This window comes from Puccinia triticina, chromosome 1A, assembly GCF_026914185.1.
Source record: "Puccinia triticina chromosome 1A, complete sequence".
Classification (NCBI taxonomy): Eukaryota; Fungi; Basidiomycota; class Pucciniomycetes; order Pucciniales; family Pucciniaceae; genus Puccinia; species Puccinia triticina.
The window spans coordinates 6331012-6401612 of NC_070558.1; the positions used below are offsets into that span (position 1 = coordinate 6331012).

The 70601-nt window shown below is 46.8% G+C and overlaps 10 protein-coding genes across 10 annotated transcripts; 6 read left to right on the forward strand and 4 right to left on the reverse strand.

The window, feature by feature from the left end:
* Nucleotides 1–22325: 22325 nt before the first annotated feature.
* PtA15_1A693 (uncharacterized protein) lies at nt 22326–22677 on the forward strand (the record flags this gene model as incomplete). Its single annotated transcript, XM_053165747.1, has 2 exons — nt 22326–22460; nt 22522–22677. The coding sequence occupies 2 exons, from the start codon at nt 22326–22328 to the stop codon at nt 22675–22677; spliced, it is 291 nt and encodes a 96-aa protein (XP_053016908.1).
* A 4601-nt stretch (nt 22678–27278) lies between these two features.
* On the forward strand, nt 27279–28887 carry PtA15_1A694 (uncharacterized protein; the record flags this gene model as incomplete). The annotated part of the gene is made up of 9 exons (XM_053165748.1): nt 27279–27587; nt 27674–27796; nt 27903–28016; nt 28083–28108; nt 28211–28226; nt 28293–28370; nt 28438–28501; nt 28582–28656; nt 28745–28887. The coding sequence occupies 9 exons, from the start codon at nt 27279–27281 to the stop codon at nt 28885–28887; spliced, it is 948 nt and encodes a 315-aa protein (XP_053016909.1).
* A 1536-nt stretch (nt 28888–30423) lies between these two features.
* PtA15_1A695 (uncharacterized protein) lies at nt 30424–32308 on the reverse strand (the record flags this gene model as incomplete). The annotated part of the gene is made up of 8 exons (XM_053165749.1): nt 30424–30505; nt 30576–30637; nt 30723–30831; nt 30901–31120; nt 31197–31293; nt 31361–31506; nt 31587–31977; nt 32243–32308. 8 exons carry the CDS (start codon nt 32306–32308, stop codon nt 30424–30426), a joined length of 1173 nt encoding a protein of 390 aa, XP_053016910.1.
* A 247-nt stretch (nt 32309–32555) lies between these two features.
* On the forward strand, nt 32556–32956 carry PtA15_1A696 (uncharacterized protein; the record flags this gene model as incomplete). Its single annotated transcript, XM_053165750.1, has 3 exons — nt 32556–32582; nt 32642–32754; nt 32845–32956. 3 exons carry the CDS (start codon nt 32556–32558, stop codon nt 32954–32956), a joined length of 252 nt encoding a protein of 83 aa, XP_053016911.1.
* A 746-nt stretch (nt 32957–33702) lies between these two features.
* Nucleotides 33703–35628, reverse strand: PtA15_1A697 (uncharacterized protein; the record flags this gene model as incomplete). Its single annotated transcript, XM_053165751.1, has 9 exons — nt 33703–33754; nt 33899–34107; nt 34187–34206; nt 34257–34417; nt 34484–34550; nt 34613–34888; nt 34964–35073; nt 35141–35424; nt 35563–35628. 9 exons carry the CDS (start codon nt 35626–35628, stop codon nt 33703–33705), a joined length of 1245 nt encoding a protein of 414 aa, XP_053016912.1.
* Nucleotides 35629–36120: 492 nt separating this feature from the next.
* PtA15_1A698 (uncharacterized protein) lies at nt 36121–37012 on the reverse strand (the record flags this gene model as incomplete). Its single annotated transcript, XM_053165752.1, has 5 exons — nt 36121–36252; nt 36334–36351; nt 36481–36520; nt 36591–36613; nt 36782–37012. 5 exons carry the CDS (start codon nt 37010–37012, stop codon nt 36121–36123), a joined length of 444 nt encoding a protein of 147 aa, XP_053016913.1.
* A 3038-nt stretch (nt 37013–40050) lies between these two features.
* On the reverse strand, nt 40051–42643 carry PtA15_1A699 (uncharacterized protein; the record flags this gene model as incomplete). The annotated part of the gene is made up of 8 exons (XM_053165753.1): nt 40051–40418; nt 40540–40729; nt 40817–41158; nt 41241–41686; nt 41763–41783; nt 41883–41986; nt 42060–42112; nt 42185–42643. 8 exons carry the CDS (start codon nt 42641–42643, stop codon nt 40051–40053), a joined length of 1983 nt encoding a protein of 660 aa, XP_053016914.1.
* Nucleotides 42644–56244: 13601 nt separating this feature from the next.
* PtA15_1A700 (uncharacterized protein) lies at nt 56245–57338 on the forward strand (the record flags this gene model as incomplete). Its single annotated transcript, XM_053165756.1, has 4 exons — nt 56245–56468; nt 56561–56754; nt 56897–57212; nt 57278–57338. The coding sequence occupies 4 exons, from the start codon at nt 56245–56247 to the stop codon at nt 57336–57338; spliced, it is 795 nt and encodes a 264-aa protein (XP_053016915.1).
* A 4069-nt stretch (nt 57339–61407) lies between these two features.
* PtA15_1A701 (uncharacterized protein) lies at nt 61408–61804 on the forward strand (the record flags this gene model as incomplete). The annotated part of the gene is made up of 2 exons (XM_053165757.1): nt 61408–61601; nt 61663–61804. 2 exons carry the CDS (start codon nt 61408–61410, stop codon nt 61802–61804), a joined length of 336 nt encoding a protein of 111 aa, XP_053016916.1.
* A 5170-nt stretch (nt 61805–66974) lies between these two features.
* PtA15_1A702 (uncharacterized protein) lies at nt 66975–70166 on the forward strand (the record flags this gene model as incomplete). Its single annotated transcript, XM_053165758.1, has 15 exons — nt 66975–67043; nt 67192–67404; nt 67485–67593; nt 67660–67768; nt 67846–67939; nt 68030–68110; nt 68203–68505; nt 68595–68733; nt 68818–68906; nt 68970–69098; nt 69165–69288; nt 69359–69411; nt 69473–69613; nt 69715–69888; nt 69990–70166. 15 exons carry the CDS (start codon nt 66975–66977, stop codon nt 70164–70166), a joined length of 2004 nt encoding a protein of 667 aa, XP_053016917.1.
* Between the last annotated feature and the right edge of the window lie 435 nt (nt 70167–70601).

Genomic DNA, 70601 nt, shown 5'->3' on the forward strand with positions numbered 1-70601 from the left:
AGCAAAATTTCAAGGGCCTTGCTCAAACCGTCAAGCCCACCGGCAACTCAACCTGCCCAGAACATGTCCGCGAGGCAAAAAAAGTCAATGATCTTATCAATGAGAAGGCAAATGAATGTGTCTTGGGCAGTCTCTCCAGTGGAGATGAGAGGTCTGTTTTATGTCTTGCCATTTTGTGCAAGGCATCAACAGCTCACTAATCTTTTCTTGCTTTACTTTGTCAGGAATGGTGTAGGTGCTGAAGTTGCTTTGAGCAAGGACAACGATGTCGACGTGAATGATAACCCAAGCGGCGGCAAGGTTGATCCAACCCCCCAGGAAAGCATCCTGCTGTCCGGATGGAGCCAAACTCAAACCCCAAACCCCAAGGTGGGTGACTTTCCAAACCCCAGCCAAACTCAATCAGCCCACCTCCAAAGTTCGTTGCACCCAAGCCTTCTCGTTCATTGGACCCATTCACAGTCAACCCCGGCCCGACCATCTCCAATGTCAAGTGTGAATCAACAATCTAGCACCAGGAAAAAAAAATAGTCACTTGATGGCAAGTGACATGATGCAGCTTTGTTTTCTGCTTCAGAGCTACTCCAGCGCTGCTCCAAGTCTGCTCCACCAGCACTTGTAGAGCTTGCAGGACTGCACCAGAGCACTCAATGTGGCACAGTCAGCTGATCCTAATTTTTTCCCAGGAACAGCTGATGCTCATCATAAGCTGAGCAGTAGGCATTGACTGAGCCTGGGCCAAAGCTGAGCATTGGCTGAGCCTGGGCCACAGCTGAGCATTGGATATTCCAAGCCTGATACAAATCCAAGTGTCAGCTGGACCAAGAATATTTCAAATCTGAGCATCAGCTTAGCCAACAATGGTCCAAAGCTGTGCATCATCTTGGAAAAGGCTTGTGCAGAGCTTAGGATCAGCTGGGACAATACTGTTCTAAAGATTAACACCAGCTGGGCCAAAACTTTTCAAAAGCTGAGCATCAGCTGAGCCAATGCTGGTACAAAGCTGAGCGTTGGCTGAGCCAAGGCTGTTGGAAAGCTGAGTATCAGATGTTTTGAGACTATTCAAAAGATTAATATCACCTGAGCAACAATGGGCCTTTACTTTACAGTTATTGGTAAAGTAAAGATATAGTAGATGTTTTTGGCTCAATACTATAACAGATAGCACTCCAATCAATAAATGATTTTTCTTTACTATAACACATATTTGATTTTTTAATTTTTTTATACAAGTACAGTATCAGTTAAAGTAATTTGTTTTGTTTTGTTGATGGGAGCTTGCAAAAGGCTCCTTATAACCACAAAAATGCATTTGTACCTAGTTTTGCCCCTTTTTATTTCAATAAGCAGGGGTAAAAATACATTTAAACCCGCTCTTACCCCTGGTTATTGAAATACCTAGGTTTGAAACATGTTTAATAGGGCTCTCTACTATATCAGCCCATTGGAAAAAAATCCTTTACTATAACCAGTAAAGTACCGGAGATGATAAAAACATCTATACTCTACTGGAAGGGCCTGGTTATAGTAAAGTATAGTAAAGGCCCACCGTTGACCTGAGCCAAGGCTGTTCCACAGCTGAGCATCAGCTGAGCCAAGGCTGGTCCACAGCTGAGCATCAGCTGAGCCAAGGCTGGTCCACAGCTGAGCATCAGCTAAGCCAAGGCTGGTCCACAGCTGAGAATCAGCTGAGCCAAGGCTGGTCCACAGCTGAGCATCAGCTGAGCCAAGGCTGGTCCACAGCTGAGAATTGTCTTAGCCAAGGTTGGTCAACAGCTGAGCATCAGCTGAGCCAAGGCTGGTCCACAGCTGAGCATCAGCTGAGCCAAGGCTGGTCCACAGCTGAGCATCAGCTGAGCCAAGGCTGGTCCACAGATGAGCATAAGCTTTTACAGGAGTGGTCAGACTCAGAATCTGAGCATTGGCTGGGCCAAGATTTATCCAAAGTGGCAAATCAGCTGAGCCAATACTGGTCCAAAGCTGAGCATTGGCTGGGCCAATGATAGTCCTAGTATGAGTCTAAGATGAGCCATGAGTGGAATAAAGCTGAAACGCAGCTGGGCCAGGACTGGTTCTGATCTGGGCAACAAAGCTGAGCATGAGCTGGGCAACAAAGCTGAGCATAAGCTTGGAGCTAAAGCTGAGTATCAGCTGACCAGAAATGGGGATCAGTGGTGCCCAGTGAAAACTGAGGATCTCCTGTGGAAATTCTGAAAGTGGTTAGATGGTGGTTAGATGGTGGGTAGATGATGGGTAGATGGTGGGTAGATGGTGGGTAGCCCGCTGGAGCTGGCATGATGTCACTTGTCATCAAGTGACTATTTTTTTTTCCTGGTGTAGAGGACGACCCGGTGATCAGCTGGAGAGTATCCTGAATGGCTTCCTTGATATGAATGCCCGGAAAGAGCAGGATTGCAAGCAATCCCTGTTGACTTTTTATTTGGCCCAACTGATGGAGGCAAATGCAACAATCCAAGAGTTGCAATTGGATTTAGCTTGTGTGCGTGATAGGCTACAGGAGGAGAAGCACTGACTTGAGCTCAAGAATACCTCATTGAAATCAAAGATCAAAATCTTACAGCTCTGGGCCAACGTGCAACCAAATATGTACTGGGGTCAAATGCCTCCGCAGACTTACAATCCTGGGTTCGGGATGCAGCCTCATCCGGTCTTTGGTGGTCTTTCTCAGCCCCCACAAACCAGTTTGACCCAGCAATCAGCAACCAGTTTGACCCAGCAACCAGCAACTGGTTTTACTCAGCAACATCCGTCGGCTACCCAGCAACAACTGTTGGCTTTTACCCAGCCACAACCAACCCCGATTACCCAGCAACAAAACTCTGCCATCTCCAGCACCAGCTCCGTGGTCAATATTGCTCAAGTGCAAGCCTCGGGTTTCACCCAGCAACAACAATCTTCCATTGTTGCCACCAACCCTGCAGTCAACACCACTCAAGCAGTGAACGTTACTCAAAACAATGACATGCTTGACTTCTGAATCTACTTGTGCTTTCTCCCTTGTCCTCTTGGCCCAAAGTAATCTAAACCACTTTTCCTGCTTGTTTTTTTTCTATCTCAATCACCTATAATATATTGCTTATTTGAAGCAAGACGGCCCAACATCATCAACACAAAGATTGCTTGTTTTTTTTTCAATCTCAATCACTGATCATGTACTGCTCATTTGAAGCAAGACCAAGACTCAAAAGATAACATTCAACATCAGAAATAAAAAAAATATGATTTTTTCATTGAGCAACCAAATAGAGACAGAGCAACCCAGACAAGCTAGAATCCACTAGAGCCACCCTTGGTAGTAACGGCTGATGTGGCATTGTTTTTTGATGTATCTAAACAGAAGATTATGGAATCTTTGGGAGAGAACTTGGTGTTTGTCCCACACTGCGTTGTAGACAGTTGCTGTTTGGTTGATGTGAACCATGCAGAATTGGATCTGGGTGTAAGTAGCATACTGCTTGCAGAATGTGCATTCTTTGAGCATGATCTGCAGCAGGCATTGGAAGCTTTAACTGTGAAAATGAGCCTTGCAAGGACCGCATACCCCACTCCGCTGCCTGTCATGCCAAGACTACCTCCTTGTTGAGTGACTTCATGCGCAAGAACAATCTAGGGGTTCCAGGTAGCCAATCTCCACGTTTGACTGGTGCCAAGATTTGCCTCTGAAGCCGTTCACTATTCCGTGGGAAGGCTGTATCACTAATGATTCTGTATCCTTTGGGGGTGTGATTGAGGAGTTGGTTGTAGAGAGGAACTGCTATTGCAGAATCATGCCATGAACCTGGTGCGTTCAATACAGCATAAATGATGGTACCATTGGGAGCGAATGCAATAACACAGCTGCAGTAATGAGAACAAGTCCACCCGTTGTAGTAGGCATTTTTCAGACTTTTGAGAACAGCATGTTAGTATTGATGGGAATGTTTAAAAACAAAGACACTTACCCCTCATCTTCAGCCACACAAATGGGCAATTTCAGACCATCCAAGAACCCAAAGCAATTTTCCAGAAGCGGGAATTTCTTTTTGATTGTCCTTGCGTATGGTTGAATTTGCTCTTCCGTGGAGGGCCAGATGATGCAAGCTTGAGGATGGTTCTTGAGGACTTGAAGAAGACAATCAAGTCCCCAATCCAGATAGCAAGAACACACATCAGGAGTCATTCCAAATATTTGCTGAAGGGTGTATGCTACCATTGTTGAGCATAACCAGTGTAATACCAAACCAAGACAACCAGCCGCATCAAGTGACCAACACCCAACCTGCGGCTCTCCATTGGGGTTGACATTGCTGCGTGGTAGGGTGGCCGTGTTCCATAACAACTTGAACCTAGATAAAATATGTTCAAAAGTAGCTACATCCACCCCCATTGTTGTCACGTAAGCCCAGTTGTTCCGTGCTTTCATCATTGCCGTCCAAGTAGAGTTGGTAGAGCTGGGTAGATCAGATTGAGTGAGGTAAGTCCGGAGTTGTCCGAATTTCCCTGGAGCGCTGTAACCCCCCCTCCTTGGGGGTGTCACAAGAAGGTTCACAGGTTCCCAAATAATCCTGTACTTAGTCCAGCCACTCCCCCGCCCCTCCTAGCTCAGCAGAGATTGGTATGCCATCTCTCCTGAGCTAGGTGAGTCTTTTCCCATTTTCCCTTTTCCCCATCCTCCTCTCTCACTATTGTAAATACTGATAGAGATTGGTATGCCATCTCTCCTGAGCTAGCACCCCTGACCCTTTGCAATATCAGAATCAGAGGTTCTAGAAAGCTGTCCCCCTGTCCCGCATCTCCCAGTTCCCGCCTCCAACCCTGACCTAGTGAAGCGCTCCTTAGTGACCGCTTACAAGCGCCTTGGAGACCCATGCTGTACATGACCATGACCAAGTCGTCCTCTTGTGCACATTGTATTTTGGCTGCATGCAGTTCTAGGTTGGTTTGATATGTTCTCCTCCTGCGCTGGTCCCGTCGGCAGCGGTGTTGTGCAGCGTCTGCATTGGCGTCGGTGGTATCCATGTGGTTGCTGGTGGGGATGTGTGGTGATGTATGCTAGAGGGGAGGAAGTTTCCTAAAATTTTGCAGTCTACCTTGGCGGAAGGACCATTTTAGAAAAAATGGGGAAATTTCTATTTTCATTTTCTATTTGCTGAAAAAATGGAAAATAGAAATACAAAATACAAAATAGCCGGCTTTCTAAACCAACGGGAAGTCCTCCAATTTATGAATGTTATCAGGAAAAAAAAAATCCTGTGGCTTGAAGCTAACACAAGGGGAAGGAGAGAGATTATAGAAGAGTATTAAGGAGACATGGAACACAGACAAAGGTATCAAGAGGAATGAAAAAAAAAATGATCAATATACACTATATTGATCAATATACAACATCGCAAATTCATCCATCTTGGTAGTGAATCCATACACGTTCTGAGCTCCGCACACGAATAGCTTCCTCCTTGAGAGAGAGAAACTGTGAATCCAAAACAACGTGAGCGAAAGGTTCGCCATCCACTGTAATCCAAACTAAAAAAAAAATCTTTTTGTAAGTGCCTAGACCGCCCCAGAAAGAGGACAGCTTTAGTACCTGCACTTCCTTTTCTATTCTATCCTTTTTTTTTTATATTATTCCACCGCCCTTTTACTGTAACACAATCCAGAAAAGAAACCAGTCCGCAATCCAAGCAAAAGAATCCAGAGAGAAACCGCAATCCACAAGAGAGAACCAGAGAGAAACCGCAAAAATTCCGCAAGGTACCTGGTCTGCCCCAGAAGGATTTTCCGCACAAAAATCCCTGTACCCAGCACCTAAAAATACAGATAGACAACAAGCCAGTGAAACATATAACAAACCAAAACCAAATCTCTATAGGATAACAAACATTCTGGGGTGGCTATGTGACCTGGCTGTAGACCAGATAGCGCAGCCCCTCACCAATAATCACTTGTGGCCTTTGCCTGCCACAGCTTCCCCCGCCCCAGCCTTTTTACCGCTGTCCCCAGCGGTCTGCAATCGCCGACTCCGCCGCAACGGCGGAGGTGCCTGATCCGCACTGTCCCCTTCCGACGCAACTTTCACTGTGAAAAAAACTCGAGAAAGCACCGTCAGTTGACATGCGCAATCCAGGGAAAGACTTCCAGGACATCCACTTTCATTCCGTGATTAATGACAGGGCAGCTCAGCTAGCTCAGTATTTGCATGCGCCAAGCTCCTGAGCCGTACTGGTGCTCATTGGTCATCAACAAGGGGATGTATTTCCATACACATAATACAATCCCTTGTTGACTAGCCCTTGGGGGGAATTCCACCAGGTCAAACAGAATATGCGCCCATGTCGACTAGTAGTAATCCCTCCCTTCCTAGGCAGGGTCGACCATGCTAGATGAAAGGGTACTCATGTTGACCAGCCCATGTCAACCTATCAGTCAACTGGGAGGGATGCCTCCCGGAGGACTGATATATGTATCAGTCCTCCAGGAGGCATCCCTCCCGGTTGACTATTGTATGAACCTGTTGTCTGGGAAGGATCCCTCCCAGACGACTGATACATAGAACAGTCATCCGGGAGGGATCCCTCCCGTTTGACTGATATAGGGAACATTTGTCCGGGAGGCATCCCTCCCGGTCAAGAGGTTCATACAATAGTTGACCGGGAGAGATCCCTGCCGGTCAACTGATACATTTATCAGTCCTCCGGGAGGGATACCTCCCGGACAACTGCTCCATACAACAATCTTCCGGAAGGGATCCCTCCCGGACAACTGTTCTATGTATCAGTCGTCCGGGAGGGATCCCTCCCGGACAACAGGTTCATACAATAGTCAACCAGGAGGGATGCCTCCTGGACGACTGATACATATATCAGTCCTCCGGGAGGCATCCCTCCCAGTTGGCTGATACATAGAACAGTTGTCCGGGAGGGATCCCTTCCGGACAACTGTTTTATGGAGCAGTTGACTGGGAGGGATCCCTCCCGGAAAACTGATACATAGAACGGTCATTTTGGAGGGATCCCTCCCGTTTGACTGATATAGGGAATATTTGTCCGTGAGGGATCCCTCCCAGAAGACAGGTTCATACAATAGTCAACCAGGAGGGATACCTCCTGAACAACTTATACATTCCTCCGGGAGGCATCCCTCCCGGTCAACTGTTCTATGTATTAGCCGGCTGGGATGGATGCCTCCCAGTCACCCATTGTATGAAGCAGTCGACCGGGAGGGATATCTACCGGTCGACTATTCTATTTATCAGTCAACCGGGAGGGATGCCTTTTGGACAACTTTTCCATGTATTAGTTGACTGGGAGGGATCCCTCCCAGTCAACTATCCTATGTCTTTGTTGGACAGGAGGGATCCCTCCAAGTCAAGTACTGTATGAAGCAGTCAGGAGGGATCCCTCTTGGTCAACGTGGGTGTATTTTGCCTAGTCGGTTGGCTGGGGGGATTCCTCCTGCTTTACAAAGGTGCTGACATGTACCTATGTGCTACTGCCTTGCCAGCTGAGCAACTCAAAAGTGAGTGCACTAAGTTAAGGTGCAGCTGGTGTGGCTAAGTAGAGTCTTAAAATACTGCTTAGCCTGGGCTGTTGAGTAACTTCCAAATATTCCAGGTTGTACCACCCTGGGATTTGTTTTGTATCAGGCTTGTTTCAAGGGGGACTGAACTCCAGTATACTGCATGTCAACTGACACCAGTTTCTTGATTTTTTTTCATAGTGTTCTGAGCCAAAATCTTCATCTCTAGGTGCTGCACCCGCTTCCTCCGCACCATCTGAGTTAGCCAAAGACAATGCGTCCCCTGGAACTTGAACCTCCTCCTCAGAGTCATCGGATTCTGCAGTGTGGTTGAAATCCGTAGAGCCCCGCGCATAAAACCACTTGACATGCATTGCCGCCGCCTGCCACTTCAAAAGGGTCCCGTCCAGCTCCTCCAGCTCATAACTACTGCCCAGAAATTGCGACACATTGCAATAAGGACCATTCCAGCGGCTAGCAAACAGCTTACCCCATTGTGACTTGAGGCTAAAATTGTAAAGAAGAACCAATTCCCCCTTGCAGAGGGAATCCCGCAGCCTATGGGAGCAGCAGCAATCCCAGTAACAAACCGCCTTAGCACGACTCTCCTTGAGGCGCGCCGCCGCCTTTGCAATAACCCAATCTTGCCGCAACAGTTGCTCTGTCCGCGCCAGAAGCAGGTCGTCCGCCAATTTGACTTTCCACCAATCTACCCCCAAATACGTGAACATCTCTATGTCCACCGGCAAGACTGGCCGGCACCCAAACAGCATCTTGTAGGGCAAATACCCCGTTGTCTGTTTGGTGGAAATCCGGTCCGCAAACAAGACGGCAGGCAAATACTGCTGCCACTTCTTACCATCTTTGCCGCACAGCTTCACAAGAGTGCTCTTGATTGGCTGGTGGCCACGCTCAATCATTCCTGCACAGCTTCACAAGAGTGCTCTTGATTGGCTGGTGGCCACGCTCAATCATTCCTGCATCCTCTGAATTGTACTCTGTCACCTTGCCAAACTTAGTGCCACACAACTCCACTAATTTCTGCAAGCAGCCACAAAACACCGCACCGCCAGCCCCAGTAACCCAGCTGTCACCTGCCCCAACCCAAGTTTACAGTAGTACATGTACATCCCAGGATACAAACATACATCTCCCTGTCAGGCTACACTCATTACATATTAACTACATACACTCCTTTATATACATAGTATGACATCATTTACACTGTTTCTGCAGCCTCAGACTTTGTGTATACACTAATTACCCCTATATGACAGCTCATGCAGTCTACTGACACCTCATGCATGTTTATAATGTTCTTTTGTATATTCTGACATCATGTATGCACCCCTGGCATGTTTAGAATGTTCTGCTGTATATTCTGACACCATTCATGCGCCCTTGGGGGGGTCATGACATCATTTGTATCTACTCCCACCAGCTAAAATCCCTGATCACCCTGTTGTCTAGATTAGCTGAAACCCTAACCCACAAGCCCCTTTGGGGCTCCACTTTTGTCTATAAAAGGAGCTCTCTCCACCCCCAGTGGTCTGCTCCCCAGTTCCTCACCCAGAACTCACAAGTCACCCAACACTCATCCACACTCAAATCCTAAAACCCTTATAACAATAAATCAACCCTTATAACAACAATTCAACCCTTATAACAAAGTAATTAAAACACTTACACGTTGCCAGTCAAACAGATTTCATCTGGAACAGACCAGACCTATCACTTAATAAAACTTGCCAAGCTGAGCTTGGCGGGTCTTGTTGACTGATAATAGAAGGGCATAGCTTGCAACTCCATCATACCCTTCACCATTCAGCAAAAGGGTTTCATTACCAATTTTGAGTCTTACACGGGCGCGGCCTAATGGGCCCTAAATGAGCCCACCTTGCTTGATTTTGTTGATTGACTGGAGGGGAGAGCTTTGAGTGGATGCTTGTAGAATGTATTGAACATATCTCGTGTCAGCCAAAGGGCTTCTTCAATCCAATTCTTTTCCCGACCAGCGATCTCAAAGTACTGGTCTTTGAAGGATGGGTGGAGTACTATTCAAAAGGTAAGCAGATAGGTTTTGGTTAGCATATTCAGATGGGATTGAGAAAAAGGGAAAACAAACCCATGGCGATGTGATACAAAGGCAAGCAGTCAGTAAGTGTATAATATTTATTGGTAAGCTGAAGGCCAAGTTGGCACACGTTTTGGAGTACGGGTGGGTATTTTTTGCCGTCTCCCTTGATCACATTTGAAAGATGTTTGGTTATCCTGTCTATGAAGACAATGATATTTGTCAGTCAAGCAGATCCAGACACAGAAATTTGGAGTGTTTGTTTGTAGAATATCTGCAAGATAGCCACAAGGTTGTGTGCCAGTGTATATCAACCTCGCCAATGTTATAGCCTCAAGGCATCCCAAATTTGTGGTCCTTTGGCCAGATGTGGCTGCCCGGCAGATTATAATCAGCTTTTGTAATGAATTCATCAGAGATGTGATCCGTTACCCACATTGCTTTCTCACATTGGATTATTCCTTCAAGCTGAGCAAAGGTGGAGTTCCATCTTGTTGGATGTCTCTTGGAATGCTGTGAAGTTTCAAGCAATCCATTTCTGCACATATTTTGATGAAATTGGCCTTCAAATTTGGTGATTTGCGCAGCTTCCAAGCTGTGGTACAGAACTAGAAAGAAGTGAGGTGAGTTTGCAGAACTTGCTCTTGCTTGGACATGAATCATTTACCCTTTTTTAAGCTCCTTTTGCCTGATACCGAAGTGTAGAGATTGTTATCTTCATCCTCATCACTCAAATCCTCAATGTTGGCCATAGATAACTCAGAATCCAACTCATTGTTGCGGTTCAATTCTTCCAAATCTTCACTGTCAGCAGGGTCTCCTTTGGCAGCATCATCTTCCCCACATATGGAATCAATGGTGTTGTATCTATGTTTCCATTGAGACCATGAGAATGATTTTCATTATTATTTAATGATAAAGCAACTTGCCTTTGGATCTGAATCTTGGCATCCTCATATTGTGATTCCTTGTCTGTTTCAATATTTGTCGCCCATTTACCAGGTGCTTTATTTTGGAGATGCTTGAACCGCCGCAGGATTGATTGGACAATCATATTAAGTATATGTCCAAAGAACCTGATCTAATGCGGTTCACCTTTGAAACAAGGCCATTTAAAATTTTTCATAGCGGCCACCATAGATGCATTGTTTGAGGCATTGTTGTCAAAATGCCACAAATCTGATTAAAAGCAATGAATTAGGTAATAAAAATGTATCACAAGAGGAAGGAGAGGTGAGGGGAAGAGGCATCAAGTTGGATGTACTTAATTATCTTGAACTTCAAATTTTTTAACCACCAACAACATTGTTTTGGCAAGATAGTCTCCCAAGCTGAACAAAATCAAGTGGCATGGATTCAAGATTAAATTTCAGCCATCCTTCTCCCCTAAGCGTTAAATGATTAGCCCATGGATATCCTGACCATTGGGTGACTGCCATGCATCAGCCCTGGCCCCCAAGGTACATGGCACCCACATGTTTCTGACCAACAAAAAAAATTAAAGATTATTGGATAGTCAGTTTTGGAGCATCACTGAAAGGCAATAATGATTAAATGAGCTGTCTACCTTTAAAACATCCCAGTAACTGTCTTGAACGGCAGTATAGAGCATATGAATTGATCTCAAAACTACCTTTGATTACCAGATGTAAACCACAAGTTTGCAAGATGTAAACCACAAGTTTACAAGATTTAAACCACAAGTTGACAAGATGTAAACCACAAGTTGACAGCATGTAAGCCACAAGTTTACAAGTTGTAAACCACAAGTTTGCAAGTTGTACACCACAGGCTCACAAGTTGTAAACCACAAGTTTACAAGTTGTAAACCACAGGTTTACAAGATCTAAACCAGTTTAAAAGATGTAAACCACAATTTTACATGATGCAAAAAACAATTTTACCAGATGTAGCCCACAAGTTTACAAGAGTAAACCACAAGTTTACAAGAGTAAACCACAATTTTACAATATGTAAACCACAGGTTTACAAGATCTAAAACACAAGTTGACAAGACGCAAACCACAAGTTTCCAGCATATGAACTACAGGTTACAAGACCGCAAGATTACCAGATGTAAACCACAAGTTTGCAAGATGTAAACTACAAGTTTACAGCATGTAAACCACAAGTTTAGAAGTTGTAATCCACAGTGTACAAGTTGTAAAACACAAGTTTACAATCAGTAAACCACAAGGTTACAGCATGAGATAAGTTCAGGCTAAAAGAAATTGGTTTCAGTAAAAACAAAAATAAGATAGAAAACAATGATGATTGATTTTTACCTAAAAGAAAAAGGAACAAAGTTGAGATGAGAACACATGGGCTAAGATAATAAATGAAGAGTTAGCTAATCATGGTCAACAGGATAGATGAGAAAGAAAGATAAAAAGATAAACCTGAGAATTGAGCTGCCTAGACTAGTGACCTTGACAAGGAACCACACTATGATTTGGTGTTTGACTTAGCCCCTGGCTGGAAGGAAGGTGTCAAGATGCAGGAAAAGAAATTGGTGACTGTCAAATGGATCAAGGAGTAGCACTCAACTGCTTTCACTTTGAAACCTTCACACCCGTTGATCATTGAAAACAAGTTTGAAGTCACAACCCGTACCACTGTGCGCCCACATATTCTAACAGAATGTAAACTACAGTTTACAACATGTATATAAACCACAAGGTTTCAAGGTGTAAACCACAGGTTAACAAGATCTAAACCAAAAGTTTAAAAGATGTAAACCACAATTTTACATGATGCAAATAACAATTTTACCAAATGTACACTACAAGTTTAAAAGATGTAAAACACAATTTTACATGATGCAAACAACAATTTTACCAAATGTGAACTACAAGTTTACAAGACAAAAACCACAAGTTTACAGCATGTGAACTACAGGTTACAAGATGTAAAGCACAAGTTTACAAGATGTAAACTGGTTGTTTACATCTTGTTAACCTTTGGTTTACATCTTGGAAATCTATAGTTTACATCTTGTAAACTGTAGTTTACATGCTGTAAAATTGTGGTTTACGTCTTGTAAACTTGTGGTTTACATCTTGTGACCTGGGGTTCACATGCTGTAAACTTGTGGTTTACCTCTTGTAAAATTTAAACCACAAGTTTACAGCATGTGAACTACAGGTTACAAGATGTAAACAACAAGTTTACACATGTGAACTACATGTTACAAGATGTAAACCACCAGTTTACAAGATGAAATTTTTTTTTTACATCTTGTTAACCTGTGGTTTACATCTTGTAGACTTGTGGTTTACATCTTGTAAAGCTGTGGTTTCCATCTTGTAAACTTGTGGTTTACATCTTTTACAATTGTGGTTCACATCTTGTAAGCCTGTTTTTACAGCTTTTAAACTTGTGGTGTGCAACTTTTAAACTTGTGGTTTACATCTTGTTAACCCTTGTGGTTTACAACTTGGAAGCTTGTGGTTTACAACTTGTAAACTTGTGGTTTACAACTTGTAAACTTGTGGTTTGCAACTTGTAAACTTGTGGTTTACATCTTGTAAACTTGTGGTTTACATCTTGTAAACTTGTGGTTTACATCTTGTAAACTTGTGGTTTACATCTTGTAAACTTGTGGTTTACATCTTGTAAACTTGTGGTTTACATCTTGTAAACTTGTGGTTTACATCTTGTAAACTTGTGGTTTACATCTTGTAAACTTCTGGTTTAATCTTGTAAACTTGTGGTTTACATCTTTTAAACTTGTGGTTCACATCTTGTAAACCTGTGGTTTAGAGCTTTTAAACTTGTGGTTTACATCTTGTTAACCCTGGTGGTTTACAACTTGGGAGCTTGTGGTTTACAACTTGTAAACTTGTGGTTTACAACTTGTAAACTTGTGGTTTACAACTTGAAGACTTGTGGTTTACATGTTGTAAACATGTGGTTTACATGCTGTAAAAATGTGATATACATGCTGTAAACATGTGATTTACATGCTGTAAACTTGTGATATACATGCTGTAAACATGTGATTTACATGCTGTAAACTTGTGGTTTACATGCTGTAAACTTGTGGTTTACATCTTGTAAACTGTAGTTTACATGCTGTAAACTTGTGGTTTAAATCTTGTAAAGTGTAGTTTACATGCTGTAAACTTGTGGTTTACAACTTGTAAGCTTGGGGTTTACATCTTGTAAAGTGTAGTTTACATGCTGTAAACTTGTGGTTTACAACTTGTAAACTTGGGGTTTACAACTTGTAAACTTGTAGTTTACATGTTGTAAACATGTGGTTTACATGCTGTGAACATGTGATTTACATGCTGTAAAATTGTGGTTTACATGCTGTAAACTTGTGGTTTACATGCTGTAAACTTGCGGTTTACATGCTGTAAACTTGTGGTTTGCATGCTGTAAACTTGTGGTTTACATGCTGTAAACTTGTGGTTTACATGCTGTAAACTTGTGGTTTACATGCTGTAAACTTGTGGTTTACATGCTGTAAACTTGTGGTTTACATGCTGTAAACTTGCGGTTTACATGCTGTAAATGTAAGGACCTCTGTTAGGTCCTTCACTACAGTTCAATGGAGTATGATCCCAGAGGATCCAGTGGTGGTTTTGGGACTAGACAAGACCTTGTGTCTTGGAGAGAATTTCTAGAACCCAGCAGTATGAATTGCACAATCTAGCTCAGTAGAAGGAATCAGCTTTTTCTCTACTATGTACAATAAATGATGAAGGGAAGAAGAGGAACAAGATTGAGAAAGGGAAATGTGAGACATACCTAGCTCAGTAGAAGGAATCAGCTTTTTCTCTACTGAGCTAGGCAGGTGCGGAGGCGTCAAGTTTAAAAGGTCGCGGTGGTGGGTGCTGAGCAAGCGTCTGGGACTGTTCCGTGAACTCCGAGTCAGTGTGGTGGCGAGGGGCTTCACAGTCTCCCCCCCTATAAAAGAGGAGGAGTCAATTTGTCGGGAGGGCGAGGTTCAGGTGGATCTTCGTTGTCCAGGAAGATGTATTGTTTGAGTTTGGATATATGAAATACCGGGTGCCGTTTGTCTGAGTCCGGCAGTTTGAGCTCCGCGTTGAGGCCGTGATTGAATACTTTCTTGACCTGGTATGGACCTTCAAACCGTTCCTTCAATTTATCCATGCCGCTTTGATGTTTACCTCTCCAGTCGGCGGAGTTGAGTAGCGCCCAATCATCCGGGAGTAATAGTGGTTGTTTACTTCGATGTTTGTTGTGTTGTCGGGCCTGTTTCACCCGACTGGACCACAAGGCATCTCTGGCATTGGCCCAAGCGCCCTCTTGCAGTTTTAACCAAGTAGATAACGCGGCTGGGGAATCAGTCGTGCCTTCAATTGATGGGAAGAGGCCCGGAGGTCTGCCAAACAGTAGCTTGAAGGGGCTATACCCGGTTGACACGTTAACAGCTGAGTTGATCGCCAGTTCTACGGAGGGAAGGGCGTCCAGCCACTTTGATTGTTTTTTTGCCGTGAACAAACGCAGTATTTGGCCCACTGTTTTGTTGGTTCTTTCGCTGCACCCGTCCGCTTGTGGGTGGAACAAGGTTGTCATGTGGAACCCAACGTTGAGTCGCAACATGAGTGCTTTCCAGAATTGGGATGTCCAGGCTTTGTCCCTGTCGCTGATGATAGATTTGGGTGCTGCAAATGTAGCCATCCAACCAGTGAACAATCTTGATGCTGTTTTCTCCGCTGTGTCTTTCTGCAGGACCGGTATGATCCGCGTGTAGCCCAATAGGCGACACGTACACGTAAGGATCATGTCATAGTGAGCCGCGGATTTCAGCGGTCCTTCAGCGGTCCAACGAAGTCAATGGCTAGATCTGTAAGAGGCACTTGTGGGAAGCTGGGGGTCGCCATGTTTCCGGCAGGAGCAGTGGTCTGGGCTTTGGTGTGTTGGCAGGTAGGGCATGCTTGGACAAATTTTAGTACATCGTAGGTCATGCGTGGCCAAAAAAAGTCTTGGCGCAGTTCTGTCAAGGTTTTCAGATGGCCCATGTGGCCCATTCGCTGGTGTGCTTCCTTCAGGAGCAAAAGTCGAAGCGCTCTGTCCGCAGGGATGACCAGACGCCCCCGTACAAAAAGAAATCCGTCTAATTCTGCGTAGTCGTTGTGTAAGGGTAGCGCTGATTGCATAGATTTGCAGAATTCATTGTTCTTGTATCCCATTAAAACCGCCTCCTTGATGCTGTCTGACAGTTCACTCAAGAATTTGGTGAGTGATGCTACACAGGCAACATCTGCGGAAGTGACTTCTTTGTCATCGGCTGGTGTGTCTTTCCGGGAAAGTGCATCCGCTACCGTGTTATCTTCACCCTTGATGTAATTGAAGTGTAGGTTGAAGTCTGCTAACAACTCTGTCCAACGCGCCTGCCATTTACTGAGATTTCGCTGTTTTGGGAGATGGATCAATGAGTGGTGATCCGTCATGACGTTTATCTTCATTCCCAACAGCAGCATCTTCCATTTTTGCAGGGCGTGGATCACGGCGAGCAATTCTTGTTCGTGGACAGGGTAGTTTTGCTCCGCGGCGGTCATGAGATGTGATTCATAAGCTATGGGAGAGGCTTCTTTCCAGTTGGCCCCTTGAAAAAGCGCTGCCCCTAGTCCCGATCCACTCGCGTCCGTGAATAGCCAAAGGGGGTTGTTGGACTCGTAGTCGACATTCTTCAGGCATGGTAGCGAGGTCATCAGTTTCTTGATGTTGGCAAATGCTTGTTCTTCTTTCTCGCCCCACCAAAAGTCTCTTGGCTTCAGTTTTGTGCTTGTCAGTGGGGTGAGTGTCCCAACGTACTTTTGGAGCCCCCAGATGAACTTTTTCATCCATTGGACCGTGCCCAAAAACTTTTTGACCCCTTTTGGTGATTTGGGTGAGGTCCAGCTTTGTACCGCCTTGACCTTTTCGCCATTGGGTTGTATACCGTTGGGGGAGATGTAGTGTCCAAGAAATTTCACCTCATTACGGAAGAGGAAAGTTTTCTTTGGAGAACAGTAGAGATTGGCCGCTCTAATTCAACCAAGGACCGCTCGTACATCTGATTTGTGTTGCTCCGAGTTCTGGGAGTATACCACTATGTTGTCCAGGTAAACCACACAAATTTTGTTGATCAGGTCGCCGAGAGCCTCTTCCAGTCGGGCTTGATGAGTGGCTGGAGCATTTGTCAGCCCCATTGTCATCACGCACCACTCCATAAGCCCCCAAGGTGTCTTAACTGCTGTCAGGGGAATGTCGGCCTCTCTCATTCTCGTCTGGAAAAAAGCATTGGTCTGGTCAATGATCGAGAAAATTTTTCCTGACGCGACAATCCGAATAAGTTTGTCCACGTTCGGCAACAGTGCCCTATCTTTCACCGTCAGGCTGTTGAGTCGGCGGTAATCACACACCCAGCGCGGCAGGGCGTCTGGGTCCTTTTTCGGTATGATCAGACTGGGCGACGCATATTGGCTGTTTTATCTTCTGATCCGGCCCGCTTTGAGGTGCTGATCAATGAGTCTTTGCCACGCCTTTAAGTATTTATGCGGGTATGGGTACTGGCGCTCGTTGATAACGGCTGTTGGATCCGTCAGAATTATGCGGTGTTGAACCTGCAAGCTAGCGTTCTGAATTTTCTTTGGGAAGGTCCCATTGGTAAATAGGCCGGCTTCCTCAGCTTTGCCGGAGATTGCAGGGATGTCAGCCGGGAAGAGGTCTGCAAATTCTTCCAGGATCTTCTTCTCAGGCAATAAGGTCATAGGGGGGGCCAATGTGGCTATGGAATTTGAGTTGTCCAGCCAAAAGTCGTGTAGAAGGATCCCCGTACAAAGGCATTCCACGGCATTTTTCCGGCTGAGGACGGCAAGGTCAAACCGATGGAGGAATGGCATCCCCAGGATCATGTCATACTTGCCGTCAATCTGGCCTATGCGCAAGGGGACGTCTTCAAAGGAGAGACCCAAGTGTGCGTCGCAGAGGGTGGCATTCAGAAATCGTCGGATGACTACGCGATCCGCTGAGTTGCCGCGTAGTGTCATTCGGACCGCTATTGGTCTTGTCAAATTTTGTTCCTCAAGGTTGGCCGCCAGTGCTGTTTGGCCCTTCATGAGGTCCAGTTTGGAACTGGTGTCTATCATTGCTCGGACCGGGATTTTGCCCAGTAGGAGTTCAAGAATAATACGGGCCGGTTGGCCCTGAGAGGAGGTTTCTGCCATTGCGCGAGTCAAAGGCAGCGGGAAGGGTTTGAGAAAAAAAAAGTGTAAGGACCTCTGTTAGGTCCTTCACTACAGTTCAATGGAGTATGATCCCAGAGGATCCAGTGGTGGTTTTGGGACTAGACAAGACCTTGTGTCTTGGAGAGAATTTCTAGAACCCAGCAGTATGAATTGCACAATCTAGCTCAGTAGAAGGAATCAGCTTTTTCTTTACTATGTACAATAAATGATGAAGGGAAGAAGAGGAACAAGATTGAGAAAGGGAAATGTGAGACATACCTAGCTCAGTAGAAGGAATCAGCTTTTTCTCTACTGAGCTAGGCAGGTGCGGAGGCGTCGAGTTTAAAAGGTCGCGGTGGTGGTTGCTGAGTAAGCGTCCGGGACTGTTCCGTGAACTCTGAGTCAGTGTGGTGGCGAGGGGCTTCACAGTAAACTTGTGGTTTACATGTTGCAAACCTGTGGTTTATATCTGGTAAACTTGTGGTTTACATCTTGTGAGCTTGTGGTTGACATTGTGTGGTGCTCCATAGCACATCACCTGTGGTATCTTCCCTTTCTTATTTCCTCATAGTCATAGATATAATCATCAATAGCTACAAGATTATATATTATCCTTTCACATATTCCCAAATGGTATTCCATATTCAGATTCCCCATCTCATTTTACCCCTACCTCCTCACTCACACTATACCCTAATTCCTCATTTTATCATAGTTATAGCCATTCATAGTTTGTACTGCCACTTCATCCCTCCAGAATTATTCCAAGTCATCACCTGCATAGTACAGAGTTACTTCTATTACTCTTCTTTCCTCATATATTACATACAGTACATACATATATTTCTACCACTTATTACACATAGTACATACACAAAATTCTTGCACTCTTCATTCAGTACAGTTCACATATCAAATATAAGAACATTTCCCATTGCCATCCTTCATCTTGTCTTTTTCACACCTGTTCATTCTTATTGGAGTACATCCTCACTTGGCACTCATTTTTCTTTCTCGTCAGTTATTGTGCTCCTCCTCCCTTCTCCCTATTGCAGAATCTCCCTTATATAAACCCCTCCTCAGATTTTGTATTCCCCCCATGCTGGTTTTATTATAGTTACCCCCCATAGTATTGCCTTCATCAGATGATTGGAGCCTTTTATCCCTCCATCATCACCATAGACTATTGATTATTTCTCCCCCCATATGTTTGGATATTGTATACTCCACTCAACAACATTGATTATTGCTTATTGATTGAACCTCATCACCCACCTCATTGAATATCATATTGAACCTCATTGCTCCTCATATTGAACCTCATTGCTCCTCATACTGAACACCCAATTTCTCCTCAGATTGCACACCCTATTGCTCAACAATTTCCACATCATTCCATCCCTCTCACCTTAGTAGAAAGTAGTCATCTCATAGGTATTAGTCAGTCTGATATAAAGTAGAAATCCAGCCACACCTATTTCTTATTTTTTCTTAGTGTTACTCTCATACCCACCAGCATTAGTCAGGAAGGCAGCTCTTGTATCAGCATTCTTAGCATAACCCACATTAGTACTAGTGTAGTTAACCATTTGCCTTCCAAGCTCTATTCTCCCCTTTGAGTAATTCAACAGCGGCCTCCATTAATTCATGGCACTTATCTGTTTCTGAGAAACGTTGGGTCCACCAGAGTGTTGATTTAACTTTGGGACAGTGGTTTGCCAATTGGTCAATGGGGGCAACCGGGGGACCAACAGGGAAACAGCCCATCTGCCCAGGGGGAGGGGCACTTACACCAGGAAAAAAAAGTAGTCAGTTGATGACAACTGACATAACACAGCTCTGGTTTCAGCTCCAAAGCTACTCCATCTGCTAGTTCAGGGCTGGCTGGCAAACAGCTCAGTGCCCATTTTGGCACAGCTGAGGCCTCTAGCTTGCAATTTTCACAAGCTGCTCCTCAGCTGCTGCTCAGCCTTGGCCCATGCCCAGCTGCCCCTCAGTCTTGGCACAGGACAAGCCACTGCTCAGCCTTTGCCTGAGCAAGAAAGGGTGTTGATAAACACACACCCATCCCCCGGAGGCACACCCTTGCCCATGCCCTTTGAAAAGGGCATGTGGGACCGCACGCCCTTTATCAAGGGTGTGCAAGTCAAAGGGCATGCACACCCCTGTATGGGCGTGCAAGGGCATGCACACCCCCACATGGGCGTTCACGGGCGTGCACCATGGCTTGTTGGGAGCCCCTCGGCGGGCAGGTGCAAGTATACCTGCTCGCCAAGAGCCCCTTGGCGGGCAGGTGCAAGTATACCTGCTCGCCGAGAGCCCCTTGGCAGGCAGGTGCAAGTATACCTGCTCTCCAAGAGCCTCTTGGCGGGCAGGTGCAAGTATACCTGCTTGCCAAGAGCCCCTCAGCGGGCAGTTAAAGATACCACCTCACCCTCGGAGAGCAGGTATACATGCACCTGCTCGCCAAGAGCCTTGCCTGCTCACCGAGAAGGATAAATCTTGGCAAGCAGGTATACATACACCTGCCCGCCAAGCCTGCTCACCGAGAGCCCCTTGGCGGGCATGTCAGCCTTAGAGTCAACACAGCTGACCTAAAGTCTGCCTCTTTTCTACTTATTACATATGAAATTACTTCATATCTTTTTCATCTTAGGGGATATCCTTGTTTTGACTTCATATTCTGTTTCCTCATGCAATTTTAACCCTAGTTACAACTGACCAATTCTTTGTAACTATACTCCTTCCCTGAGTTCTTGAGTTGTGGCGCACATGCGCAGTTGTGACGTGTCAGCGCTACCAAGCGCGCCAAACCACATGTACATATGTAATTACATAAGCAAACTGTGAAAATTTTTGAAGTCAGGATCCCCCTTGCCTGAGGAGGATCTACAGACTACAGCACACCAGAACCACACCCCAGATAACCCAGGATCACCACCAAAGAGACCACCACGCTCCCAGTATACCTACCGTCACAGGCGCCTAGGATACTGACAGTAAGTAGACTCTTTTCACTGAACCTTGCTTATCCAGAGTGAAACTCTATTGCTCTTGATTGTTTCTTCTTTTCTTCAACTCTTTCAATCTTAAAAGATCAAAAGGTTATCTCTGGTTAAGACCTACAAAACCAGAGCAGAGTAGTGACCCTACTTCTGAATCCCACCAACATTTCCCTGTTGTGAGTGGAGGCTGTTGCACTCTTTCTTGGCCTTGCACAGCTGGCATCCAACTTTTCCAGGTTGAGAATAGCCCAGATCAATTAATAAAGACTTAAAGTCTAGGCCTGATCTTCTCTTTCTCTCTCTTTCTCTTCCTCTCTTTCAGTTTGTATTTCTTTATCCCAAATGATCCAAACTATTCCCCCTCCTTTTCCTTGTGTCCTGCTGTCACATAAGAGACACAGGCTCACAGGGCAGGTGCATTTATACCTGCTCGCTGAGAGAAATCCTTGGCGAGCAGGCATACATATCCCACCTTGCGAAGAGCCTCTCGGCGAGCAGGTATACTTGCACCTGCCCGCCGAGGGGCTCTTGGCGAGCAGGCTCAACGGGCAGGTGCATGTATACCTGCTCACCAAGAGAAATCCTCGGCGAGCAGGCATAGACCTCTTGGCCAGCAGGCATACATATCTCCGCTTGCCAAGAGCCTTGCCTGCTTGCCAAGAAGGATAACTCTTGGCGAGCAGGTATACAAACACCTGCCTGCCAAGCCTGCTCGCCAAGAGCCCTTCGGCGGGCAGGTTCAAGTATACCTGCTTGCCAAGAGGCTCTTGGGGAGGTGGGATATGTATGCCTGCTCGCCAAGGATTTCTCTTGGCAAGCAGGTATAAATGCACCTTCCCACCGAGGGGCTCTCGGTGAGCAGGTGTATGTATACCTGCTCGCCGAGAGGCTCTTGGCAAGGTGGGATCTGTATGCCTGCTTGCCAAGGATTTCCCTTGGCAAGCAGGTATAGATGCACCTGCCCGCCAAGGGGCTCTTGGTGAGCAGGCTTGGCAGGCAGGTACATGTATACCTGCTTGCCAAGAGGCTCTCGGCGAGGTGAGAGCTGTATGCCTGCTTGCCAAGGATTTCTCTTGGTAAGCAGGTATGCATGCACCTGCCCGCCGAGGGGCTCTTGGTGAGCAGGCTTGGCGGGCAGGTGTACACCACCGCTTGAATTCAAATGGTGGTTGACGTGCGCCCCACGGCGCAGTTGGGGTCTGGTTGGCCCAGGGGGGCGCCAACCTGTGCGCCTCAAGTTTGACCGCGGGCGCGCAACCTGGTCAAGGATCAGTTGGGCCCCCTTTGGCCCTACCCATCCAGCTCCGCTGGCGCGCCAACTCAGCCAACATTGGCATGTTGGCTGAAGTGGGATTACCAGCCCGTCGGATGGGTTGGCCTTGGGTCATGCGGCCAACCCATCCCCGTCGGGGCCAGTGTGCCCGGAGAAGGCTGGTCAGCACACCGTGAGGCCAACCAGCATAACAGCTGGCAGTGCTCTGAGCCCGCCCGCTGCATTGAAGCAGCCACCAACGCACCCGACGCCTCACCGACACAAGCACAAAAAAAATGTCACAGCCTAAGCGATCAAGCACCCCCAACGCTGGGGCCAGCTTCACGCGGCCAACAGCCAAGGACCAGGTTCACGCCGCTGTGGCTGACACCAAGGGGCCACCCCGCCGTCCTGCGCACAGAATCTCACCGGTATGTATCTTTTTTTACATCCACACTTCCATTCTAACCTCGCATCTCCTCCTTGTTTCAGACCAATACCTCCCCGCATCAAAACTTGCAACAAAGTCGTTGTATCTTCAATCAAAAGAACGGCTCCGGGAGCTTCAGAGTCTTGGCCAACTACCTCAGCCTGGCGGAGCTGAAGAAAAACGCAACGGCCAAAAGATCCAAACGAACTTGCCATTAAGGCGTTCAGCCCCCACCGCAATTGTTTGAGTTGTTGGCCAACCAAGAACAAGCCAAAAAAAAACTGGTGTATTGATGTACAATGCAAAAATAATGTATCCTTAACTATGTAGCTGTACAACTTGTTTGCTTTACATGAGATTTGGATCAACAGTTGAAGACAACGCCAACGCTGTTGTCCTCTTCTTAGCTTTAGTCTTTTCCTTTTTCTCTGTAACTGAACACCATTTTTGAAGGCCATTGTGCATAGTTTCCACCCACTGGAGTGGCTCTAACGTCTGGATGGCAATATCCAAGATTTTCCTGTGAGCAGCCAACAACAAAAGCAAGGCAGCATTGATTATAAAGTTTTCGGTGTCTTTGTGCGTTAGTTCAAGAGTTTTTTATTACTCTTTCTTCTCTCGACTATCGCCGTCCTTGTTGCTGTGAGCTTGCAATCAGCACGGCGGCAATTACGTTGAACATTCAGGCCGCTCGTAACGGCCTACAGGGTCCAAAGAGACATACATCAGTCTAAAAGCGTGTATAATTCAGCAAACCAAACTCAAGGGCACCAAAGATTTCACAAACAATCTTTTCGGGGTTCTTTGGATCTCCCTCATCTTGTAATCCAAGTTTTCGTCCCTTTTTTGAAATACTGTTGTGTGAATAAAGAAAGCGCGCAAATGGGAAGGCTTTTCGACAATCCAGATGGATTTAATGCGCCCAACGTGAGTTTGAGAGTTATCCAGCTGAGCTCCATTGAACTGTCAACAAATAAAAAGATTCAAACAAATCAATTTGAGTCTGGCAGGAATAAGAAATTCAATTGATAAATACCAAAATAAAATAATCCTTCTTGAGAATTTGCTTCTTGGTGAGGTTCAATTCAGAGATTTGACTGATTTTGTGGCCAGGAAGTGAATTCTTCAAGTCTTGAGGAGTTTCTAACTTATCACTATCTAGTACTAACTGTTTCTTTATGGAGGGATAATTGGTATTTGGAAAGGATATAGAGTGATTATAGCCCAAAGTTTGCTGGATTAAGGGGTTATTTTTAAATATATCTGTGACATGTTTGGAAGCTTGAATGAATTTTTGTTGTTTTTTGTCAAAAAAGAAACCAGTAGAGAAAATTTGGCAGAAAATGTGATAACTTCTGAATGTAATAGCTATATCTTGACCAGGAATTTGGCGGTTGGAGTGAATTGAAGAATTTCTGAGAATACCATTATAGCTTTCAAATAATTCCGTCAAAACAAGACAAGGTGGACCAAAGAGGAGGATAGATTCCAGAAGATGAATTAACATATGGAATTTGGCTTTATTTACCCATGAGGCGGAATCTTCAATGATTTGATTTAAGAATATATCAATCAAATTGCGCATATCAGAAATATACGCATCCATATCTTCAATATGAGTCTGGAAGATTAAAGAGCCCAGGAGACAGAGAGAAGACCAGAGATTGATGTCGGATGGAGTCATGAACTGGAAAAAGATGAAAGGTGCGGCTTGGAGAATTATTTTGAAATCTTTACCAACAAGGCTTGAAGAATATAGCACCATACTGGTGGGTCAAATGGAGGGGATATTTAAAGAGAATGTGTTGAAAGAATACCATAAGGCCAAGAGTTCTTCTTTTTGATTTGCGTTCAATCCATTCATAAAATCTCTGAATAAATATTTTACTGCACCAAGTAAAAAGACGTGCAATACCTCAACCGGTGTATCTTTAACCATGTCAAAACCTGAAGAAGAAATAAACAAGAATAACACAGTCAAATATAAATACCAATTAAACAAAGCAACAGAATAAAAACCTTTGAGCTCCAAAAATTGATTAAACATTTTATTATAACTGTGTTCTTCCAAATCCAACAACTCTTGCGGAAATTCTTGATTCATATGATATGGTAAGTCTTTGCCGTTGTCAGGTAAAGCAAGCAAAGCAATCTTCTCCGCCTCAAATTTGAATATTTTTTTGCAGAATTTTCAATTAACTTGATCACGCACACCCAGCTCTGCAGATTTTGCATCTAGTTTGTCGAGATTTTTAGTTTCTTTTGCAAATATCCAGAGTTTTTTCAAGTCTTCTGCGGTTTTTCCCATGCTTCTGAGTTGATTTGGACACTGTTTTGTTCAAAAAAACCCGCAAAAATCAGATTTAACTTCTAAAGTAGAATAAAAAAGACAAAAGGACAAAAAAATAGATACATTTGATCCATGGAGGTTTTTCTGTAAGAATTGGGTGATGTACGGCAGTTTTTTTTTGGTCTTTCAAGGTAGCAGAAGTTAAAGTACAGTATCAACAAGAATTAAGTGAATTTCCCGGCACAGGCGTGTTAGTGAGTTCGGCGTGGATTGGAGAATCTCCTGTAACACATAAGACGCTGGCCATCACGTCAACTTTGCCGCCAATTATACGTCAAATCCGTCTGAAAATGAGAAGAGAATTTAAAAAAAGCACCGTCAATTAGAAGATGTAAACTAAAAAGAATTGAATCTGATGGATTTAAAAAAATAAAATTTGTACTTTAACTGTTCAATTACCAGTGCGCCCAGGTCCAAAGCGCCAACAATATTTGAAGTACAAAGAAAATGGCAGTTGAATTGCTGATTTGAAAATTGAGGCGGTAAGCCGGAGAGCGTAAAATAATAAGAAATATGTTTATTCCACTTTTTAGATTTGTTTCCAGACGTATTGTCGCAGTATAGCGTAATTGGTACATTTTGTAAGATTTTTCCACCCGCTTTTTTTCTCCATGTGTTTGGGAAAGATACAGGTGGATTCCAGCCGTGCTGCGCATCAATTTCTATTTAAAAAATATAGAAATGAGATATTAATTCATGTACATCTTTATTGCTTGCTTTATAAATTAGTGGAATTCTCACGATGAATTTTTCCTCCGCAAGCTGTTGATAAACTTGAACCACTACTTGTATTAATCTTGTCATAAGTCTTATCCAAGTTCTCTATGGGAATTACTTGAAGTTTCACATCATCAAAATCTATTTTGTCGGGAATTCCAATCCGGATCTGTGAATTATTTTTGCTGGATTTGAATTCAGGTTGATAACACTTTGCAAACGACAAGCTTTTTTCAGTGTAGAAGAAAATAGGAATAATAATTTGAGCAGAAAATGGGGAATTGCTTTTTGTTTGATTCAACCATCTGCGCTCGAAGGTTGGGTGCCGTATGATTCAGCCATTTTGCAGACTGTGAAAGCTTGTAGACATTCTGGCCCCATGCTTCTTCCGGATAGAAATCCATGTTTGGCGCAACCAACGGATTCATCAGATCCTGTGGAGAACACCCAAATCAGCTCAAGCTCAACAACTCCTCCGGCACAAAGAAAATAAGATATGTTTCTCACATCCTTAATTAATTCACTGGCATTCTACCCAAAGACCGGCTGTCCAAAGATGGTTTCCATCTCAATGATAGTCTGGTTGATGAGGGTTCAGATCTTGGCCCGCATTTTTTGCAACGCTTCCCAGCGGGGAAGTTGGATGTGGTAGAGCGTGAAGACGCTCCGAATCTGATGGTAGAGGTCTCGGGAAATTAGCTTATGTAGGTATCCAACAATCAGCAAACCAACAAGGTACTGCAAACCAGTTAGTATGTCAGTTTTTTTCTCTTTGTTATTCTTTTCTTTGCTCAATTTTAGTCCAAACAAGCTTACTTCCTGATTTAAAAATGGATAGTAGGCCGTCTTATTTGGTTTAACTTTTTTAATTTCCTCTTCCTTGCAACAAAACAGTGGACTAGACGGTAAACCAGAATCCTCGGGCTCAGATTTGATCTGACCGACCGCTATGCCAACATACTCCATCCAGTTAAACTCTCCCTCCTCGTTGTCATCCAACTCCTCCTCAACAAAAGTACCAGGCAGAACCTCCTCAGCTTTGCCATCAGCTCCGCTTTTGTTATCAGACTCAACCACTGGATCCAGTCCTTTGTCCCCGCCCATCTCTCAGTCAAGTTGACCGGCCTCATTGTCACAAACAATTGTCTCAGCATTTGAAAGTTTGACTGTGGTCCTTCAAGCAGCCTGTCAAGCCCGCTGATCTTTGTTTGCGCAAACTAGATTTTGGTGGCGTGAATTCATGGTATGCCTGTTTTGGTTAGTCGTAGGTCTTCCTCTACACAGGCAGCACTCGTACATCTTTAAACCTGTAGAGTTTCTTTCAAGAAAGTCTTGAAGAAAAAAGAAGTAAGTTTTTTTATTATTTGCCCGAAAAAATATTAATGGAAGCTATAAATTTAAAACTCTGGTCCATTTTCACCCAAGTATATCTTCTTGAGGTTTCCAATATCTGTTGTTGTTTTTTTTGTGATGATTGACTTGACAGTTGGCAATAATTTGGTGGAAAGTAGATCAAAAAGGGGGACCGAGGTATGGATGACTTGGTTAAATTTTTTGAATGGATGACTTTTTTTCGATCTCTGAAATGACCATGCCCTTTACCTCTTTTTTGAGTTTAAATTCATTTATAAATCTTCAATCAGGCCGGACAAATCTTAGCTGGTTCTTCATTGTCACTCCCCACCTGCTGACCACCCTCTTCCTTTGCTTGGTCATCACTCCCTTTTTGTCACCCACTCCCACAGTCAACTTATGATGCCACTCAACGTTGATGAGCTCCTCTGTGGAGGTGTGGATGACCAACAGTCCAACTTTGGAGGTGCTCATCAAGATCCAACCTCACCCAATCACAACCATGACAGCCACTCCTCTGACAAATTTCACCCTACTGATCCTAACAACATCTTTGATTGTCCACCTAACCACGGAGATGTCAATATGGCTGGCCCAATGGCTTCAAATTCTTTTGACGACAACATCAAGGAAGTATGTGCCGAGCTTCAATCTGAGCTGAAACTTGACCAAGATCATTTGAAGATTGCCAATATTGCATGCAAGGTAGTATCTTTATGATGTTTTGCTGATTCACTCTGAGGAGCATCACAATAATGATATCTGGACTCTCATCCTGTATATTTTCCACACAGTATGTCTCTGAAGCACTCGATGCAGCCTTTATCTTTTCTAATGGGGTGTATCACCAACTGGCTGTTTCAAAGAACGTTGGTCCTGCGCAGCGCACCACTTATACATGTGATACAACTTTCAAGGTGCGTTGGTATCAACTGTTTTGATCTTATTGTTTCTCTTGTTTTGATCCCATCTAACCCTTGATTCTTGCTTTGGCCTGTATATTGATCCAACACATTCAACCAGGACTTTGTCAGAGAAACTGCTCAACTGATCTTGCTTAAGCCGACCACTGATGCATATTCTAATAATCCTCACAGCAATGGGACAATTCCGAATTCTTTGTTCTTCTTAACACTGGTCAGTTTGAATTCCTTTTTCTTTTCAATGAGTTCTAAATGTATTTGTCCTATTTTATGCCTCTAGGATACCCTCAACAGACAGCCCAACAAGTGGAAGCAAGAGCACATTCCGCCGCCTGATGTGATGGGGACTTTGCAAGGAGTTGCTGATTATTGTAGATTAATTGCTGATCTCTTAAAGTACTGACAAAGCTATCTTTGTGATATGGTGAGTCCTCAACAAGCTTTGCCTTCAAACATAATGATCTGGTCTCTTTCTGTTCTCTTTTGCTAGCTTCTGATAAATACACAGGAGACCAAGAAGATAAAGGTTAATGGTCCCATCCCTAATTGCAAGGACTTACTAACCAAAGTAGGTAAATCATGAATTGGCAAATAAAGATATATATTTCTCTAATATAATGTTAATTTCTTCATAGATATACAAGAATCTCCCACCATTTAAAAGGACAAAAGCTAACAAAGGCCAAGATCACGCAACAAGTGAAAGATAACTACGCAATGCGGGCCCGAATCTGCTACTGTTGACTCGTCATGGTGCATTTCTTGGCACATAAAAGCAGGAACGATTCACAATGGTTGGACGTCGATGACCGATTGCGCATTCTATGCGGTTCATCATATGCATTCCAAGAACAGTGAGCATTTCCTCCTTATCATTCCACCAATTCTTCTACTCCCTTTACTGACATTTTTTTTTATTTCTTTTTTGCCAAAGCCATTCAGTCATTGTCTTGAACAAAGACTTCGAACTATTCTCTCACAACCGGTATTACAAGGAAATTGACAAGGCCAAGTTCACAGTGCCTACCATTGAAGAGGTCCAGGCCTCTGTTGACACCGGAATGGTCCCCGCAATTCTCCACTGATCTTTCAACCCATTTCCCCTTATTTTCTCTTCCGCTTGGCAAAGCCATTTTTTTTTATTTCTTTACTAATTCTTTCCTGTTGTTTGCTTCCAAACCATTCCTTCTCTGTCTGGACAATTTTCTTCTGCACTATTGTATCTTTTTTTTAAGAAAAAACCGGCAATAGATTTGGATTTATTTTACTCAAAACTTGAATCTGTCGGTTCCTCTCAAAAAAAACTCCGCCGGTTTTTCTAACCGGCGGATTATTCTGGCGGAAACCTGCTGTTTTTGTCCGAGAATAAAATAAAAGAAACACGGCTCATTTCTCACGTCGCCGTTGGCCTAACGGCGGGTCCCTGCTGTCGGTGATGTCGGACATTACACGGCGTCCAGATGGGATTGCCATCCTGTGCGGCTTTGGGCGGTCGCCGGACAGAAGCCCCACGTGGGTCAAAAGCCCGACGGCGAGCCACCGTGGGCAGTTCTCCGACCGCGGGCTCTGCACGTGGGGCCCACGTGAGGGGTTCTGCCGACCGCGGGTCCTGTGACCTCCCGCTCAGAGGCACGCCCAAAGATTAGGGCGGGGTCGCGGGGGTCGCCTCCACATCGGAACCCACGTTGAGCCGCGGTTGGGCGCGCTCCGTGGTGTACCCGTCGGCGGGTGCCGTTTCCGGGTCCAGGTGTCCAACAAGTACCCGCACCCGTCGCGGGTACCCGGACCCGTTTGGCCATCTCTAGTACAGACTCGAGTTTTTGTTGTAAAAAACAGTACATTCTTTTTTGAAAATGAATTAAAAGTGTAGTTGGTGGTTTAAATAAAAACCGAGCAGACAGACTTCTAGCCTGCTGTCTCAGCTTCCATCTCTTGTTTCTCTTAGCTCACTGCCCCTCATAATGACTAGCCCAATCCGCCTGCTCTGGACTGGTTCTGAAGCGCTCTTCAAGAAAGTTTCAAGTGCAAAAGCTGAAATTCCCTGAGCTTGCACGGGCTCAACGGGATTGTTTCCAGAAATCCACCATGTAACAACAAGTACAGGACGCTTCTTGCGAGGGAGGGATGGATATTGGGGAGTCTGAAGTGGGGAAAATAAGCTGAAAAGTTTGTGATTCCTGCAAGGGTGCAAAAGGCACGGCAAGAATCACAAGTGTACAGGTAGTTTTTGGGGAACATAGGCAAGTGTGACATCTTCCCTGCCATCTTGCTTGATCTTGTAGACATGCCAATAAGTCCCTCCTTCGGAGGTCACTACGCCGCCCCAAGGAGGGACTATTGTTAAGTTCGGCCCTCCTTAGGGCTCTTCAGTCGTTAAGTGGACCCCAATATGTGTTGGTGGATGGGGCACCAGCTTATGGTTGACACAGGTTGACATCAATTCACAAAAAAGAAACGAAACAAACAAACAAACACTTACTCACTGAATCAAGAAGAAATGTTCAAAAATAAGATGGACAGTACAATAAAAGATCAAAATATCTAGTTGAGAGACGGAGCAACCAGAAGAAACAACGAGAGGGGGTGGTGTGTTGGTGGCCCAGCAAGTCTAGCCAGTGCGGCTAATAGTCGTCACCTCGACTGACGACTTCCTTGCACGTAGGTCGCAAGATGATGGTGTGTTCGTATTGAGCGGTCATGCAACTTTGAAAAAAAAAACGCAAAAGAAGATGAGTATAAGCAGCTGCAAAAATGGATCGGATGGGGCACTGACCCCTGGATATCACTGAGTGGGGGATAGGCCTGGACGATGCCCAGATTGACAAGGTTATCGAGCTGCATGCGGAGACGACAGATGAGCCCCTGTTCCCACGCGCCGGAGCATGGCTCGAAAAAGGGCGCTGCGCAGCGCAGGACTCACCGCAGCGTAGTACCGCGACTCGCCCAGACGGTCGAGGTAGCGCTTACAGAACGGCAAGGTATCGAAGTTTTTGTTGATAGTATTCAACAAAGTCTTGGCCCTAGCGAGTCTGAAAGCGCAAAAAAAAAAAAGGTGAGCATGCGGGATGAGGAAGCGGAGGGAAGATGGGGCGCCGGACCGGATGGGTTTGTTGACGTCCGGCGCCTTGGCGTAATGCGAGCACTCGCCATCGTCCATCACGTATCCCCGCCCGGTGCTCCCGAAGGTCTCGACCGCGAAATGGTCGCCCTCTTCCATGATCGCCGTCTCGTCCGAGTTGGCGACGATCGGCACCGATTTGCCCCCGTGGATGTGGTAGGGCAGGATGTTGTGGCCGGTCAGGTTCCGGATCGCCTTGACTGCGCAGAACCGTCCCGCCAGGAGCACATTCCTCAGGCCCGTCTCTTTCTCTTTCTCGAGCGCGCGCAGACTGACCTTTGTGCACTTTGCCGTCCACCTCGACCTCGTAAGCCTCCATGGTCTCTTGGATACTGGCCCCGATATCACACAGTCGAGCGTCGATCCCAGCTTCCTACAATAAACCACCATGATGAGCGGCAATGGGAGTGAGGGAGGGAGGGGGGGTGGGGGGAGCTTACTCGGACGCCAGTGTTGGTGGCCGCGCGGACGGCTTCGAGCAGCTTGTCGTACTTGTCATTGAACGTCATCGTGAAGGCGGAGTCGACGATGCGGCCGCCGACCTGGACGCCGAAGTCGACTTTCAAGACATCATCGGCAGCCAGGACTATCGAGCGAAGCAAGAAGATTCAGGGAGGGAGGGAGGGAGGGAGGGAGGAGGCTAAAGGCGAGAGGGATGGTGCGCACCGATGGAGTCGCCGGCGTTGGGGGTGTAATGGGCGGCGCAATGGTTGAGCGAGACGCCGGTGGGGAAGCCGATTCCGCGCTGCAAGCCGTCGGCCTCGACGAGGGCCCGGGTGCCGTCCTCGACCATCTCGGCAATCTGCGTCATCGTCATCCCGGGCCTGACGGTCTGGCGGACGTAGCGACGGACCTGGCGATGCACCTCGGCCGCCCGCCGGATCGCGCTGTAGTTCTCCGGAGACTCCTCGTCCTCTTGCGCGGCTAGCCGCTCCAGCTCCCGCTTCTCCGCACTCGTCGTCCGGTAGCTGTTCTCGCCCACATACTCGCTCTCCTCTCCGCATGGATAGTTCCCCTTCGGAAACAGCTTCGAGACCGGGACCCGGGGTGGCGCGCTCTGCTGAGTCGCCCCAGCCTTTTTCTTGGGTTTCTTTTTCTTCTTCTTCTTCTTCTTCGTCCCATCTAGAACACCCAGAAGACAAAACCAAACCCGTGTGAGATCTGCTGTCAGCATACACGGAGTGGTTTTTTGGTCTGTGTGGGGAGCGTGATGAGAGCGAAATCTGACCAGCCGGGGCCGCCCCATCATCGTCTTTGCCGTCGTCCTCGTCGTCCTCATCCTCGTCGTCGCCATCGACGGGGGGGATGGCGGGTTCCGGGACCGGCAAGAGGTCTGGTTGGGTGCCTGGGACGGCCGGAAGGGCCGGTTGGGAGACAGGAATAGTCATCTTGATGGGTGTTTCTGGATGGATGAGCCAGCCGGCACTCGGTTCTCCTTTCTTCTCTGCCTGGTCCCGCTGGCTTTTCTTAATAAAAGAGAACTCGGCCCCCTCCAAAAAAAGTGGATACTCGGTACAAGCATCCACCCTCTCCCCGGGCTGTCACACCCTCGGGACAGATCTGTGACATGTCGATCGCAATAAGTCAGACCACCACCACCAAACCCCCGCCACCGAGGACTCGAGCAAACACAACATGGTCGACGACTACACAGTAGCAACAGTAAGCACAAACCACCGCCCCTCGCTCGTCTCCAGGCTGAATTATTGTTGCTTGCACAGCTAGCATGGAAAGACGCCCCGCCCTTCGCCCCCGCCCTCCCGCCCCACCTGCATAGCTCGATCGGCTTTGCATTGCTCGCGAGCGCATTCGGGCTCGGCTTCCTATTCACCACGTAAGCCAGCCGCCTGTCCGCGCGCGAAGCCACCCGCATCCCGGGAGCCGGCCGGCCGAGACCCACGACTAACTGCGTGTCTGCATCCAGGCTGCCGAAAGCCGGCTTCCCGACCACCGAGCTCATCCCCGCCCTCATGGCCTCCGTGCTCACCGGCTTCGGCGTCGTCTTCCTCTTCAACGCCGCCGGCGTATACGTCTGACCGACCGAGCCCCCTCCCCACCCACAACACAACGCTCTTCATCCCGCTTGAACCAGTCTCGTGTACCCGAAAATAAAACCCATGCCAACACAAACAGCACAGATACAACTCTGAGTGAGAGCAAGACAGATCAAAAGAAACCGAGAGTCCAGGAGAAGACCGCTGTTTGGTCTCATAAGCTTCGGAGTGGAAGCGCGAATAAGACCCCGAGGGCTGCGAGGAGGGACAAGTCTGAGTAACGGCGCAGCGCCTGCACCGGAGCTCCCTCCAACAGCACCAGGCCTAGTCCTTCCACACAGCACACACACGCACTGGCCAGTCCGACACCTCGGCCGCGTACATAAGTCTCTGGATTTTGGGGGGCAAGGGCCCCAGACTGAGAGCGCCGTATCTGTGCTAATTCAGCCGCCCGACACGCATCTACATACATACACAGACCACACAGGCCAGCTACACACACACACACACACACACACACACACAGGGCGAAGCACGAGAGAGCAAGGAACAAAGAGATAAATATATATATATATGAGGCAGCAATGTGGTCATGTTTTGGGGGGTGGCTCTGGACCCCCGAGTATCTATGAATTCGTACGCGTGGACGATTTTTGTGGTTGGGTGGAGAAGGAAAGAGGGAGCAGAAACGCACGAGCTACGGGCCTGTGTGCGTAGAAAGAGAGGAAGACGGGGATATGCTTTGTGAGGAGAGAAGCAGCGAAGGAGTAAACAAGAACCAGGGGAGGTCAGTTGACGAGCCTAGCGATCCGGAGGGCCTTCATCTTAGCCCAGGCGACGCTGGAGTGGGTGTTGAGTTCGAAGGCGAATTCGGGGGCACAGTCGACGAACCGGATGGGGTCTTTGAAGCGGGAGAAGGGAAGCTGGGCGAGAAGGGGGCTGGAGTGAGGAGCGGGGACGGGGGGCTCCGGGTCGAGGGGGGACAGGTCGAGCAGGAAGCGCTCGAGGATCCGGTTGCCGCCGGGATGGGCGGCGGCGGCGAAGTACTGGGTGACGTCGACGAGGTAGTTGTCGATGACGAGGATCCTGAGCAGGGAGGGTCTGCTGGGGCAGGGCTGGCCGGGCTCCGCGGAGGGCGCTCGACGGACGAGCCGGGCATGGTAGGCGGCCAGCTGGGCCAGCATCTCGTCGCGCTTCCACCGCGGGACCGGCGCCGGCGTCCTTGCCGCCCGCCCGCCGCGCCGCTTCGTCGTCGTCGTCGCCGTGCTGCACTCCCCCGAACCCGCTGCGTCCTCCCCGTCGTCCCGGTCCGAGGACGACGACGAGGAGGAGGAGAGCAGACTGATCTGGTGGATGTCCTCGAACTTGCTCGCCCGCCCGTCCCGCCGCCGCGACGATGTCAGCTTCAGCACCCGCTGGCGCACTTCTTCCACCTCCCGCGAGTCCGTGTAGTTGATCTTCGGAACCAGACTCGTGTACCGGTGCAACAGATAGATTATCCATCTTTTCACAAAGTTGATAGGCTCAGTCGCGAATCTCTCTCTCTTGTTTGGCCGGGGATGAGCTCACTTTGAGGGGTCCCAGTCCAGACTGTCGGGCCCGTTCCGATAATCCTTAGGAAACACATGATGATAATCTAGCGCCGAAGACAGGGATCAGAACGAGAGTGATGGGGGAGGAATAGTGGGAAGACTTCACTGTGATTCGCCTCGCCGCCGGTGAAGAGGGCGAGGAGGAAGTTGGAGCGGGCGGAGATATCGAGGTCGAAGGCGCGCTCGCCGTAGTAATGGGCAAACGAGTTGATGAGGAAGGTGAAGTGCCAGATCAGGATCCGGGCGACGAAGCCGGCCCAGATCAGCCCGTCCAGCCGCGAGTGTCTGTTGCTCTTCAGCACCCATTCGCCCAGGATATACGGCAGCACGAAGCCCATAAATAGACTCATCGGCACGTAATACTTGTGTTGGAACCTGACCACTTTATTTATTTTTTTTTGTTATTGGTGTTAGTGATCTCTTCATGAGGGGCGGGCGGTTCATGGCGAGGACTTACCGGGGTCTTGGTTGAGGTCAGACTGGTCGATGAGCTTGAGTTTCTCGTACTTGGGTTTCCTGAAGATCCAGCCCATGTGGGAGAAGAAGAGGCCTTTCTTGGAGTTATAGCTACCCAAAAACACTAAGATCAGTGAGGGCGCCGAGAGCCGAAGGACTGTCGATTCGAGACACTCACGGGTCGAATTCGGAGTCGGTCCAACGATGGTGGAGGCGGTGTCTGAGCACCCACCACTTGATGGACCCCTGGAAGCCGAGACAGCCCAGGAAGGCCAGGAGCCAGCGGAGCGGGGGGGAGGCCTTGAAGGCCCTGTGGGACCATAGCCGGTGGTAGCCGATCGTGATCCCGAAGGTGGCCAGCTGCCAGGACAGGAGCGTCAGGACGACCGTCGGCGTGCTGATCCGGGCCAGCGGCGACACCCATGCCGCCCCACATATCCCGGCCACATGCACCGAGACAAACTGTTTGCGATCGTACAGCATTTAGAGTTGTACACACACCATCAAGCGTGGGCGTAATTGCATATGCAAATAAATCGATACAGTCGTCAGTGTTTCGGTGCGCCCCTGGAGCTTGTGAGTGTGGGATGAAGGACTGACGAAGATCAGATTGGACCACCAGATCGGCGGCGCGGGGGTCTGGGGGGGGTGGCTGGCGGATGGCATGGTGGTTGTGGGCGCGGAGGAGGGTGGACGGGGAAGAGGGCGAGGGCGGGCTGGGGTGGGTGGGGGAGGGGCGATGGGCGACAAGGTTCCGATGGCCAGGGACGGAGGCATGGCTTTGCGCGTGCATACAGCCACCCGTCTATCCACATAGCACAGCTGCCCAGGGCCGGCGGACTTCCACCGCGGCTGCCACTCAGTGGCGAAGAGTCGGATGCCAGTGCTGTGCATCTCGGCTCCCAGCACACACAGAGTCAGACAGACCCCTCCTTCGCATCATTGTCACATACACACATTAGTACATTTCTGGTCTTCACCCCTTCGAAAAGAGCGATTTGTCAGAAGCCAGGGGACGATACAGGCACGATGGTAATCGGAGGGTGTACATGGACAACGAGGTAAAGAGGGCGGAGGGAGGGGGAGGAAGAAGACAAGCAGGATATCTAGCCGGAGCGCCCATCGGCGGCAAACAAGCCAGCCTGCAGCACCCTCGGGCTACATCTTGGAGCGCTCGAGGGTGCTCGGGGCGACGCCGAACTCCTTGGGCAGCTGGCGCCGCAGCTCGCCGGTGACGATGACCCGGATGAGCGCGTAATGATGGGTGGCGTGGAGGCAGGCGAACCACAGCTACACCGGCATCCCGCACAGCAAACGTCAGCAGGGGTTGGCCTGAGAAGAGCAGGGGGGGGGGGGGGGGGGGGACGCAACTTCGCGGTTGAAGGTCGTCTTCAGCGACACTTCGTGCGGCGTGATGGCGACCAGATCCAGCGGGCCGTCGTGTCTGAAGGGCGCCGCCGGGGTGTTCGCGGAGGGGCATGGCGGGGCGGGCTGGTTGAAGGGCGAGGCGGGGGAGACAAGGATCTGCTTGAGGCGGTCGAACTCGGCGAGGACGGTGCTGTGCGAGCCTGGAGCGGTGCCGATGAGTGGCTGGCGGACAGATCGGAGAGAGAGAGAGAGAGCGGGACGCACTTTCCATGGGCACGTTGCGCTCGCGCGAGTCGTAGTTGAGCGTCTGGGGGCGGGCGGGGTCGTGGGCGGCGGCGAGGAGGATGCGGAAGTGGTCGTGCAGGTGTCTTCGGCCGGGGGAGGCGGTCAGCAGCAGCAGCAGCAGCAGCAGCGACAGGGGAGGGGACTGGCACCTGAGGTGTTTGCCGACCGTGCTTCCGGGCACCAGCTCGGAGACCGCCGTGAGCAGGGCGTCCGAGTCGACGGCCGTCCGGAGCAGCTCCAGCGCCTGGTCGAGCAGTCCGATGGCCACCCCTCGCAGCCGCGCGTACTGCTCGGCGGCGGAGGCCGGCTCCGGCGGACTGCTGCTGCTCGCCGGCTGGTCGGCGAGGCTGCTCGGGCGCGGCGGGGCTGGCTGGTCGGCGGGCATGGGGCTGTTCATGGGGCTGGCTGGAGAGTGGGCGGGCCGCGGCGGGGTTGAAACGAATGAAGCTGAGAGCCAGGATTAGAGTTGTCCCCATCGAATACCCCCCTTATGTAACCCCACCAAATACATAGGAGGCCAACACTCTTCATCAGACGCTTCTCGCGATCCTGTCTGTCCGCAATCTCCCCCACAAAGACGCTTTTCTTCCCGGCCCAGACCGTGCAACCAGCTGGCTCAACCCAAAGGAGCTATTTACATCGTCCTCTTCCGCATGTTATGATCTGTCATTTTGTGTCTTACATGTTCATCACGGGTGTACATATTTTCATTAGGGGGGTTCACGTTGCAAAAAAAGCAATGCTGATTTTGTCTGCTCATGCACCTTGGAGTAAGGTTTATGCCTTGCAGATTGCTTCCAAAGGGGAGCTGCCCAGCCAAACCTTTTTGCTTTCTCACAATTTCTGCATCTGCTGGTTTTGGTTGCTGATTTATGGGATTCAAAATTGCATAAGATTTTTTTGCATAAAATCATAAACTGCAATTTTGGCTGGGAGATGTCACTCTAAGATTTATGCACGCTGACATCTCCCAGCCAAAATTGGCTTTATGATTTTATGTAAACAGTGACATATGCAATTTTGAACACCTAGGGTGTTCAAAGTTGACTTGCATAAAATCATAACACCATAAAATCATAAAATTCTAAGATGAAAAAATATGTTGCACCCAAGCACTCAGAGCATCCGCATCCATGGCTAGATTAGCCTGGGCTAACTAGCTCGGATTAAGATCGGAATAGGCTAATCCAATCGGCCATCCACATGGGTGGGGATTAGCGGGTCCGAGGCTGTTGGAGGTTATGTGTTTAGGTGCCTATATGTTATGTGTTTGGCACCTAAACACATAAAGTTCATGCTAACAAGCATGATGAATATTCATTTTGGGATTAGTCCCAGGATTAGTGGGGGCTAGATTTATACCCCACTAGCTCCAAACGGAGCTCCGGGTTAAGTTGATCCCCGGTTGATCCAACCCGATGCGGGTGCGGGGTCAAACTAAGTGCCCTAATCCGGGCTAACTTAGCGCCCGGTGCGGATGGTCTCAAATTTAGAGCAACATTTCTAGAATGGTACATATGAAATCATCACTTGAAAGTTTTATGATTTTATGATTTTATGCATTGAAAATTTTATGATTTCAACTTTAATGACCATAATTTTCGAAATCAGCCTCACGTGAACCCCCCTATTACGTTTTCTCATACTTCTTTACATACTTTAATTACGGTTTTATGTATTTTCTCTCACCAACCCAAGTACATAATTAGGCCTCATTTGGCACCAATATAATTATAGGTGATATAATCGCTGATTAATTCAATAAAAAATACAAAATTCAACATAAAGCCTCCAAGTTTTTTTCTAGGCAACCTACAGTGCTGGTCTCTTCAACTTTAAAATCAGATTCAACTGATTCAGCCATCTTCAGCACCATGATACCATTATATCACTTTTGACCAATATGAAGTGATATAATGGTATTATGGTGCTGAAGATGGCTGGATAAGTTGATTCTGGGTTCACAGTTGAAGAGACCAGTACTGTAGGTTGCCTACAAAAAAAAATGGAGGCTTTATGTTGAATTTTGTATTTTTTATTGAATTAATCAGCGATTATATCACCTATAATTATATCGGTGCCAAACGGGGCCTTACTCTTGTATATATATACTCTACTCATGTGCAATCTTATTCTTCTCCTTGGGGGAGTTTTCATCTCATTCTTGCCATATCCTGATAGCCCAGCTCTTCACCGCACACACCCGGCCAGGAACACAGTTTTCCTGACAAGTATGTACTTCCACTCATCCCCGGCCATTGCCCCCTGATCATCTTCTCCGGAGCAGACAACATGAATGATCTCCCCATGCCGTGGACAGCACATAACACGGGGGTTGCACTTGATGAAAGTGTTAATTATTGTTGGCCACTTTTCTTGTAAGACAATTGCCTCTAGTCAGCCAAATGTGATGAATTTTCAGCAGAGGCTGGGGAAACACAAGGGAAAAACAGGCCTGAGGAGGAAAGCTCGAGGCCGGGAACAAAACAAGGATGCCCAAGAAGGGGCTAAGCTGCTTTAGCTGTGAAGGGGAAAAAGGCCCCTCACTACAAGAGACTCTCAGGTCTCAGGGAACAGGCGCAGGAACTGATGCTTTAGTTTCTATCTATGTAGCTGAGTTAAATGCTATTACAACTTTTGGGGCTGAGTTGTGGGACAGAAGGTGAAACATGGATATTCAACTGGAGGGGAAAGAATGAGTGACAGGTGATGGAAAGGCAACAAGACATGGAGTTTCAACAAAATGTTCTGGTACATAGTACTAGCATTAGTCAAGAGAGCTCAAAACACCATACATGACATAAATCATCAATTTCGCCCTCAGGGGGATTGGAAGCTGGTATAACTGCACAAGAAACAAGAAAATCAGGAGTGCTGGCTATCAATGTGTGAAAGGTTGATGTTAGAGAGTGAATGATTCAGAGGAAACGGATGAGATCTAGATTCAAATATCAGAAAATCAAGTAGCTAGAAACATCAGCCTAGGATAAGAAGAAAACTAAAGGTAGGCTTTCAAAATTAAAACAAAATAAAATAAAGTAAAAAATACAAAATTATTTGAAACATTTTTCAAGAAGAGCTATGAACATTAAATGATCACCTAAAGAAGAACTCTCAAAGCTGTTTCTTGGATTGCTTGAACAAAACGCCGGCGAGAAAGAGGAATATGTAGCTAGCAGCCCATTTGAACTGTATTGATCCGAAATAGCTTGTCCTACTTGCAAACGACGATTTGGTGGTTTCTTTTTCTGTGGGCCCAAACGATAAATAGTGGAAGATGTTATGGACATATAAATATTGAGAGAAGCATTGGGAGTCCCGATCATGATGCTAGTTGAACTGTTACAATGGAGGGGGGGTTGGTTCGTGTAAATGACGGCAATGAAGAATGTCGGTCGCTCGATAAATGTTTGTTGTACACACTCTCCGTCTACGTTATATTTCAGGTCCTTCGATCGAGTTGATTGAGGTGCTCGCATAGGCAGGGATAGTAACCGAGTTAATGCGTGAAGTGCTAGGACTGGCTGAAGTCAAGTTTTCGCCTCGAGGAAGCGATCCCGATGTGGCTTGCATCGGTATACTCTCTTCGTAAATATTGGCACGTCTTCCTACGGCTTCTTCCGTGGATGTCGGGTTACTGATCGCGCAGTTTCCTGCTCGTGGAAGTTCGACCTCCTGCCCGGTCGTCCACACTGTGATCGATTTGATGGGCCCGACGTAGTGAGCCCGACCATAGAGGAACCAGGATACGGCGGCTAGTAGGGCAACCAACGGAATAGAAGCACTCGAAACGGCTCGAGCAACTCCATTCATCCGAAGAATATTTAAGATTCAAGCTCAGATTTCTTGCACAATCGTCACGGTTATATCGCCGAACCGTTGATATCATGCCAAGCTTTTGCCAGGAAAAGCAGTCTCACTTACGGAATTGCGGTCCAGCTGCCCTTGCCTCAGTGGGGAACCCACCCAAGACCATCTGGATCAGTAAAGTGATCAAAGCCAACCATGCAAGCGGTCGACTCCATTCCTGGAGAGTCCAAAAGTTACGCCCGTCACGATAAAGAACATCTTTGTCACTGAGGAGATAAAGGACGATTGGTATGAGATAACACATCTGCATTCGCCACGATCAAAAGGAAGAAATAAACATTTAAGTTTTCATCAACTTTCCTGCCTACCCGCGAGAGAAATTCGAACTTACCAGGGATAGATAAGAATCGGATCTTTCAATGAATGTTGTCACGTGTGTTTGAGAGACACCTAGAAAGCAAGAGGCCAAGATGGTCAAAGCGACGAGAAGGATTGTTGCCCTTCGTGGCATTTGACTCTTGCTGAGCTTGCGCCATAGAGTGGCGAATGGAAACGCATTGTCTCTTGCCAGAGCCCATACAAAACGAGTCGAGGCGAAAAGTTGAGAGATTTGTTGAATCCAAGTGACGACCAACAGACAGCTGAATATGCAAGCTGATACTCGTCGCGAACAATGCGATAGTACTAAACTTAGCATCGCCGGTTGATTGAAAATGTTTGCCTCCGAAAAAGACTATGTTGTCATTCAACAAAAGGAGAGAAATAAATCAATAAAACCGTTCATTTTCTGTTCTGATCAGTTCCAGGTCGCCTACCATGTAAAAGCATATCTGCACAATCAAGACGTTGATGTAGTTGATCACTGTAGCAAAGAACATCGCCCTAGGAACAACAAGTTCAGCTTGGTGGGTTTCTTCTGCCATATGAGCCGAATTTTCAGCGCCTGCGGCAGCCAAGATACTGGCGCCTAGCATGAAAGCCACGCCGTTGCTTTGAAATTGACTCCGGTTTTCGAGACGGGTGAAGATCATTATAGGACTCTGATGAAAGTTGGAGCTAGCAAGCAATAGGACACAGATCGTGGCACTGATGCAGGCCGTCAAAGCGGCAAAGCTGATCCAAAGTCGTGGCGAGCGTGAAACTGGTAAGAGCATAAATGCCCCGGTAACAATCAAGTTCACACAAGATATCATGTATAAATGCCAGTTACCAGCTTTCCAATGAGGGAACACCAGCCTGATGAGCTTTTGGACGATCAGAGCTGCAATCAAAGCCGCCAAAGAATTAGCTTCTCGGATTAGAGAAATTGAATTGCGCGCGAGAATCATGTAGCTCACCAAGTTGCCAAGAATCTTCCACTGCGGCCAAAGAATAAAGAAAAGAAAAAACGTGTGTAGTAGCCAATCAGACGCCATATACAAAGGCACCCTTCCCACAACTTTAAGTGATTTGCTTACTTTGAAAAATTATGTGAGAAACAAACAGATACATCGCTACCGTCCACGAGAGAAAATTGGCCCAGTTTTTTGTCCTCGCGTTAGAATGAGCGAGCTTGAATGTCCTACCAAGGATTGCATTTTCAGAGGATTTTTTTCAGGTCTTCAAATCACCGTTACACTTTTGGAAACTCTTACCATGTAAACATTGCCCCTGCGGCGGGATAAGCCGAGGCAAGCTCAGCCAACACCTTCAAAAAAATTTGACATCCGAGTTCGGACATCAGAAAATTTTCGCAAATTCACAGACTGAATAAGCTTACCATATACTGAATCAGCATTACCGTTCCTATCAGAATAGTTCCCCAAAACATCGTTACAGGGCCTCCCAGAATGTAAATAGTTTGATAGGCCCAAAAAGTACCCTGAGTTGCGCCTGAGAAAGTGAGGAGACGAAAGAAAGGGCCAACTCGACAAGTCAGGCTAAGGAAATTCGAAACATCATCAGGTATCATAACCTTACCCAGGTTGATGTAAGAGAGAGAAAAGGAGGACCAAAAGCCCCAATTTCGTGAGAGTTCTTGCCGGTAGCCTAGCCATGCGAGTCGTAAACTGGTCTCTTCAGCAGTAGGAGGCCGAGACCTATAACGGGGGATGAGGAAGTTCGGCATCAGGGCGGTCGAGTTGGCGCTAGGTTGTATCGACATGGCTGATCCTGAGCTCAAGATCGCGGCGGGTTGGTTGTGTTCAAGCAATCCATTGGGTAGATTTCGGTGTATCATGATGCTACCGAAGCACCATTAATGCGAAGAAAAGAAGAAGAAAAAAAACAGGTCTCCGAAGATTCTCTTTCTTCCTTCCGAGACCACAAGGTTGAACGGCCACCTCCGATGCTTACTCACCCGGACGAATCGGCCAAAGCCCGTGCGCCCACCTGGCGCATCAGTCGTACATACGCCAGGTGGGCGGTACAGGACGCCAGGGTGCCCCGCAGGCAGAGTGGCGCGACCATGATATACCAGCGGGTCGCCATACATGCAGTGGCGCCAGCATGTGCATCATGGTCACGGGAGCCTGTCAAGGCTTCAGACGAAATGGATGCCACCCCGTTCGGGGAGCCCAGCGGCATCGGAGATGGCCGCCAGCCTATCGCACCGGTCATCATGCCTAAAGGAATCGTGGTGGGCACCGCGGCTCCCCAAGGTTGCCCATCTGTCCAGGTCGGCGCCGTTGCGGCGCCACGACATGCAGGCCCAGGTGGCTTGATGGTTTGCTATCGAGTCGACCTGGACGCGTCTTGGATGACCACATGCGGAGGCCGACCGGGCTCTCTCCTCGGATGGCTCGACACTCCACAAAGGTCTCTCTCGCTCAGAAGACCCATGTGTCAGGCCCCCTTGGGCACGAACCAATCGGGAGTGGGACCCGGTTTCAGAGGATACAGGGGTTCTTGTCTATCCACAGCGCACATGCTGCGTGTTGAATACGAGAGTCCCCAATTGCAGTCGGCACAAAATCCCTCCCGAAGGACGAGTCTATCCAACCACGAGCTGACAATCCACTTTCAAGTTATTCTTCAATCTCGCCCGGGCCATGCCTCCCAAATCTTGACTTCGGCCATGTGTTGGTACCACCAAACGCTGTACAATCGACTTTTAAACTGCAGATCCTATGTATGACAGTTTATGTCCTCTGACTTGCTTGGCTGGCTTAAAGCCCCTGATAGTTCAATTAAATTTATACGTAGCATTAATTGTATTTTTCGGAAAAGCTTGGACCTTTTCCGCCTTGACTCGGTATTTGTTTGAGACATACCGTCTTTTTTTTGCTGGGTTTTATCCTGACATCTGTCAGGCCCAATTATAAACACATGTTGAAGTTTTATTGTAATATATTCCAAACTTGATTGAAAACAAAATCTCTTAAGTTTTTGTGACAAATACAGTTTATCACCTCACCAGTAGAGATGCACACGCTGCACAATTAAATTTTTAGCCTCACACCAGGAGGATTTTATGCTGGCTGAGCAAAGGAAACACACTGGTGCCCATCACACCATGAACCTGGGCAGGTCAAGAATGGCCATCAATCTCACACACCTCAACCTATGAAAGGCCAATCATTGGGTCAACCAACACCCATACATGCACCCCACTCAATGACCAACCTGGTCATTGGGTGAATACATACTCCACTCAATGACTTTGGGTCATTGAGTGGATCACCACTACCCAATCCACTCGATGAACAAGCCGGTGTGGTGCGCTATCCGGTACACATGGAGCCAACTTTCAAATCACGGCGCGGACGCGTGGCGGACCTCAAGACGTCTCATGGAGCAAGTTTTGAATCTTGGACGCGTGGATCTCACGCGGCGGACGCGCGATGGCGCGCGGGTTTTGGTTGTCTTCTCTTATGTGGATTGTTTCTTTTCTGTTCCTTATTTTGTTTCTTTTCTGTTTTGGTTCTGTGGTTTCTTTTTACCTTTTCCTTATTACGCGCGTTTGGATGGGTTCAGTGTGGTGGGTTTGGTTTTGTCTGAGTTTTTGTTGCGGTGTTGTTCTGTTTTGTTTCTGTTCTTATGTTTGTCGCGCGCGTGGGTGTATGATGAAGGTCCCGCTGCGTGCTGTGCCCGGAGTCGAAGTTCTGTCCAAACTTAGATGATGGAGCAGCAGAGGAGACACTCTGAACCATATTTTCCCATCAAAATTTTATTGATCATCATTATTCATTGCTATCCCGAGTATTATCTGAGCTTTATCCATCCCAATGACTTGCAGGAACTCTTATCACGCACGTGGCATAGCTTTGTCAATCTTCTTCCTGTCTGACTCCGCCTTCCGGCGCCCTTTGACAATCCCCAACATCTCAAACCTTCCTCATCCATCCCTTTTCAACAACACAACCCCGCTGTGGTCATTATTCCTGTGTTTGTAGGAGAAAAATTCAAACTTTTACGTGTACTCACAAAACTCCTTAAGATACAGCCAAATAGACATCAGAAATGGAATTTAGGACTAAAATAACCCCTAGTCACCCACTGAAACCACCCTCATATCTCTACCGGATCAGAAGATACGCAAATCACCCCTTTCACGCACCAGTCCAAGTGGGTTCACATACAGACTCAACTCTTGGCTACCATACTTGGCATAATGCATACAACACATGAATTAATTTTCTTCCTTCCTTTTATCAGTCCTCACCCCCTATTTTCTCTTTGCATATGTTTGTTTCTCATTTGCATACCTATGGTCTTGGAAAATTCTTGTATGAATATATATAATCCTGCTTGCATATCAAAGGGACACATTGTAGATAGTCTAGCTAAGCACCAGGGGGGAAAGTGTGGCACTCTCTGGAGAGTGCCAGGCCGTAATTCTGTCAGTCAAATGGTCTGATGTGAGTTAGATGTGAGTTTCAACTCTTTGTTCAACTTTCTTCCCAACAGATGTGTGACTGTAGGTGAAGTGGTTGCGGGATGATCTGTAACTCAATTCCAACACATGGAAATATCTTAGTTGAAATTTTCTGTTTGGTTCATATCAAACAAAATTCTGGATGTGAGCTTCAATTCACAACATGTTTTGCCAAGAATGTAACTATCCTGATGCTCAAAGATATCCTTGACCAAGTGAAAAGGAATATTTTTTCAGGGCTGATTTTTTTTTTTTCAATCAAAACCCACATAAAATCACATAATGAAAGATAGCTGTAAAATATAGCAACCACAAAGGCTCAGTTAACTGGTAAATCAATCCTTGTGGGATATTCCTTCCATGCCTGTTCCCTTCATCAATTGGTAGGAAAGTTATTCTGTTTTGAAAAAAGCTTGGACACTTTTCCAAAATTAGTTCTGCACCGGAAAGTTTAAAAGCTACACTTTTGGGGTCTGGGAGGCACTGGTAGCTGGATACCAATAGAATCTGTGAGTGAACCCCATTTTTGGCATACATCAAGTGAAGTTGGTGTTTTTGTGATAGAGGGGGGGATTACCCAAATGTCCAAGAATTATTCAAAACACAATATGTAAAATTCAATTTCTCTTTTTTGAGTATCACACAGTGTCAAAGCTGGGAAAACCTCTGTAACCTGTATTCCCTCCCTCTAATATGAAATGTGAACAATCAAAGAGGCCTTTTCACCAACCATGTTTAACAAGTGATGGTCCACTTCTGCAGGCTAAAGTTTGCCATGCTGTCAGCTGTTCATTTGGGACCATGCACCTTTTGTATGTGAATACACATTGCACAATTTTCCCTCACTTTTCCTCCATCTGACTGAAAAATGCAGCGGCTAGAGGTTAAAATTATTAAGCTTCACAGGGGGAAGGGGGCAGATTGGTGGATATCAACAGGTGCATCAATATTTTGATGATCCTGAAACCAGTAGGAGAAAGATTTAAATAGCTGGTCTGAGAACTCTGAAGTGAAAAGTCAATTCTGAAATGTCCACACACATCTCAGCATGGGTCATACCATTTGTCTTGTAGATTTATCCTCTTCACAACTTTGCCCTGACTGTTTTGGGCAATTGTTTCCTCCAGGTAGCATGCATTCATCACACTACCATCATGTCCCTGTCCTAGAGATGGCAAACAGGTACCTGTCTGATTTCAATGAAACCGCTTCTTGAGTGCTTGTGATCAAATAAATTCAATATGTAACACTTCCATGAGATGAAGAACTACTTGAACTTGAGTAGGACACTCAGCTAACTGCATGGTAAGGCACACATACAAGGCCAGATGGCAAATAGCCCACAGGTACCTCCTGGCAGGTACCTGTGAGCTATTTGCCATCTGCACTTGTATGTGTGCCTTACCATGCAGTTAGCTGAGTGTCCTACTCAATTTCAAGTAGTTCTTCATCTCATGGAAGTGTTACATATTGAATTTATTTGATCACAAGCACTCAAGAAGTGGTTTCATTGAAATCAGACAGGTACCTGTTTGCCATCTCTACCCTGTCCATTGTGCAACAAAATAGGGTTGATTGCTTTTATCATATGGTAATTATTAGCACCAGGTGTAAGATAAGAATGGTGCTCTTTTGACCTGCTGTATCCAGAACAATCAAAATTATCATCATTTTGGAGTGGCAAGAATGGTGTTCATATGTGTTGCAAATCACCAAAAAAACATGTGTTCCGGGAGTTTCAAGCTGGGCACAAGTCAACTACGGTGGCAGCAGGGAAAAAGGGATCAGCTCTGTATCCCCCAGGCTCCCCGGGGAGGGTGTTTTTTTTGCTATGTCCACCATCATGCTTGGCCAAACATCAGGGTGGACATTGGCGAGTTGCTTGTTTACACGGGCTCGATGACCCTTGTTTGCTGGTCATTGAGCTTGGAAAGCCCCAACTCAATGAACAGTACACTAAATACTGTTCATTCAGCTTGGCTTTTCCGAGCTTGGTGGACAGTATTATTAGACTGCCCACCAAGCTCAGAAAGGCCCAGATCAATGGCCAATAGGTGCTGGTCATTGGACTAGGGCTTCTCCGACTGGATGGCCAACACAAACTGGCCATTGAGTTGGAGAGGCCGCACTTGACAGGCATCATACCCTGGTAATTGATCCGCAGCCTCTCTGAGCTCTAATCTGATGACCAGTACATACTTCTCATCCAGTGACGCCAAGAAGCCCTAGCTCAATGACCAGCACATGCTGGTCCTCTAGTCAGCCTTTCCAAGCGTGGTAGGCAGTTTGCACTGGCCACTCAGCTTGGAAAAGTGCAGCAGGATGAACAGTACATACTTTCCATCAAGCCAGGACTTTCCTTGCGCTATGTACAGTACGTATGGTCCTTCAAGCTGGGAGAGGCCCGGCTCAATGACCAACATGCAGTACTGGTCACTGATCTGGGATTTTCCCAGCCAGCTAGTGACCTGTGATCAAGTGGAGGGTGTCTCCAATCAATGGCTGGTAGAACCAGTCACCAAGTAAGGAACCCCTCCACTCAACAGCCACTACACACATCAGTCATTGAGTGGAGAATCCCTCCACTCAATGACATTAAAAACCAGTCATTGAGTGGAGGATGTCTCCACTTGGTGGCTGGTAATTTAGATATGGTCATTGAGTGTATACAACCTCCAATCAATGGTTGTCCAAAATTCATCAAGTGGAGGGAATCTTCACTCAATGACTTTAAAACCCATTCATTGAGTGGAGGGGGTCTCAACTTGATTTGTGAAACACACCACTAAGTGTAGAATACCAGGGTGTACCAGGCCTCAACTCAATTACCAACATTTTTGCCATGGAGTGGATCAAAGATCAGCCTGAGTTGAACATAAGGTCAAAATATTTGAATCCTGAATGCCACATGCTCACACATTTGACATCAGACAGTCTTCCCAAAGGAACATATGGTTTGGCACTCTCCAGGGAGTGCCACACTTTCCCTCCTGGTGAAAGTCCCTCAGTTGTACTTTCTCACCAGCTAAATTCCCTCAAAGCTGCTCCCCTGCAGCTAAATTCCCTCAAAGCTTCTCCCCTGCAGCTAAATTCCCTCATCTTTGTCTATATAAGGAGGCCTCTGCCTGCCAGTTGTTTTATCCTCATCCCATCAGGGGACATTCCCCCTCAGATCCTCATGCCATCCGGCGGTCTATATTCCCGACTCACTTATCACCACTCATATTATCCTCTATTTACATCACAGTTAGAAGTTCATATCACCACTCAGTATCACATACCTTTCACACTCTATTTGAAATTTATATCACCGCTCAGTCACACACCTTTCACCAGTAACCAGTCCCCGGTTCCACTCCTGGTTGAACTTAGCTCCCTCTCATCCTCATCAATCCTCACTTTCTGAACTTTTATACCCCCAGGCCAAGGACCTAGGTTCAAGCCCCACTTGAGACATCAAGTAACCGTCACCTATCTCATACATCAGTAACCCCATCAACCTTGGACATTGACAACAATCCTCTTATATATCTCATCTTTGAACATATCCAATCACAAAATAAATTGCCAAGCTTACCTTGGTGGTCTTGTTTTCTGATATACAGAAAGGCAGAGCTTGCACCTCATCCATACCTTTTGCCATTCAGAAAAAGGGTCTCACAACACCTTTTGAGTCTTACACCGCCGATGCGCGCTCAACGCTGTTGTAAATCAACCACCCTCATACCTCATCGCTCAAAGATCCCCCCACCCTTTCCAAGACCATCCCCAGAGGGCATCCCCTAAACAACTTTTCCCCTTCAACAACTGCCGCCGCCTGGCACGGACGGAGTTCCACACCGGTCATTGAGTGGGGTGTCTATCTACTTGATGGCCAGACTGGGTCGTTGGTGTGTATCCACTCAATGACCCGGTCCGGTCATTGAGTGTATATCCACTCAATGGCTGGACCGGGTCATCAAGTGGATACACACTCCACTCGATGACGGACTTGTTCATTGAGTGCACACACCCCACTTGCTCCACTCAATGACCCGGTCCAGCCATTGAGTGGATACACACCAATGACCCGGTCCGGTGTGGTGGCCCCTCTCGTGGCCAGCTAGTCAGAAGCATCACCGCCGCCAGCAAGATCATCAAGTTTCCTCTCTCATCAGGATTTCACTTCAAGATCCTCAAGACCTCAAGAATTCACCGCTCCCCATCTTCCCTCATCTTCCAACCTCCTTCAAGATCTTTCCCCCCTTCTTCCTTTTTCCTCCTTTCCATCTTTCCATCTCCTCTTCCCTTCTCATTCCCCTTCTCCTTCATCCTCAAAATCCCCCTTCTTCTCAGTCTCCATCCCTGTTTCATCTTTCTTGGTCCTAACACAGCATCTGCTGTGGGTTTATTCCCTGTGTTTGTTTCTGGTGTCTTCCCTTCGGCTTGTTCTTGTCTGTTTGAGTGTTTCTGTCTCCTCTTTTCTCCTTTCCTTTCTTTTTCCTCTTTCCTCTGGTTCTTCTTCTTCTGTCTCATCTCACCTTGATTTCCTCATTTCTCTGTGTGTGTTTTCTCTTTCTTTGATTCTTTTGGTTTTTGTGTGTGTGTGCGCGCGTGTAGCGCGCGGAGGAGATGATGAAATACATGTGACATGTGGCTCTCCCGGAGTCCAAGTTTGCTGAACTTGGATGATGGGAGAGGCATGGCATTCTGATCCCCAGAATACGGACCATCAAGATTCATAGATCCGATCTTCAGAGTTTCAACCTTTGGGCTCCGCCCGCCAATCATACTTCATCCAGAGCCTTCAGATCCCCTCCCTTCCTCTTCTTTAAGATCACATTTCCCTTTCCCTCAAAACAAACAACTGCCACCGAGGATCCAACACCCCGGCGAACATCTCAAAACCACCCCCAACCAAAAGCTATCCTCAATCTTTTTCCGCGCTCATCTTCACGGACCATCACCCTGAGGGCAGCCTAAACAGCACCCATCCCCTCACACGACTGCCTCCGCTTGTACGGACAGGAGTCCCTCACCGGTCATTGAGTGGATACACACCAATGAACCGGTCCGGTCATTGAGTGGATACACACCCCACTTGATGACCGGCTTGGTCATTGAGTGGATAACTACTCCACTCAATGACCCGGTCCAGCTATCAAGTGGATGCACACTCCACTCAATGGCCGGACCAGGACATCGAGTTGAGTAGTTATCCACTTGATGGCCAATCTGGTCATCAGGTGGATATTCACTCCACTTGATGTCCCGTTTGGCTCATTGAGTGGAGCGGGTAGCCCACTCAATGACCAAGGCAAACCAGTCATTGGTGGAGTAGTTATCCATTCAATGACCAACTCGGTCATCGGTGGAGTAGTTATCCACTTGATGACCGGGTTGGTTATCAAGTGAAGTGTGTATCCACTGGATGACCCGGTCCGGCCATCAAGTGGAGTGCATGTGTCCACTCGATGACCTGGTCCGGCCATTGAGTCGGTATGGATGACCCAATCGGGTCATTGAGTGGAGTGTGTACCCACTCAATGACCCGGTCCGGTTATCAAGTCAAGTATTTAGTTATCCACTTGATGACTGGCTAGGTCATCGAGTGGAGTGTGTGCAATGGATGACCAACCCAGGTCATTGAGTGGAGTGTGTATCCACTCAATGACCAGGTTAGTCATTGAGTGGGGTGTGTGTGTGTCCAATCACCGGTGTTGGGGAAGAGTTGAGTGTGTACCCAACCCAGTGACCCGTTTTGACCAGCCATTGGATGGAGTTATGCATTCCAGGTGATGACTGGTATTGTAATTGACCGGTCATTGGAAGGGGTGCTGTAAAATTTTGCTGGTCCCTGTTGGATGACCAGCAAAGTTTTACCATTTCTGGTGGTATAGTACATCAAGCGCGTCTGGGCACATGCCCCAGTCCCGCGCAGCCAAGCGCCACCGGGGGTTTGGGGGGTGCCCAGAGGGCTTGATTGGGGAGGTTGGGCAGGCGGCGGATCTTGGCACATGCCCAAGTCCCGCTTGGCCAACCCCAAGCTCTGGGCCAATGGGATCATCGCGGTAACATATCTAGACTGATGTGTGTACCGGCCATTGGATGTGTCAATATCAAGGGCCAATACACTGCTAGTCTTGGGGAGGAGAGCCCCCATTGAGGAGAGAACTACCCCTCCTCAATGGTTGGTCTGCAAACCGGTCATCAAGAGGGAGAGACAACTCCCTTCTCAGTGGTCGATATGTCCCTGTATTGGTCATCAAGAAGGGAATGTCTTGATGACCGGTCTGTAGACCAACCATCAAGGATTGGAACTTCTCTCCTCGATGGCCGGCATCTTTGGCAGCCGTGGCCCCCTTGCTTGGCCTCGGCCCAGCGGGTCTTTGTGCCAAACCCCGCCAAATTGGCCATGTGCCAAGCGGGGGTTTTGGGTGTGTCACACACGCTTTGGGCTTGGGCTTTTCACCCCCAAACTTGTGCATGTGCCCAGACAGGCTTGATGCACTATAATTTTATGGCACAAATGTGCACCAGCAAGGAAGATTTTATGGGGTCACCAGGAGCCAAAAATCCAATCAAGAACCCCCCTAATATGTTTCAAAAAAGCCTAGATCATTATGTACAATTATAAACCTGCGGGCCACTCAGCGGGAATTCCCAATTCCTGGCCAACACCACCTGTTCCGCCCCCCCCCCCCCCCCCGCCCAACCAGTGCCATAACCACAACCGCATGGCTTCACCGGACCACACACAATCTACACAATCCAACCCCCCCAGGGTGGGGTCATTGGCTGTTCTATTGGCCCTGCTTGCGCTTCGCGTGGTGGGTCCTGGGTTAGCCATCTTTGTTGTGTTTGTCATTTGCTGATGAATTGTTGCGGAGTGCCCACCCGCTGGACAAGTGAGGTTTCAGGCTTTTTTGGAAACCCGGCCAAAATGTGGGTGCAGTCATACAGTTCCAGTCTGTATGAGCTCCTTGTTGCGGGGTTTTTTCCTTGAGTCAGGGAATGGATGGCCGCCGGGATGGCCGGGGATACTTCTTGACCCTAATCATTCCATTGAGTCTGACCCAATGGGACAAAATTACCCCTGGGAGCGCGGGTTTGAATCAAAGCTCAGGTGATAATAATGACTCATTTGTACCTCACAAGTCTGCAAGTGGAGTGATCACGCCAGCAGAGTAAGGTGGTGTGATCATAGTAAAGCAAGTTAATTGCAGCAACTCGGATGAGACCAGCTTGCTCAAATTTCTTTGCAATCAAACATGAGGAAACAGAAACAAAGGTACATCCTCATGCGCGCGCGAAAGAACCTCTCCTAAGTGGTTCTTGGCCCCAAGTTAGCCATAACCGCAAGCATGGCCGATTGAAAGGCCTGGCAGGATTCCACATGCTCAAGTCTGGCCTCTTCACGCTCTGCCTTCCGGTCGGCCTCGCGTTGACGCTCGTTTGCCTTGGCAATCGCAAGGGAGACTTCTCAATCTGCCTTGCGATTTGCCTCGCGAGCCCATTCCCGTTTGAAGCGTTCATTGCGGTTGAGTTCTTTTTGGGAGAGCTGAGATTGGATCGGGTTGGTATGGCGGGATGGATCCTGGTTGGAAATGCTTCCGGCAGCTGGGCTGTTGCCAAATCTCAACTGCCTGTGGCCGTGTATTGCTGACCAACGGTACAACTAAGTTCTACCGTTGGATTAGTGCAGTACAGTGTTGCATACATGTACTGTATTCCTGTAAGGCCCCAATTATAAACAATAATTGGGACTTTATTGAGAAATAATTGAAACCAAATTGAGATTCACTTTTAACTATTTTTTAGTTAAAAAAAATCAATATCTGCACTTTGCTTCCCACAAGACCTCATGGAGGTCTTTTGAAATGAAAATTTGCTAAAATTCTGTTATTGAGCTGAATACAGGTGTGTATGATCACTATTGGGCTGTACAACTGAGTTTCAACTCAATAGCCAATACACATGTGCAGGGCATGGGACCGTAGTGGTTTTGGCAGGTGTCTGGCCCTCTCTTGCCCATCCGACCCATCCAATTTGCCGGCGATGCCCAACCCCAATTGATTGCTGATGGAACCTAAAGTCCAACGGCGACCGTGGCTTCCACGCTCAATGGTTCCCCACGGCCAAGGGGATCTTGCTGCAGTTTGCTCCGTAGTTCGCCTGAAAGCCATCAGAAGTCTTCCATAGACATGCAGAAGTACTCCAAAAACCGGATGCTGGGGATGTGGTCGTCATTCCAAGGTTCCCAGCAAGAGGGTCTCTTGAAAGCTGTGCGGCGTGCGCGGATATAGACCTGTTTGGGGACTTGGTGCTGCTGGCAGTGATACCATTGCCAGAGAGCAAGGATCTGGATTTGTTTGGGGTCAAGCAGAGGAGGGATCATGGCGAGTATCTTGAACGTGGGGGTTGGACTGGGAAACTTGCATTATCCCAGCGGCGGATGGTCTTAACAGGGGATACTGCAGTTGAGCTGGCCAGTATTTGTGTACAGGAGGGCAAAATTTGCCCTATTTTTTTATAATTGTACATCAATTGAAACATTATTGAAGTATTTTTCTTACTAAAAAATAGCTATAATCATAATTTCAAACAATTTTCAATTATTTTCAATAAAGTCCCAATTATTGTTTATAATTGGGGCCTAAATTGTTTTGATAACAAAAATTTGAAATTTTTTGATCCCACATGACTTCCTTGAGGGCATTTGGGCTATTCTTGAATCTTTACATAAAAAAAATCCAGACAAAAAAAGTTTTGAATGAATTTGGATTTTTTTTCAATAAAATTCCAATAAGTGTTTATAATTGGGCCCTCATCAGCTGTTTGGCTTGGAACTTGGTCACCAGAGCAACAATCAAACATTGCTGGAAACACACTGGGATAACATCAAAATCCAATGAGGATAATTCAACCAACAAGTAAGCTACATTCAAATTATTGGTTGGACATATGTTCATAAGCCAATGTCATTTTTTTTGCTCATTTGTACAGCAAAAACACAGATGTCGGCATGAATCTAGCGCAAACGAAATTAGAAACCAAAGCAACTAGACTCAAGGCACTCGGGATAGTGAACAAAACAAACCAAACATTGATTTCCAACCTTCTCAACCCCATTGGAAAGACTCAAGACTATGGTCTTCTCTCACTGGAAGAAGTTTTCCAGCTGCATCAAGAGTCAAACAGTAAGGGACCAATTATAAACAATTATTGGAATTTTATTGTAATATTTTTGAAACTCGTTTGAAACCAAAATCTGGTAAATTTATGTTGCCGATACAGGCCCAATTAAGTTTCAAAAAAGTCTGGATATGATTGTACAATCATAAACCTGGAGCCCACACAGGCAGAAATCCAAATCCCGAGACAAGACCGCCTGTTGCGGTGTCATCCCCCCTCCCCCCCCCTGCAAAACCAACAAACCAGGGCCATCACCACAACCGCACAATTTCAGTCCCTCCAAATGATACCACCACCCCTTGATCCCACGCAAATTCATATGTATGCCATCTGGCAATGGCAGTAACTCCAGCAAGTACCTGAATATATCTATGTACGCGCCGGATGGACCGCCTTCAAGAGGCCCAATCGCTGGGAGCCATGGAAAGACAACCGGATACCAGCGGTCAGGTTTGTTGAATACTTCTGAATGTCTTTAGGAGATTTCAATTGTCTTTGTGACAAACTGCAGGGTGAAGTCAGATGGGGTTTCTGGTGAGCTGATTGGATTGGGTCTTGTTGTATGGGGGGATATGGGGGGATGGTTGCTGGTTGATGTTGCCAAAAAATCTGCATGCGGCTGTGTATTGCTTATTGAAGTACAAACTGAGTTGTACCGTTGGACTAGTGCAGTACAGTGTCCAATACACGCACTGTACACCTGTAATTGGTTTGGATAACAAATTTTTGAAAATTTTTGTCCCCAAATGACCTCCTCGAGGTCATTTGGGCTATTTTTGAAAAAGTACATAAGAAAAAGTTAGGCCCCGTTTGGAGCCAATATAATTGCACGATATAATCTGGAAACTTGTGACATCTGATCAAGTTTTGGCGGACCTGATCAGATGTCACATAGGATGTCATGCAAAAAAACTCATATATTGCCTGGATTATATCGGCTCCAAACGGGCCCTTAGATAGAAAAAGTTTTGAATGAATTTTGATTTTTTTTGAATAAAATTTCAATAAGCGTTTATAATTGGCACCTAACAATATTGAAGTCCCAGAAGACAAGCCTCCGCCAGTTCCAAAGCCAACAATCAAGAAAATGCAAAGTGCTTTTTCAACTATGTTTAATTATTCACATCATGATAATTCCCCCATCTCTCAAAATTTGGAAGATGTCTTAGAAAAATATAGCAAGAATCTTGATAAGGTTTCACTTTGAAATTCTCAACAGTTATGGTATTCAAAATTGCATATGCCACTGTTTACATAAAATCATAAAGCCCATTTTGGCTGGGAGATGTCAACGTGCATAAAACTTAAAGTGACATCTCCCAGCCAAAATTGCAGTTTATGATTTTATGTAAAAAAAATCTTATGCAATTTTGAATACCATAAGTTATCAATTAATTCTTTCTTAAAAAGCTTGTAGATTAATGTATGTACCCATGTAGATAGTATGCATATACATACAAAACTTTTCCAGAAATAAAAACCTCTCAAAACCCATGAAAAGATATGGGTTTTGACAGGCAATGTAAAGGCTTCCCGGATACCCGTCCAAACCCATATAATTTATGGGTTAGTGTATGGGTTATGGGAGGTAACTGCCCAGACCCATAACCTGTGATAACCCATAGGAAAGTTGTTCTCCGGAGGGTATGGGTTAGGACAGGTTCACTGTAGTGTGTGTGGTTTCCCGGCGGAAGAGTGTTGCTGGGCTGGGGTGGAATGCTGTGGAACTCTGGCGGGAGGGTCGCAGCCAAACCGAGCCCCAACCACACCATCCACCTCACTCCCCCAGAATGGCATCGATGACACCCGCACCCTCGACGACGCCCCACCCGGCGATCCTGTATGTCCTGCCGAAGGAGCAGGTCGCCCGGGCGCTCGGCGACTTCGTCCTCAAGGCCCAGGAGGAGGCGCTCTCGAAACGCTCCAAGTTCACACTCGCCGTCTCCGGCGGATCGTTGGCCAAGACGCTCGTCGACGGGCTCACTGGCCGGGCCGAGGTCAAGTGGGACAAATGGTCAGCCCCCCCCCCCCCCCCCCCCTCTCTCTGCGCCGTCCGAAAACCACGCCTCGGCTCATCGCTTCCTCCTTCGTCCGCTGCGTCAATAGGGTCGTCTTCCTGGCCGACGAGCGGGTCGTCCCCCTCGACCACGAAGATTCTAACTACCGCATCGTCCATGAAGGCCTGTTCAGCCAGGTGCCCATCCCCACCGAAAACATCCATCCCATCTCCACCGAGCACCTCGACGACCCCGAGGAAGTCGCTCACGACTACGAGAAACAGTTGATGAACGAATTCGCAGGCAAGTATCATCCATCACCTCTCATCATCCTAGTTTGAGACTCGAACTAGGTATACCCCTGCTTGATCTTGTCCAGCCCAAACAAACATATCCAATATTGATGTGTGTGTGTGTGTGTGTGTGTGTGTGTGGGATTTATCAGGCAAGAATGCGGTGGCGTTTCCCCGCTTCGATCTGATTCTGTTGGGCGCGGGGCCAGATGGCCACACATGTTCGCTGTTCCCGGGGCACGAGTTGTTGAAGGAAGACTCGGCCTGGGTGTCCTGGCTGACCGACTCGCCCAAGCCGCCCTCGACCCGGATCACGCTCACCTACCCCGTCCTCAACCATGCCCACAAGGTAGCCTTTGTCGCCGTCGGCGCCGCCAAGAAAGACGTCATCCAGAACGTCCTCGACTCGCCCCAGCTCGGCCTGCCCTCATCCCTCGTCAAACCTATCCCCCCCGGCCAGGTCTTTTGGTCAGCCCCATCCCCACCTTCTCTCGTCCTCTGAGCCCCAACTGATCTCTCGCTTCTTCATCTAGGTTCGTCGACGAGGCCGCTGCCTCGCAGACCCAATACGTCAAGACCGACTTCAAGCTCTGACTCCTCCCCTCTCCCCCAAAAAAACCCTAAAAAAAGAATACAGCTGCTGTCGTTTGTTGAGTGCATAGTATGTATTCTGTCCGTTCATAAAATCGATTCTTTGAACAAATACATACATATTATATATAGAGTAAATTTATGGACTGTGTAGAGGTACATGTGTGTATGATTCCCCCATGAAAACTTTAAAAAAAACATGGATTGAAAGGAACAGATCAGCGGGTTATGCTCCATCTATCTGTTGGTGCTTCCGAGCTGTGTATTGGAGTGTATTTTTTCTGTGGGCCAAGCATGCACGACTCTGTGCACTCCAGAAGATCAAACAAGCCTTGGGTGACGGATGTCCAAGCGATCCTCCGCTGCCGACGCCGCGCCGCCCTGGATGTGCCAACTGGGCCTGTTCCTTGTGGGCCATTGATGGCTTGATGCCAGATGGGATGGGGGGATGCCTGTGAAGGTGTGACCCGTCTCGCCGGAGGCTGGGCATGGCGTGCAGAGTGTGTTGGCCCGCGAGGCGGTTGTTTGCCGTCATAAACTTGACCCCTGGGACTTCCAGTCCATACCCACAATACATATGCCCCGGCGCTGGCCATGGGTTCCAGCGCTAGTTTCTTTCCATGAGTTCAATTTCCTCGGGCTGGGTCACATTCGATGGTGTGCGGCATACCGAGTTTGCATTGGGGTGCACTTAACCAGTCTAAATTGGTTGTGCCCCAACAGCTGGCGGTGGGTGGTTTGCCGTTGAGAAGCAGACTCGTGCAGTTGAAGTTGGACTCTTTTTAGCGGCCTGAAGAAGCGGCCAGCCGCTGGTGATCTCTTGCTGACTGCTTGGCCCAGAGGTATTGTCTTTACCAAAAAGCTTGCACCTCTTTTGCCTCGACTTGTTGACATAAGACATACAGTTCTTTTTTCTCCGGGGTTACATCTGTCAGACAAGGCCGACGCCGGAAATTACCCTCGGAGCCACCATTCTCCAGTAGATGATGTTGGAGTAGAGCCAGTGAAAATCCGAGCTCATATTCAGAACCAGGGCAGTTTGTAGACCCTGGCACCCATCCCTCAGCTTTCCAACTCATCGCCCTCTGCTCCAACGGAGGGGCCAACCAAGAACCCGGCCGCTTTCCGACCTGACAGGGAACATGAAGGCTGTGAGACATCCAAGGCAGAAACACAATTTCAAGTTTTTATATCCTCTTGCATAAATCCATAAAAAAAGAGTGCCGGGTCCAAGATTAACAGGAAAGACAATATGTGTTTTTTGCCTCTAAGCTGAGTGCAATCCATGGATGAGACCCAAGAGTGATACCATTGTCAGACAGCCTCCATTTGACCTATATCTCAATCACCTACATAATTCTCTTTATTCCTGCTTTTACCTTTGGATCTGTTCCATACCCCACTTTTCAAGCTCAATGGCCCAGCCCGGTGTGATTCCTGCCATTATCCCTACCCCCAGACAGCCTTCCCCCGTCAACTGGACCAGCCTGGTTGTCAATGGAGTTAAGCTAGTATTTGGTGAGTTTCCCATTTCTGACTCCAACTCCGAGTCTAAAATCTGACCTCTTTCATTTCCTCTACCTCCCTCCTGTTGTGACCTAACCAGTTAGGTTACATTTAGTGACACTCGCCCCCCCTCAAGACCATGTCTATGCAGTAGATACAAGCTGCAGAGCTGGTATGTCCTATTCATTACCATTCATTGTTGTCTCAGTCACCGCACCTCCGCCTTCACAAAAAACATCTCTGCAAGCCAAATTAATAACACAGCAACTTTTGTGTCTGAACGTGTTGCTCTGACAAATCCCAGTAAGTTGCTCATCACCATTGCAACTCAAATGACACAATGTTTGCTAACATCCTTCTTTCTTTCTCCCTCTGCAGATACAATGTTGATTGTCATTGCCTTTTTAGCTGTTTGAGTGTCAATCAGTGGGTTTTTTTTTTTTTTTTGACAAACCACCATTAATACTAATCAAATCAACCAACAGTTCTCATGCTCTGCCGCTGCAGTCCCATCTCTAACAATCAAGAATTGGCTCTGGGTTTTGCTAAATTCAAGACTAAAATGTACACTAAATTTGAAGCACTCAAACATTGTAAGTTGTTGGACTATTATTTGATCTGAAATTCCCTTTGCTGATAGTTGTTTTCCATGTTGTAGAACACCAAGAAATCCTGGAACTGCTCAAACCAAGCCTTGCTGGTCAAGCAGGGCAGTCTTGACGTCGCCGGCTTTGGTTTCTCTTCCAATCTTCTTTCCGTTTTCTTGTTTTGACTTGTCTTTCCTCTTTTGTATGAACTATTCCACATCCTTTTTCTTTATTTCTCTCCCCCTGGCCGTCTGTCAACCAGAAACCATTGTATGTACGTATTTAGTTAATCTTGTGCTGATCTCCAGCTGAGCGCACATGAATTGATAAGCTTTTTTGAGGTCTGCATTTCTCTGTTGGATATGAGTTGAGTCAAAAGAGCACGCACTGGCTGAGTCTCTGCGAATCTCTGCCAGCTGTGAGTCGGAGTTGGAGTCACAAGTCACTTCAATCCTCCGAGTCAAAGCCAAGTGAGTGTGCTTTGGCACACTCCTAATAAGGGAGTGTGCTTTGGCACACTCCTAATAAGGGAGTGTGCTTTGGCACACTCCTAATAAGGGAGTGTGCTTTGGCACACTCCTAATAAGGGAGTGTGCTTTGGCACACTCCTAATAAGGGAGTGTGCTTTGGCACACTCCTTAAAAGGAGTGTGCTTTGGCACACTCCTAATAAGGGAGTGTGCTTTGGCACACTCCTTAAACAGAGTGTGCTTTGGCACACTCCTTAAACAGAGTGTGCTTTGGCACACTCCTTAAACAGAGTGTGCTTTGGCACACTCCTTAAACAGAGTGTGCTTTGGCACACTCCTTAAACAGAGTGTGCTTTGGCACACTCCTTAAACAGAGTGTGCTTTGGCACACTCCTTAAACAGAGTGTGCTTTGGCACACTCCTTAAACAGAGTGTGCTTTGGCACACTCCTTAAACAGAGTGTGCTTTGGCACACTCCTTAAACAGAGTGTGCTTTGGCACACTCCTTAAACAGAGTGTGCTTTGGCACACTCCTTAAACAGAGTGTGCTTTGGCACACTCCTTAAACAGAGTGTGCTTTGGCACACTCCTTAAACAGAGTGTGCTTTGGCACACTCCTTAAACAGAGTGTGCTTTGGCACACTCCTTAAACAGAGTGTGCTTTGGCACACTCCTTAAACAGAGTGTGCTTTGGCACACTCCTTAAACAGAGTGTGCTTTGGCACACTCCTTAAACAGAGTGTGCTTTGGCACACTCCTTAAACAGAGTGTGCTTTGGCACACTCCTTAAACAGAGTGTGCTTTGGCACACTCCTTAAACAGAGTGTGCTTTGGCACACTCCTTAAACAGAGTGTGCTTTGACACACTCCTTAAACAGAGTGTGCTTTGGCACACTCCTTAAACAGAGTGTGCTTTGGCACACTCCGTTTAAGGAGTGTGCTTTGGCACAACTCTGACCACCGGCAAGGCTGAAACGCTGCGCTGCGCTACAAAAAAGTGGTCTTTTAGCGCAGCGCAGCAGGGAACCGCTGCGCAGTCAGCCCAAAAAGCGGTAGCGCAGCGCCAGTCCTGCTGCGCTACCGCTGAAAATAGCGGGGGCCCGCTTTTTCCCTGACCCAAAAAGCGGCAGCGCAGCAGACAGGGCCGCTCCTTTCAGCACCGCGCAGCGGCCACCAAAACAGCTGTACTTTGTGCTGCGCTGCACTTTTTTGGCTAGCAGCGGGGGAGCGCTACGCGGCCAGGTCAAAAAGCGGCAGCGCAGCAATGGTTCCGCTGCGCTACCGCTGAAAGTAGCGGGTCCCCGCTTCTTGCCAGACCCAAAAAGCGGTAGCGCAGCAGGCGGGGCCGCTACTTTCAGCGCAGCGCAGCGGCCACCAAAACCGCTGCGCTTTTTGAAGCGCAGCGCTTTCACCCTTGCCACTGGACGGCCAAAAGCTCTTGCTTATTAACAGGAACGACACCGTTGGCTTGGCATGGGACTACAAAGAAGCAATGAGGCATCCCCACAAGATGTACAAAAACATCTTGACCAATACCAAACAGGGCCTGGTAGCAACGCAGATCAAGCAGCTTGAAGCGACCAAAGGACCCTTCCTAGGGACCGCCGAGCCAGTGTGGGGAGGAGAGCAGTTTGATGAGGACAACAAGGACAAGCTAGAGGCCGCCCATAAGACGATGATGGCCTCTGCTGGGGATTACCCATGGTGTGCTGCCCGTGGGCAATCACCCTGAGCTTGCCAAGGCAAACCATTTCTTCACCTGCAGCGCTAACATCTTGCCGCCACCACCACCAGCAGCAGCCCTCAAGACTCACCCCATTCAGCCGCTCCCTCCTCTCCTATCCCACCGTCAAGATCCACCACTTGCCCAGCTCTCAGCAACCCCTCCTGAACCCCAGCCTGTCTGATTGCCCGCCCATATATAGATCCTCACCCATATCCTGGAAGTGTTCAATCACCTGAATGCGCTCAATGATGGCTGTGCTTCCAGGGTGTTTAGGCCAATTGGTCTGCAAGATTTATTTCTTGCCAGTCTCCATTCCGCTCATCCTCCCACACAATACAACAATGTTCCTGTGTCCTGAAAGAGCGCTGCTGTAACAGTTGACAGATCAATCTCAAGAGTTGAAGTGAAATGATCTTGTTGTCTTTGGGCTACAAAAATGAAGGCAAGGGCAAATTGATCTCAATGATGGCGTTGTGGGTGAGCCCGGTGGGTTTGATCATTGAACACCACCAGCCCTCTGCATCAATTTTGGTGTTATTGAGCTCAAATTTAGGAAAGAGCTTCCCCAGTGGGGGCTCAACAAACACAGACCAGCTAAATAGTGCGAGTAGGACAAGCAGCACCCGCCCGAGTTGTCAACAAGAAGGCCACGCCTGACCCCGCCAAGCAACAGCTCCGGCGCAGAATGTTCTTGCTTGACCTGCTCTTGCCCTCCGCCTCCGCCACCTCCATCCTCTCTCGCCGGTCTAACACTCTTGAACAGGGTGAGGGAGACAACAGCAATTGCAACTCCGGGGGCAGCGTCCTCATCAACATCCTGCTTCTTGGCCCGCCCCCCTTCCTGTTGCCCGACACCCCCATCCAACGGCCCTGCCCGCCTTGAAGGCCAGATCTGCCGGCACCCTGAGCTCAAGTCTGCACTCCAACCGCTGGCTTGACTCTATTGTCAAGTCCAAACCCCCCTTTCCTCTCCCTACTCAGCCCGCGCAAAAACCGGTCTGTTTTTTTGCTGGAATAGACGGGGCTTTTGGGCGGCCTTGAGGCCCCTCATCACGCGCATCCTCTCCCAGACAATTCTTGACGTGCTGTCTCTTCCATCAACCGCGGGCCCTCCCCCCGCATTTCTGTGTTTATTTGAGTGTGTTGTCCATGGACCTGAACCTGCCATCTTATGCTTCTTTGAACCCCTGTTCACTATTTACTTATTTATGCTATTTATGTAATTTGTCAGTAGATGATCGTAAATTAAGATGCTGTTTGTTGAGTCCACAATGGATTTTAGAACCAGTCAAAATAAATCTAATGGGCCATAAAATCCTTGAGTCTGACAGCACATTTGATCTATCAAGCAAGATATACGATGATCCATCTGTGGTGAACTACATGTCAACTTTGAGGATAGAAAGGACTGGTTGAAACTACAACTTCAACAGGTTTTATGTTTTTTTGGCTTTAATTTTCAGAAATGATCAGCATAAGCAAAAATTATGGAAAACAAGGCATTAAGGGTGTTCAAAGTTGAAATCATAAAATTTTCAATGCATAAAATCATAAAATTATAAAACTTTCAAGTGATGATTTCATATGTACTATTCTAGAAATGTTGCTCTAATTTGAGTGCTTGGGTGCAACATATTTTTTTCAGCTTAGAATTTTATGATTTTATGGTGTTATGATTTTATGCAAGTCAACTTTGAACACCCTAATTGCCAAAACCCAAAGTTTTGTGATACTAAAATGATTTTATTTTATCAAATATTATATGATTTTAAATTTTCAAACTGTGTGGTACATAATGAAATTAAGACCTGATGAGGTTCATACTCATCAGTGATGTGCATTGTAAGATGGGTAAGAATTTATCTTGGAGAGATACTTTCTGGACCCCTCAAATTGCAGCGGCAAAGCCGCCTTGGCCTCTAGTTTATGTTACGGGTGGTTTGAAGGACCTACCCCTCTATTGTAATACACAAGGATTCTGACAACAAAATTTATTTATTGTTGTAGCAAAAACTTGATAGAGATCACTATGTGCAGTAGTCTATCAGACTTAGATCATTAAACAATGTAGATGATGTGGAATGACACAAGCTATTTAAGAACTTGATTTTGATCACAGGTGTTGGGTGAGTGGATGTTTGAGATCACACTGTTAAATGAATGAGTTACTGGTTGGTTGGTGGCTGCTATTCACATGCTGAATTCAGATGAGGGGGGAGGAAGGACTCCTTATATTATTTACAAGGCGGCCGACTTGTGGTTCTAGCCCTAAGTCTAATTGGATATGCATACAAATATGGCCAACTTGTGGTTCTAGCCGTAACTCTAATTGAATATGCACAAAAAATATGACCCAGTTGTGCTTGGCTCAAATACCATATTATGTACTACCAATGTACTACTAAACTATTTACTTATGTTGGATGAAAACCATTTAACCAAAATAACTTTTGACTGAGTGGAGCTATCCTAGTGGTTCCAGTGAGTGACTAGGGGCTAAATAAACTTGAGAATCTAATTGTACAATAATAAATCTAAGAATATAACTCCTTCTCATGTATTCAACCATCACTTTATGCAATTTGATACTTGAAACAGATTTGGCACATCACAACGCGGGGGCTGTTTTTTGCCGGTCAACAATGGCTGAGGGGATACTGTCAATTTGATGGCTGACAGCTGACACAGGGGCTGTCTTTTGCCAATCAACAATGGCTGAGGGGGCACCGTTGTGGTCAACGCTCTTGTATAGGAAGGAAAAATTCAATTTTTTTTAGCTTACACATAATTTTCACAGTTACATAGTTCAGTTACATATACATAGCAAGTCTACATAGTAATTTTTACATATGCATGCATATTTACAGTCATTTCTTGTTGCATACTCCTAATGTATGCAGTGTTACATTACCATCTTTTACAATATATTTGAATAACCAGAGATCAGGAGTTAATTATTGGAGGGATGAAAGTCCAAGTCCAAGTAGAGGCTTTGACCCCCAAAACCTGAAAGGAAGTATGTACAGATCCTTATCTTGTTGCTATTGGGCACTTCTTTGAACATGACAACTTTTTTTCTCCAGAATATTCCAATCCTTCTTGTTCCTAAGGCAAAACTTCCATTACAGTTGATAGACTATTTTGGAACATTCTATTTCTTCTTGGTTTCATGTGTTGTTGCACAGCCTCTGCTGTATTGTTGCACAGCCTCTGCTGTCTCCATATATACTAGAATATTCCATACTTGTATTGCTGTGCTACCTGCACTTTTTGCAGGGAAATTGTAATCCTCCAGGGGGCAAAAATCCCTCACTCTTGTCTATAAAAGGAGGCTCTTCTCCACTGTTTTTCTGGCTCCTCATGCAAAAGTACACAGAGTACCTAGCCAACAAAAAATTTTAAACACAACAGCACATATTTACTACGCAATATACATACCAGTTACACCCTACAAATAACCAATACTTCGCCATAAGAGTCCCAAATAATTCCTTGCAAGGCTATTAACAACTACACTGTCCACATCTTCTTCTTCCAAGCTTAGCTTGGGGGTGTTGTCAGTCTGATTTTCAGAGAGGCAGGGGTTTCCCCACACATACTTCTATAAATTCAGCCAAAAGGGGTGCAACCCACTTTTGGAGTCTCACACCGTCAATTTGACGGCCAAACTTGCGGCTCTTTTGACCGCGCTATTCAACCGCCGTGTAAGCTTACAGGGCTGGGTGATATCACCCTGACATTCCCAAAAGCATCCAGATGATATCCAGCTGAACCAGTGGTGTATGCATCTAATGCCGTTTTCAATTCTCTGCATTTGTATTAACCGCATCTTACTCCACCTGAACAGAACCTTCAAGTCTTCAATCCTTCAGGCTCTGTACCTGAGTCCGTGTGAGCAGACACAACAGATATATTCTTTCACACACCCTGGAACCCCAAATTTGGGGGCTATTGCCTTGCAAAGTATAAAAAAATTAAAATGTTACTACCAAATTACTACATTGTTATAGTCACATTTACAAGATAAGAAGGCAGTCTTTTGGACATGTAATAATGTTTCTAAGGCTGACAAGCCCGTTCCTGGTTTCACATCTTCAACACTCTCAGTGAAGGACATCTAAATTCCTTACACTCAGATGCTCAACTAAAAATTTACAAGAGAAGTATCCTCTTAGAAAGCCACACAACTTGCAAAGGATCACATGTTAGTAGCCAACTGTAATAGGGGGGTTCACAATAGGATAAAAATAAAACTTCAGAGCTAATTTTAAGGCCTTTATGAACAACTTTTCAAAAAATAAAGACGTTGCTCTGATTCTCAGGGGATACCCAGTCCTGTACACCTTGCCAGATTTTTAAAAATTTGTTGATAAAGACCTTAAAATTGACTCTAAAATTTTACTCTTATCCTATTGTGAACCCCCCTGATAGGAGCGGATAAAATATAGACAAGAAGTATAACTGTATCAAGCCTTGGCAACCTGTAACCAAGAGCAACAGGTTACACATGTGCCAGTAATAGCTTTGAGGCGTAGAAACTTTAAACTTCTTTGCGGCTGAGAACTAGGAGAAAAGAGAGCTAAAGATGACTCCCAAAGCACTGAAAAGGAAGCATTGCCTGAGTTATCAAAGGCCAGAATTGTCAAACCCTCCAGCCATATTGCCATCCAATACATCAACCAAAGCTCCCCTTCACCAAAATTCCCTGATAGCACTTTGTCAGAGGATACTTTGATTCCTTTTAGTTCCGGGACTTTGCTATAGTAAGTCCCTCCCTGTTCCTTTGTTCAGCATCCCATATTGGATAGCTCCTTCAATAACACTTAAAATAAACCTGTTACACAGGCCCCAGAAGCCACAGGTAACTGAAAATACCCCTGCTCCCGCAGGCCCTGTAGAACCCACCCCAGAGGGCACTTAAATACTCCATGGCTCTTGCAGCCGCTCTGTTCATTCCCACAAGGTCTAAACCTTCCCTAGCCCACCCATTGCGTCGAAAGACGCGTCCTCACAGCATATCAGCGGCTGTATCTAGAAGAGCCATAGCTCTTGGCATCACAAACGCTGACAAATAGGGCCCCAAATAGCGTGGTGGAGATGCTGGGAGCGGCAGCGAGTGTGACAGTGCTGTGATGACTTTGTGACAGAGAATGGGCTAGCAGGCTGTGACAGTTGTGACATGTACGGGACTGATACGTCGCGTCTGGCTTAACTCCTCGCGTTTGGAAAGTCGAAAACGAGCCTCAACACAACTTCAGAACCCCGTCACTTCAGGATCAACGCACGTTTCCTGCTGGCGTATTTGCACGACATAATACTTTCTCGCAAGCGAAGGCGGAGCTGATCTTAGAATGAGTCAATCTGGGCCTTCAATATGGGGAGCGGATGAGGTTGGCGATGATGAGGAGACGTATGATCAGGTTAGATATTGAAGATCCGAGCATCGCATTTCCTATGATCATCCGACACACAAGATAGTCGATTGATTCGGTTCGCATCAGCTTCCAGTTGGTTAACCTGGAATCTGAGGAGTCATCGAAGCTGATGTTTGTCGACTTCTTGATATAGGACTCGGCACGCAAGTATGCGGTCATAATCGCGATTGAGACGACGGAATCGATGCTATCCTGGGTACCTAAATGCGAGGAAGATGCAGAGACTGCTGGATCCAACGAATCAAGCTGCTGCTTGCTAGAAACAATTAAAGCTGCCTACCAACTGATGAAGAAAAAGATCATATCGAATCCGAAAGATAGCATTGGGTTGATGATTTTCAATGCGGTTGGTTTCGTCATGCTCCCGTCCCACCTGTGGTGTTATATCAGCCCTAATTCACCTATTGGTTCTGATGACATCCCTAGCAAACTGGTTCTGTGACGGGCTCGGACTCTTGGTCAGCGTGCAATTTTTTGCTGGATCTCCAGCCCGTCGACGCCCCATCAATCAAAAAAATCAAAGCATTAATCGAAAGTAAGCAGGTAAACATACCATACCTACTTGCCCTTGTCGTTGTTCTCACTCGTTTTCTCCACGCAGAATGCGAACGTGATCCTGAGGAAGTCAAGAGAATGTTTGCGCCACGGGCGAGCCAGCCAAGTGAAATTCATCAGGCCCTGAAAGCATGTCTAAATCGAATCTCGGACCGGTAGGTTTCACTAGCTCTTTGCTTTCTCATCATCTTGGGGCATCACATTCACCGCCCGTCCTTTGCTGTTCCAACAGCTGCGCAAAACAAACTGAGAAACGAATCGTCTGGATCACCGATAACACTTGTCCCCTGACATCTTCAAACAAACCGATCGATACTATGTATAGGGTAAGCTCAAAGCAGAAAAAGATCCATTGAATTAATCAAACTAATGCGACAACCTTCCTGTATTTATCCATGTGGATCCACATCTTGTAGGATCTAAGGGAAATTGGCGTCAGCTTTGACTGTTTTTTCAACCATCCTTCGACACCACTCCATCCAGGCGATTTCTATACGGTAAGTTCACCTTTCCCTACCATTCGCCTAAGTCGTCGCCGTATCTGACTTTCCCGGGTACACTGATTGAATTATTCTATTACATGAATTAGTCAATTGTAGAATCCTATAGAAGCTCCAAACCCGATGCTGACCCATCAGGCCCAGCGGCTTCACTCTCATTGTTGGACTTGGATCTGAATTCATGGGGCGAAAAAATTCTGAAGGAAGTCTTGATCCGTAGAATGGATAAAAGGAGTGCCTTTAAAATTCCTTTTAAAATTGGGGAAGGCATGGAAATTGGTGTTGGAGGCTTTGTATTAGCAGTAGAACAAAAAAGGAAGGCAGCTATTCTCGTGGACCCACATACCAGCTCCAATGAACAAGTCAAAGTTCTCACCGAATATATAGATGCAGTTAAGATTCTTTTCAGGTTGCTTTTGCCTTACTGATGTCTTATCGTACTGACCAACATGCTGCGGCTCGAAAACTTGAATTATCTTAGGATTCAACAGCATTGGTTGATAAGAAAGACATCGTCAACTATTTTCCTGTGGGAGATACCAAAGAGCTGAAAACCTTTCGCAGGGTAATTTTTACCAACGATGAAATTGAAAGGATGCGCACGTTGGGCCTGGAAAAGGGCGAGTTTGTTCAAACATCCGATTTCAAACTTTCAACCCCACGCATCAATTCCTAACTTCCAAAAAACCGTAAAAACTACGTAGGCTTGGTACTCCTAGGCTTCCGACCACGAGATGAGCTATCGTGGACACATCACGTTAAGCATGCTTATTACATCTACCCAAACGAAGATGTGAGTTCATGATCTCAACATGATGATTCAACAAGCTTACCGATTTTTGTATTTTCGATCAAGACATTCGTGGGTTCTACAAGAGCCTTTTCTGCTCTGCTTCACTCTATGGCAAAGAAGGATAAGATCGGCTATGGTTTGTTACGCAGTCGCAAGAATGACACACCAACACTTGTGGCCATTTTACCGCAAGTTGAGCATCTAGCCCAAGTGATTCCCAAGGCCAGTGTCTCGATTATTGATTGCGCCCCGTTCTAGTTGGAAGTCTTCGATGAAGACTCTAGAACCCAATTGCAACCCCCTGGGATGCATTTATGTATATTGCCTTGGGCCGACGATCTCAATCCACCTCCAACAGTAACTCAACTGGATTGTTTGGAACGTTTGTTATTCTCACTTCTCCCCCACAAACCGTACGTTCTAATTATATCTTGCTCCCAAATTTTGAACAGCGGATGAGAACAGCAATCATATTACTCAGCTTGCCGACAAGATTGTGCGAAAGGTGAGCCTTGATTCACGGACCACAATTGACAAAAACATTGATGATCTTTTCATGTGAAAAGTTAAGAGTAGATTATATGCCTCAAAGAATTCTCAACCCCGCTCTCCAATATCATTATGACTTCTTGGCAGCTAAATACCTCAACGAAAAGTTCGAACCTGTTGAGGACCAGTCATTACCCTGGTATCCGTTAATCAAAGAGGTTAGACAGCAATCTGGTTCTGGAGCTGCTCGGTTTGATTTAAATCAAGCGCATTGTGTCATACTGATTGCCGCTGTTTTCTGATTGACACGCATTGACAGCGCTGTGGGTCCTTGATTAGAGAATTAAGGGAAGAAGTTGATAAGGATCCGCGGGCAGCAGAAAGTGTGATTCCTGAGAACTCCGTGACTAAAAAACGACGCCGGATCGAAGATGGAGAGGGTGTTGACGTCGAAGTGGTTGAATCCGCATTTGCTTCTCGGAAAGAAAATAAAGTGAGCGCTAAATAATTTTTCAAACAGCCGACTCCATGCTTTGACTTTCCCTAGTTCCAGAAATCGAAACTGAAATTCATTGAATTATCATGAAAAATTAGTTGACCGTATCGCTGCTAAAGGAGTACTTGATATTTAAGAAAGAATTACCGATCAGTGGAAAGTACCCATTGAAAGCGGAGCTTATTGAAATGGCTCGAGCTTTTCTCACCAAGGAGCGTACCAAATCTGCATCTGGCTCAACAAGTACCGGAAACCCTAGGAAAAAGAAAGCATAACCCACAAGATGAGTTGAAATATTTCATGGCATAGTCCTTGTTGAGCTACCTTACAGTATTTCAGTCTGTTTTTCTGCTTCACACTCTTGGTTATTTTCACACACATGTTACAAGTTTCCTTCACATTTCATTTCCTTTCCATCTTTCACTCACCTATCACATACATGTTACTAGTTTCTTTCCCATACCTGAGACAGAGCCAGTGGAAAGATCCCTTCCCTCATCCTTCCACAAACTGCCTTACTCACCAGCAATGTGCCTCTGTTCTCAGGTATGATTTATCTCTCTCATTCTACTCTCCTTGTTCTCCTGTTTTCTTTTTCTCTTTGTTCTTTCTGTTTTCCTTTTTGTTTCATTTGTTTTCTTCACCTTTGTCAGTCTTCATGAAATACACTTATCCTTCCACAAACCCTGTCCCTCACCAGCAATGTGCCT